A 61,763-nucleotide genomic window follows, 5' to 3' on the forward strand; every position below is an offset into this window, starting at 1 on the left:
GAACAGGCAATTAAAAAATTTATATACAGAAATGAAAATATTTTAAACCTCACTCTTAAAAGAAAGGCAAATTAAAACTACATTACAATATCATTTCTCACCTTCCACAATGGTAAATTTCTAAAATTATAACACTCTGCTGGTGAGGCAGTGGACGAAGCAGCACCTCACACACTGCTGAACTGTGAACGGCACCCTTGTGAAGGGTGATTTGGCTGCATCTTACTGAGCTACATGGGCATTTACCTTTTGAATCAGCAATCTCATTTCTAGGAATTTACCCTGAAGATACACTGCCAAGAAAAAGAAAGTGCATTGCACGATGCTTATTCCTGAAGCATTGTTTGAAATTGCAGACTACCTTCAACCAATATACATGACATACTGAGGGCAGTTGCCTTAGTCTGCTCCGGCTGCTGTAACAAAATACCGCGGACTGGGTGGCTTTATTTTTCGCAGTTCCGAAGACCAGGAGATCCAAGATTGTGGTGCCAGCAGACTCGGTGTTTGGTGAGGGCCAACTTGCCGGCTTGCAGATGGGTGCCTTCCCCGTGTGCTCACCCAGCCTTCGCTCGGTGAAAGCTCGCGGAAAGAGAGCTCTTGTGCCTCTTCCTCATTCTGTGTGGGCACTAATCCCTCTACCACAGCTCCAGCCTCATCAACATTTAATCACCTCCCAAAGGGCCCCATCTTCCAATACCATCAAAACGAGGGCTAAGACTTCAGCATATATATGAATTTTAAGAGGACACAACATTCAGTCCATAATAACACTGATTAAATGAACTTTGCTATATTCACAGAAAAGGACTACTATTAAATTGTAAAAAATGATAGAGGACCTAGAAGCCAAGATGGCAGCGTGAGTAGAGCAGCGGAAATCTCCTCCCAAAACCACATATATCTATGAAAATATAACAAAGACAACCCTTCCTAGAATAAAGACCAGACGACACAGGACAATATCCAGACCACATCCGCACCTGAGAGAACCCAGCGCCTCGCGAAGGGGGTAAGATACAAGCCCCGGCCCCGCGGGAGCCGAGCGCCCCTCCCCCCAGCTCCCGGCGGGAGAAGAGCAGGCAGAGCGGGAGGGAGACGGAGCCCAGGACTGCCGAGCACCCAGCCCCCGCCATCCGGGCCAGAGCGCAGGCACAGTACGTGCCCAGGGGGCCCTGGATACTAGGGAAACAGGGCAGCAAGAACAGTGAGCAGGCACCGGAGGCCTGGCACCGGAGGACATAAAAAGAGCGAGCAGCCATTTTTTTGTTGTTGTTGTCATTGTTTTGTTTTGGCAAGTGCTTTTTGGAAGTCTTAAAGGGACAGGGACCCCAATTCTAGGGAAACAGGGCAGCAAGACCGGAGAGCGGGTGCCTGAATCCGGCGCCGGAGAATAAAGAAAAACGAGCGGCCATTATTTATTTTTTAGATATTTCTCTTTTTCTTTTTTTTTTTTGGTGGTCGTTGTTTTGTTTTGGCGGGTGCTTTTTGGAAGTCTTAAAGGGGCAGGGCGGGTCACTTAATCCAGAGGTAGGGAATCCGGGATCTCTGGGCACCCTAACCCCTGGGCTGCAGGGAGCAGGGGGCCCCTTACGGAGATAAATAGCCTCCCAGCAGCTCCTGCTCCAACGCGACTCCACCACTTTGGAGCAGCTGCCCGAGCCAGGCCACGCCCACAGCAACAGCGGAGATTAACTCCATAGCAGCCGGGCAGGAAGCAGAAGCCCTGTCTGCGCGCAGCTGCGCAGCACAAGCCACTAGAGGCCGCTGTTCTCCCAGGAGAGGAGGGCCACAAACCAACAAGAAGGGAAGTCTTTCCAGCCGTCACTCGTCCCAGCTCTGCAGACTATTCCTATCACCATGAAAAGGCAAAGCTACAGGCAGACAAAGATCGCAGAGACAACACCAGAGAAGGAGACAGACCTAACCAGTCTTCCTGACAAAGAATTCAAAATAAGAATCATAAACATGCTGACAGAGATGCAGAGAAATACGCAAGAGAAATGGGATGAAGTCCGGAAAGAGATCACAGATGCCAGAAAGGAGATCGCAGAAATGAAACAAACTCTGGAAGGGTTTATAAGCAGAATGGATAGAATGCAAGAGGCCACTGATGGAATTGAAACCAGAGAACAGGAACGCATAGAAGCTGACAGAGAGAGAGAGACAAAAGGATCTCCAGGAATGAAACAATATTAAGAGAACTGTGTGACCAATCCAAAAGGAACAATATCCGTATTATAGGGGGACCAGAAGAAGAAGAGAGAGGAAAAGGGATGGAAAGTATCTTGGAAGAAATAATTGCTGAAAACTTCCCCAAACTGGGGGAGGAAATAATCGAACAGACCACGGAAATACACAGAACCCCCAACAGAAAGGATCCAAGGAGGACAACACCAAGACACATAATAATTAAAATGGCAAAGATCAAGGACAAGGAAAGAGTTTTAAAGGCAGCTAGAGAGAAAAAGGTCACCTATAAAGGGAAACCCATCAGGCTAACATCAGACTTCTCGACAGAAACCCTACAGGCCAGAAGAGAATGGCATGATATATTTAATGCAATGAAACAGAAGGGCCTTGAACCAAGGATACTGTATCCAGCACGACTATCATTTAAATATGATGGTGGGATTAAACAATTCCCAGACAAACAAAAGCTGAGGGAATTTGCTTCCCACAAACCACCTCTACAGGACATCTTACAGGGACTGCTCTAGATGGGAGCATTCCTAGAAAGAGCACAGAACAAAACACCCAACATATGAAGAATGGAGGAGGAGGAATAAGAAGGGAGAGAAGAAAAGAATCTCCAGACAGTGTATATAACAGCTCAATAAGTGAGCTAAGTTAGGCAGTAAGATACTAAAGAGGCTAACCTTGAACCTTTGGTAACCACGAATTTAAAGCCTGAAATGGCAATAAGAACATATCTTTCAATAGTCACCCTAAACGTTAATGGACTGAATGCACCAATCAAAAGACACAGAGCAATAGAATGGATAAAAAAGCAAGACCCATCTATATGCTGCTTACAAGAAACTCACCTCAAACCCAAAGACATGTACAGACTAAAAGTCAAGGGATGGAAAAACATATTTCAGTCAAACAACAGCGAGAAGAAAGCAGGGGTTGCAGTACTAATATCAGACAAAACAGACTTCAAAACAAAGAAAGTAACAAGACATAAAGAAGGACACTACATAATGATAAAGGGCTCAGTCCAACAAGAGGATATAACCATTCTAAATATATATGCACCCAACACAGGAGCACCAGCATATGTGAAACAAATACTCACAGAACTAAAGGGGGAAATAGACTGCAATGCATTCATTCTAGGAGACTTCAACACACCACTCACCCCAAAGGACAGATCCACCAGACAGAAAATAAGTAAGGACACAGAAGCACTGAACAACACAGTAGAGCAGATGGACCTAATAGACTTCTACAGAACTCTACCTCCAAAAGCAACAGGATGCACATTCTTCTTAAGTGCACATGGAACATTCTCCAGAATAGACCACATACTAGGCCACAAAAAGAGCCTCAGTAAATTCCAAAAGATTGAAATCCTACCAACCAACTTTTCAGACCACAAAGGCATAAAACTAGAAATAAACTGTACAAAGAAAGCAAAAAGGCTCACAAACACATGGAGGCTTAACAACACGCTCCTAAATAATCAATGGATCAATGACCAAATCAAAATGGAGATCCAGCAATATATGGAAACAAATGACAACAACAACACTAAGCCCCAACTTCTGTGGGACACAGCAAAAGCAGTCTTAAGAGGAAAGTATATAGCAATCCAAGCATATTTAAAAAAGGAAGAGCAATCCCAAATGAATGGTCTAATGTCACAATTATCGAAATTGGAAAAAGAAGAACAGATGAGGCCTAAGGTCAGCAGAAGGAGGGACATAATAAAGATCAGAGAAGAAATAAATAAAATTGAGAAGAATAAAACAATAGCAAAAATCAATGAAACCAAGAGCTGGTTCTTTGAGAAAATAAACAAAATAGATAAGCCTCTAGCCAGACTTATTAAGAGGAAAAGAGAGTCAACACAAATCAACAGTATCAGAAACGAGAAAGGAAAAATCACGACAGACCCCACAGAAATACAAAGAATTATTAGAGAATACTACGAAAACCTATATGCTAACAAGCTGGGAAACCTAGGAGAAATAGATAATTTCCTAGAAAAATACAACCTTCCAAGACTGACCCAGAAAGAAAGAGAAAATCTAAACAGACCAATTACCAGCAACGAAATTGAAGCAGTATTCAAAAAACTACCAAAGAACAAAACCCCCGGGCCAGATGGATTTACCTCGGAATTTTATCAGACATACAGGGAAGACATAATACCCATTCTCCTTAGAGTTTTCCAAAAAATAGAGGAGGAGGGGATACTCCCAAACTCATTCTATGAAGCTAACATCACCCTAATACCAAAACCAGGCAAAAACCCCACCAAAAAAGAAAACTACAGACCAATATCCCTGATGAACATAGATGCAAAAATACTCAACAAAATATTAGCAAACCAAATTCAAAAATACATCAAAAGGATCATACACCATGACCAAGTGGGATTCATCGCAGGGATGCAAGGATGGCACAACATTTGAAAGTCCATCAACATCATCCACCACATCAACAACAACAAAAAAAGACAAAACCACATGATCATCTCCATAGATGCTGAAAAAGCATTTGACAAAGTTCAACATCCATTCATGATAAAAACTCTCAGCAAAATGGGAATAAAGGGCAAGTACCTCAACATAATAAAGGTCATCTATGATAAACCCACAGCCAACATTATATAGAACAGCGAGAAGCTGAAAGCATTTCCTCTGAGATCGGGAACTAGACAGGGATGCCCACTCTCCCCACTGTTATTTAACATAGTACTGGAGGTCCTAGCCACGGCAATCAGACAAAACAAAGAAATACAAGGAATCCAGATTGGTAAAGAAGAAGTTAAACTGTCACTATTTGCAGATGACATGATACTGTACATAAAAAACCCTAGAACTGATATCGGAATACAGCAAAGTTGCAGGATACAAAATCAACACACAGAAATCTGTGGCCTTCCTATACACTAACAATGAACCAACAGAAAGAGAAATCAGGAAAACAACTCCATTCACAATTGCATCAAAAAAAAATAAAATACCTAGGAATAAACCTAACCAAGGAAGTGAAAGACTTATACTCAGAAAACTACAAGTCACTCTTAAGAGAAATTAAAGGGGACACTAACAGATGGAAACTCATCCCATGCTCGTGGCTAGGAAGAATTAATATCGTCAAAATGGCCATCCTGCCCAAAGCCATATACAGATTTGATGCAATCCCTATGAAACTACCAGCAACATTCTTCAATGAACTGGAACAAATAATTCAAAAATTCATATGGAAACACCAAAGACCCCGAATAGCCAAAGCAATCCTGAGAAAGAAGAATAAAGTAGGGGGGATCTCACTCCCCAACTTCAAGCTCTACTATAAAGCCATAGTAATCAAGACAATTTGGTACTGGCACAAGAGCAGAGCCACAGACCAATGGAACAGACTAGAGAATCCAGACATTAACCCAGACATATATGGTCAATTAATATTTGATAAAGGAGCCATGGACATACAATGGCGAAATGACAGTCTCTTCAACAGATGGTGCTGGCAAAACTGGACAGCTACATGTAGGAGAATGAAACTGGACCATTGTCTAACCCCATATACAAAAGTAAACTCAAAATGGATCAAAGACCTGAATGTAAGTCATGAAACCATTAAACTCTTGGAAGAAAACATAGGCGAAAACCTCTTAGACATAAACACGAGTGACCTCTTCTTGAACATATCTCCCCGGGCAAGGAAAACAACAGCAAAAATGAGTAAGTGGGACTATATTAAGCTGAAAAGCTTCTGTACAGCAAAAGACACCATCAATAGAACAAAAAGGAACCCTACAGTATGGGAGAATATATTTGAAAATGACACATCTGATAAAGGCTTGACGTCCAGAATATATAAAGAGCTCACCCGCCTCAACAAACAAAAAACAAATAACCCAATTAAAAAATGGGCAGAGGAACTGAACAGTTTTCCAAAAAAGAAATACAGATGGCCAACAGACACATGAAAAGATGCTCCACATCGCTTGTCATCAGAGAAATGCAAATTAAAACTACAATGAGGTATCACCTCACACCAGTAAGGATGGCTGCCATCCAAAAGACAAACAACAACAAATGTTGGTGAGGCTGTGGAGAAAGGGGAACCCTCCTACACTGCTGGTGGGAATGTAAGTTAGTTCAACCATTGTGGAAAGCAGTATGGAGGTACATCAAAATGCTTAAAACAGACTTACCATTTGACCAAGGAATTGCACTCCTAGGAATTTACCCTAAGAATGCAGCAATCAAGTATGAGAAAGATCAGTGCACCCCTATGTTTATCGCAGCACTATTTACAATAGCCAAGAATTGGAAGCAACCTAAATGCCCATCGATAGATGAATGGATAAAGAAGATGTGGTACATATACACAATGGAATACTACTCAGCCATAAGAAAAGGGCAAATCCAACCATTTGCAGCAACATGGATGGAGCTGGAGGGTATTATGCTCAGTGCAACAAGCCAAGCAGAGAAAGATAAATACCAAATGATTTCACTTATCTGTGGAATATAAGAACAAAGGAAAAACTGAAGGAACAAAACAGCAGCAGAATCACAGAACTCAAGAATGGACTAACAGGTACCAAAGGGAAAGGGACTGGGGAGGATGGGTGGGTAGGGAGGGATAAGGGGGGCAGAGAAGTAAGGGGGTATTAAGATTAGCATCCATAGGGGGGTGGGAGAAAAGGGAGGGCTGCACAACACAGAGAAGGCAAGTAGTGATTCTACAACGTTTTGCTATGCTGATGGACAGTGACTGTAAAGGGGTTTATAGGGGAGACCTGGTATAGGGGAGAGCCTAGTAAACACAATATTCGTCATGTAAGTGTAGATTAGTGATACCAGAAACAAAACAAAAACAGCAACAACAGAAAAGGGCAGTTCCTGTGTGGTAACCTCCAATGAGTTCTACACAAGGGTATAAAGGGCATATAAAAGTGTAGGCAAAGGGTCTGTTTGTGTTTATACAGAGGATCAAAGCCTAATTGGGCTACCCTGAAAATGAACTAAGATACGATATGAAAAAGAACTTCCAACATCAGCACTCTCGGGAAGACTCATGCCAGAAGACGATCATCAAAAAACCCCAACAAAGATCCACGCACTGCTACAGCTGTAGATGCACTCATCCCACCAGTTCCTGGACTTGCCATGGGAATGAGGAAGGAGATATCTAAGCTGGCCTGTGCATACAGTAAAACAACAAATTTGACTGGATCTATACTGTTGGAACTCAACCAAGAATTAGGAGAAGTGCAAATTGTAGCGCTCCAAAATCTCACAACTACAGACTATTTACTGTTAAAAGAACATAAGGGATGTGAACATTCCCCAGGAATGGGTTGTTTTAATTTGTCTTATTTCTCTCAGACTGTTCAAGTTCAGTTGGACAATATCCACCATATCATAGATAAGTTTTCACAAATGCCTAAGGTGCCTAACTGGTTTTCTTGGTTTCACTGGAGATGGCTGGTAATTACAGGTATGCTTTGGTTATGTAACTATACTCCTATTATGTTAATGTGTGTGCGCAATTTAAGTAGTAGCTTAAAACCTATACATGCTGAAGTTACTCTACAAGAAGATATGTCAAAGAAATAATCAATCTTCCCATGTTTTCTTCCGCCTGCTACTTCTATAGCTTTTCTTCTTCCTTCCTAATTACAACCCTTACATAGAATTCCTGCCTCATATCAAATTTACCGAGTATCATAATTCTTCCAAGTGGTAAAGATACCTCAAGACAAATGCTGGGCATAGAAGCCACAGGGCATAAATATGCAAAGAAGTAAAAAGCTAACCTTTTCAAACAATAAGGCTTCTCTCTAACTTACCAACTTTACATTTCCCTGTATGGCCCCGGAAGATGACTGGTTAGCCAGAGACGGGTAAGATTCCTCAAGGGAGGAACAACCTAAGACAGGCACAGTCGCAGGGGGGTCATCAGGTGAGAAATTGGGGATCAACAGAGGTGAGGCTTAGAACCTCACCCCCTGTGTTCTGAGAGAAAACTTCTGCATACGTGGATGTTTTATTGCCCTTGTCTAGCTTGGATTAACACATAGTCTACAGGCACACACCTGATCATCTACATTTGCTCTCTTACAACACTAAACTATGTTTTCTACCTTTATCTTGTATCTACCTACCACTTCAGCATTTTATTAAAAATAATAGAGAAATGTGGTATCCACATATAAATCAAGTATAAAAATCAAATGAGTATTCATATTTGAACTGTTTATAGTTCATAATGCATGAGCAAAACTGAAAGTTTCTGTGATGACTGCCCTTGTACTGTTCACCATGTAACTTATTCACAAGGTAAGAATTTGTTCTCCATGTAAGAACTTGTTCGTTATACTTCAGAAGATTGGAGACTGACAAAAATTAGGCTTGGTGTGGATTGATGATTGTGCATTGAGCATTGACTCCCCTATACAGAATTTTATTGTTGTTAACAACCATTTGATCAATAAATATGAGAGATGCCCTCACCAAAAAAAAAAAAAAAAAAAGACAGAGGAAAATCTCTATGAATTGTGTGATTTCTAGAATTTACTGTTGCTTTTAAAGAAAGCCCAAGTGCAAAAGATGATCTACAATTTACTACCTATTTTGTTAGAAGAATAATAAAGAAAAAAATAAGAAAATATACATGTATTTACTCATTTGAGCAGAAACAAACAGGCGAGATAAGCTATGAGCTGAGATTGGATACCTATTGGACGTGTCAGGAAATGGGCAGAAAAAACAAAGCAAACGAGTGGGAAAAAGTCACTTTTCTGAATATAATTTTTGCTACAATCAAGACTTTGGAACCATGTGTTTCATATACTCCAGAAATGAAAGTAAAATCAACAAGGATAGGGAAAGCTTACGCAAACTAAATTAAAACAAACAAATGACCAAGCTGGCATCAAATGAGTAAAATACAAAGATTGGGGAAGGAACTCAAGTAATGTTTGAATATAGTATCAGGACACATGCCCTCAGGCAAAAATCCAAAATGTCCCCAAACACAGTACGCATCTTTAGAGGCAAACATTAATATCTCGTAAACTAGTTTATGTACATTCTAGGATTTAACAAATAAAGGGGAGCCCATTTTCTCATTGTCAGAGAAGGGAATTGTAAATATGAAAGGAAAGATTAAATAAACCATGTGCATTGAATTGGAATTACAGGTGTCAGTGTAAACTCATGGGGAGATAGATGATAGATAGGTAGATAGACAGAGGGATGAAAGATAAGATAGATAATAGGCAGACATCAAATGGAAGGAAGGAAGGAAGCAAAGAAGGAAGAGAGGGAGGAACGGGGGAGGGACTGGCGTTAGGTAACACTGAAACGGATCAGATGTCTGAGAACGTGTGTGTTGGTAGATACACACTCACAGGATGCTAGTTCTATCACAGATCAAGCTCTCGATGAGTCTTTTTCTAGGCTCTCTATTCCATCCCATTGATGTATTTTTCTGTTCTTGTGTCTACAAGGAAGTTACTATTCTTGTAAATTTCGATATTTTTATTTATTGATACTTATTTTACAATTATTTGTAAATTTCCATGAAAAATATTTGAGACAATTTATATATTAATATATAGAATTGATATCTTTTGGCAGATTACCCCTGAGAATTTCATATTTTTATGCTATTGTAAATAGTATTTGTTTCAATTTCTAATTATCTGTTGATAATGAAAATGTAATTAAGTCTTATATATTGATATTATATCCTGCCACTATGTTAAACTCACTCATTAGTCCTAGGTGCTTTTTCTGTAGAATCCATGAGACTTTTGTTTATGTAATCATGTCATCTGCAAATAAAGATAGTTTTATTCCTTCCTTTCCAAATTATATGACTTTCGCTTTTTTTTTCTTACCCTATTGCACTGGCTGGAGCCAGTTCAATGTCGAACAGAAGTAGTGAGAATGGACATCTTGCCTTGCCCCTGATCTTAGCAGGAAAGCATTCACTCTTTCTATATTAAGTATGGTATTAGCTGTAGGGTTTTTGTACATGCCTTATATCAGAAAGTTTTCATCCATTCCTGGTTTCCTGAGAATTTTTATCATGAAAGCATATTGCATTTTGTCAAATGCTTTCTATCTATTGAGATGATAGTACGGTTTTTCAATATGGTGGATAATATTGGTTGATTTTCAAATATTAAATCAACCTTGCAGACTTGGAATAAAATCCACTTAGTCACAATACATTCTCCTTATTTTAGATTTTCAGATTCTATTTGCTGAAGTTTTAAGAATTTTTACATTTGTTTATGAAGGATATTGGATAAGTAGTTTTCTTTTCTTGAACTACCTGTCTGCTTTTATTATCAAAGTAATGTTCTCTTCATAGAACAATTTTTTTGCAGAAGTATGTATATAGCCATTAATACTCACTCACTATCCTTTTAACATCTATAGAATCTCTAGTAACCCCTCTCATTCAGATATTGATAATTTTTGTCTTCTCTTCCTTTTTTCCAATCAGTCTGGTTAAATTTATTTGAGTGATTTTTTTTTAAAGAACTAATTTTCAATTTTGTGCAACCATCACCACCATCCACCTCCAGAACTTGGAAAACAATTCTTTTTTAAAAAGAGATGTAAACAAAGAGAAAATCTTTTCTTTTTACCAATGTAGGTTGCAGTGTTCTTCATTCCCATATGTAGATACCGATTTCCAACTGGTATCACTTTCCTTTCCTTGAAGGACTTCCTGGAACGTGACTTGAGCGCAGGTCTGCTAGTGAGAGTTCTTCCAGGTGTCATCCTTACCTGTGTTCCCTGTACAGCAAGTGTCCTCTCTCTGGCTCCTCTAACATTTTCTTTTTGTTGCTGGTTTTAAGCAATTTGCTTATGACGTACATTGGTATAGTTTCCTTTGTATTTCCTGTCCTCGGGGTTCATTGAGTTTCTTGGAACCAGGGATTTGCAAAACCCAAGTTTGGGAAAATTTCAGCCATTACTTCTTCAACTCCATTTTTTCCATCTTTCCAACTCTGTCTTCTGCTTCAAGGACTCCAAATACGCATAGTCAGGCTCCCTGGAGTTGCCCCATGGCTCACTGATGCTCTGCTCATTTCGTTTCAGTCCTTTTGTGTGTTTCATTTTGGACATTTATGTTGGTATGTTTTCTAGCTCACTCATCTCCCCTTCTACAACATCTGATCTCCAACGGTCCCACTGTTTCAGATACGAGCTGCAGTTGGGAGAGGCTGAGAATTTTGTAACCATCAAGGACTAGCTCCTTTTACAACAGTTCTGCCCTCACTCTGTTTCCTTTCACATTCTGCTATTTAAGCAGCAAGAAGCCAAGTGGCACCTTGAATACTTAGCTTTCAAAACTTAGCAGATCTTGCACACTAGACAACAAAGTTCATTAGACACATTCTGCAGATGATGGTGCCACTACATTTTTCCCAGTGAGTAACAGATACCCCTTTCACCAGTTTCAAACATACTCTTCGCTTGCTTCTCAGTACTCAATGGCAGTACCCCTCGAAGTCTGTATTTCTATGAATAGTGAATGGAGGGCAATTTAGGTGTCCCCCAACATTCCTCAAAATCCTTCCAGCCTCTGCCCACTTCGTAGTTCCAAAGCCACTGCCACATGTTTAGATATTTGTTACAGGGGTATCCCACTTAGTCCCCAAACCTGTATTATCTACTGCTGTGTAACCACATGAAATCATGACCACTATCCACTTCCAGAACCTGGCAATCAATTCTTCTTTTAAAAAAAGAAATTTAAGTCATTATTTTTAAAATTTTAATTAAGAAAATACAACTTTAGGGGCCTAAAATGACATTTATGATCTCACATTTTCTGTGCACTAGGAATCCAGGAGTCCAGGTGCTTGGCTGAGTCCTCCGGTCAGGGTCTCCCAGGGGGCAATTCCGGGTCAGGGTGGCAGTCACCTCATGGTTCAACTTGAGGAGGACCTGCTGCCAAGCTTGCTCATAGTTGCCGGCATGATTCAGTCTATCGTGGGCTGTCAGACTGAGGCTCCCCCACCCCAGGTCTGTGCCCCGGGGGCCTCTCCACTGAGCAGCTTGCTTAGTGACAGCGAGCAAGCCCCATGTTAGAGTGTGGAGACAAGATGAAAGCCAAGGCCTTCTGCCACATCATCTTGGAAGTGGCGTCCCACCACTTTTGATGGATTTTATGGAAGTCTATCCTTCCAGCCACACATAAAGGGAGGGGAATTCACCAGGGCCTGAACGCCAGAGTCGGGATAACTGGGAGCCATTTCAGAAGCTACCGAAGACATCTACAGTGTGTATTTCATTGGAGACATTGTAGCTTTCATCTCCAGAGGTCTGATGCGGGTCTTCTGTATTTGTTGTGTCAACTTAACATGGTAACTCTTTCCTCTAGCTTTGTGTATGGAATACAGTCACAACTTTTAATGCCTGGTGTACTCATTCTACCGTCTGGGCCATTTTTGGATCCTTTCTTTTCCTTTTCATTATGGGTTGCATTTTCCTGGCTCTTTGCTTGCCTGGTAATTTCTGACTGGATGTCAGACATTGTGAGTTTTACCTTATTGGTTGCTGAATATTTTTGTGTGGCAATAATCAGCTTTGTTCCAGGAGGTGGTTACCTGGAAACAGTCATATCCCTTCGGATCTTGCTCTTACACTTTGTCAGGAAGGACCAGTGCGGCATTAGCTCAGGTCTACCATGCTGAGCATAGCACTGAGGCAAAACCCGCTGAGCACGCTAGCATACGCCTGCGATTCTGAGGTCCTTCACTCTGGCTGGCGGGAACAGCAGTAGTGCGGGCCCAGGCCCCAAGGCAAGGCCCCTGGCTCCCCCTAATCCTTCCATGTGGTTCCTCACACACACACATGCTGACCAGTGCTCATGGAAGACCTGTGGGACCCTAACCAAACCTCTGCAGTTCTCTGGGCCCCTCTCCTCTTCGCGACTTTGTCCTGCCAATGCCATGCGTGCGGGGCTGGTTCAGGGAAAAGGCAGGAGGAAAGAGTAACTGGCAGAGGATTCCCAGTGAGCACTTCACTCAGGGCTTCCCTCAAGGCATAAGCAGGCAGATTCACTCTAAGTCTATTAACTCTCTTCCTTGTAAGCCCACTACCCTTCCAACTCCAATCCAACAGTTACTGGGCACCTGATATACACCAGACACTGAAGTTCAGATACAGCTCTGACTGGTGGGATACAAACATAAAATACAAAGGGAGGAAGGACAGCATAAAGGGTACCGCAAAGGGAAGGAGGTCCCTTTGGGGGTACGAGCGGGAGTTAGGCTTCCTGGGGATGGTGTCTCAACTTACTTTCAGAGGAGAAATGTATTTGTTACATGGAGTCCCATAGAAAACAAATGCAGGCTTGGTAAGGAGGGACTGTGTGTGAGCCCTGGTGCACAGGGGCCAGGGTGGGGGCAGCACTGCCACAGGAAGAACACGCGACCCTTAACAGCTGCGAGTGTCTCAAGGGTTAGGCGACGAGAAGGACACAAGTAGAAAGAGGGCATCGGGCAACGGGACGTGTGGGAGCTGCCTGCTCAGAACGTCCGTGTTCAGCCTGTTCTCATCTGGGCTGTAGGCTGAGGGTGGGCCTGGCGAAGGAGAGACTCGTAATCAAAGTTTAGTTAACAAGCATTTTGTTCCAACTGATCAGTGAGAACAAGAAATTCAGCTAATTGTTCAAGGCAAAGAAGGGGCGTGTGGAAGGTCTGTGCCTGGCCTTGGCACAAGCACACTCCATGGGTCTTACCTATTACGCGGAAGGCTCGTTCTCTACAGCAAACGTCCTCCCCAACACAGAAGATGGGGGACTGCTTCCACAGGCCGTGTTCTGCAGGCTCACAGGGCTCAGGGAAAGTCCACCACTGTCGGTGGGTGAGTGGGTGAAGGCCAGTCGGAGCACCGAGGACAGAAATGTGAGAACCCGAGGGACGCTGGTCTTGCTGGAGTAACCCAAGCATAAAGGTGTGGCGGGAGACGACTCTGGAAGTAATGAGGCTCTAATCAAGTCTGAGACCTCCGGGCGCCGGCCCACCGTGGTGACGGACAGTCTACAGAAAGGCCTTGCGGCTCCAACGCGTCTGGCTGTCAGGGCCATTTCCGGGGTTCACACCAGTGGCTGCCCAGGCTATGAGAGCGCGTCCGTCCCAGAAGGCCGCCTCGGAGAAGCGGAATCAGCACTTGCTTCAGAGCGCTCCTGCCAAGCCGGGTCATCCCTTCCCGCACGCCTGCTTCCTGGAGCAGCTGTACCAGCCTGACGTGACACGGGAACTGAACCGCTGCTGCCGGGCTGCAGGGCGCAGGGACTCCCGGCGCGGACGCCTCGCTGGGCACCCTGAGCCTCCCCAGAGGCGAGTGCTGATGTCTCTTAGGATCAGCCTCCTCAAAGTAACGAGTTTTTCTTCCTGACCTAGGCCCTGTGTGTGCCCTTCTCTAATGGAACAATCCTGCCTTATCTCTGTTCCCTAACACCTTTTCTTTCATACAGGAACACGGTGAAAAAGCCCAAAGTCATTTTTCAGGATAAAGGAACTAGCCAATAAAGACCCACAGGTCTGCTGCTGTTAGGAAAGAAATCCAACCTCCCTGCAATATCAAAAATGTATTTCAAGGGAGAAATGAGATTGTTCCCCTAGAAAAAAACAATCGTCATGAGCTGAGCTTGTACACTGCAGCTTCCTGAGGAGGTGGCTGAGAGGACCTACACACTGTGGGGCCTACAGGGCATCCACTGAGGCGGAACAGTGGGCAGGTGGCACTCAAACTGCTCCCACTCTTCCCTTCACCCAGCCCACCCTCCCCAGGCTCCTGGGGCCTCTCCTGCCAGCACTGCACCGCCACGTGGCAAGCCTTCTCTAACTGGGGGTGAGCCCCAAGGAGCCCCCAGGGAAGGGGCACCGTAATGCTCTGTGCCTGCTACCAAGGGGGGCCTGGATGGAAGTTTGTCATCTCGACACAATCCTTGCCCATGACAAGACCACTGGTGACAAAGAGAGGCTAAACATGCCATTTCTGTTTATTCAGGAGAACATTATGATAAATACACTTTGAATACTACAAATTTTTATATCCTGGAATGACCATTCTCTAGCAAGACTGAAGAGTGGTTCACAAAAAGAAAAAATATATATATATATATATATATAGTCCCCGCAACTTTTCTTAAACCCTGGATGACCCAGGGAGACAGAACCAAGCTCTCAATGCAAGTTCTTCAACACAGTCAACAGACGGAGAACTGAGGCCAGTCTGGCCAACGCCAGAGGAAAGATCCTGGACGTGGAGGGCAATGCTGTGTGAAATCCCTTCCCGACGCTGGTGGCACCCACCATCACCTACGTGCCCTGTGGTGTCACTTCCTGAAGCGCTTGAAAAGCGGGTGCACGTGCCTTGTGGAAACCTTGCTCCGTGCTGAGTGGTACTCCATGTACACGGTGTCGTCAGCCCCAGACAGGGAGCTCATGGTGCCAGAGCGCCGAGACACCTGCGGGGCACCAGCCCATGTTAGTTTCCGAGGGCAGAAACCCTGACCACTTACTGTGTCTCGGGCATTGTTCTGAGCAGTCTAACTCATCTAATCCTCACAACCATTATAATCCCCATTTCACAGAAGCGTCAACAGGCACAGAGAGATTAGATTGAGTTAACTTGTCTAAGATCACCGCCCAGCTGCAGATTTCCTGTTCTTAACCACAGTGCTACCCTGCGTCCCTTCATGACAATCATGAGCAGAATGTGTTTAATAGTGAGGGCAGCAGTCCCGGACAATCTGACAGCACCCCACCGTAAGGAGAGCCAAGTGGGGACCCGGAAGGCCGGGGCTTGAGTCCTGGCCCCACCTCTCGCTGGGTGACCTTGGGCGAACACCGACTGCCTGTGTCTTAACAAGCTCGGGGGTGAACACAGCTGCTGTGACATAGACAGGGTGAAGAGAAATCACCCACGTCAGGGTCTGACCCAGGCCCGGAACCACTGGCCCCAGATGACAAGGGACATGTGTGGACAGGGCTGAAGCCAGGCCTCCAGCAGCGCTGACGCCTGCTTCCTTGACTCCAGCCACGGCAGCCCTGGCTCTCCTGTCAATTTCAGCTCCCCTGGCACCTGACCAGAGAAAACTCCCCATAATGACACTTTCATTTATTACACCATATTATATTTGCCTGGCACACGGTAGGGATTCTGTTAAGTATTTGCAAAATAAATTAAAAGTTGGGTATTTTCAGAGAACTCTAAATTTTTCAAAATTAGTATTGAAATTACAGTATGAGCCGACCCTCGGAGCATCGTGCATGCTGGAAGGCTCAGCTCTATCAGTGAGCAGGATGGAGGAACTGACTTGCCCAAGGTCAGGCACAGCGGCCCCGGCCGTCCACACTGCCCCCTGCAGCCGCCCCGGGGAGGGCCCTGGGTCACCTCTGCCATGATGGGGCTCCAACATCAAGATGCTGACAAATTCTTATGCCGGACTCTTCCGTGAACAGAGCAGGAGACCAATTACAGCCACCATGGGCTCAGCCATGTACGACAATGTGTACGGAAGGAAAGATACATACCAAATGTTAACACTGTTCCCTATTATTTTCTATTGTTCTCTCCTCTACAATTTCCTGGGTTTTCCAAGTTTTTCAAAAACTCACGCAGGCACATACACACAGGAGACTGCATGTGCATGTGTGTGCAAGAATTCCGTCCTTCAGAAGAACTGACATCTGGAGCCGCACCCACTCAACTCACCTGGCTGGATTTGGAGCCAAATTCCCCTGCCACCACCTCTTCCTCAGCATCCAGGTCTGTGGCTGCCAGGACTTTCTGTAGGAGCTGCTGTTGCTCTTCTTTCGTCGAAAATGCCAGCTCTTCCTCCTCCATGCCGGCAAGCTTTGTGATCACCTGCAGAGCCAAAGCCGGCCAGCCGTGTGCCCGCGTGTGTTTCCTCCCCGGGCCCTACTCGGCCCTCTCCCGGGGGGTGCAGGTGCTCCGGTCACCTCCCTCCCCCAGGCCCAGCTGAGCACGTGGCCGACGATGGAGAGTTCCCTTGGCATCCAAGGACCAGCCTCAGGTGCTGCCTTTGTAACAGAGTTCAACTAATGGCTGCAAGGCAGGGGAGGGTATGGGAAGTCCAGGGAAATCTGCTCCCAAACCACAGTGGCAGATGACCAACAAGGATCCTGGCGATTCTAAAACACCCATTCTGGTGGTTTTCCATCTTGCACCCAACCCAACCCAGGTAAAGGGCGGGACCAAAGATGGAAAGGCACAGTCCGCTGCCCTATGGCAATGGTCTTCAGCCTCTTGGCACCAGGCTTCCAGGACGGAGCACTTACAAATGACAGGACGTCAAGATGCACTTACAAGATTTTTTCTAACATAGCAAGGAAACAGCCAGGTGGTGGTTTCTTTCTCACCTCTTTGGGGACAACTTACTCCAAGGCCTACCTCTCCTTGCAGAGAGCTGGGGTGACTGTGTAAAGAGAACTCTGTTTCCCTCCCTAATTCTTCTTATAATTTTAATAAAAAGAAAATTCCTAGAAATAGGGATTTGGCCGAGCCCTTGAGGTGGCCACAGGTATGAAGTACAGATAATGGGGCACTGCTGCCCTGGCCTGACCACCCCTCCTGGAACTCTGGGGCCAGGATTCCAGGAACCCTAACCTGGCTGCTCTCAGTGGGCAGCAACAAAGACAAGGAAGACAAAGGCAGGTCCAGACAACACGGACAGGCATGCGCTTGGGAGCCTGTATGTGGCGCTCACCTTTCACAGGGCTCAGAGCTCCTCTGCACTCTGTGCCTGCCTTGACCCCCCAAGTCAGGAGGCAGGAAGACTGTCCTCATCACATCCTTTTACAGATGGATAAAAAGATCACCATGCAGATCCTCTGGAAAACTGTCAGGTGTCCTGTTCTCTAGCCCAGTGTGAGAAGTCCAAGAAGTGTCACTGCCCCTGGCTAAAGGGGGATCAGGCAACCCCATCCTCTTGTCTGTGGCTGTAACAGGAATGCTCACCCGTTTGTAATGACACAAGCAGAAGCACCTGGAAAGGCAGCCTGCAGACTCCCACAAACCAAGGACCTGGGAACCTGTACATTCTAGTGACATCCTGCTTCCAGCACCCTCCACCCACCCCACAAACACAAACAGACTTACTGTGTGCATTAACAGGAAAGAAAGCAGACGTCTCAGCCAATGAAATCAGCCAGAGCTTTGAGAGTCCCCAGGCTGTTCGCACCCGATCAATGGGGCACGGAGGGCTCTGATGCCCATGAGGCCTGCCGAGGCCCAGGCTCACCAACTGACTAAAGACAAGGCCTCCCAGCCTCCTGGAGGGGCACCCCAAGAGACCCATGCCTACAAGTCAGGGGTCTGAACAACTTGGGAAATTTTAGCCCTGGCAAACATCAGTTCTGGTGAAAGTGACCCGAAGGGCTTGGACTATGACGGGCCAGAGCACCTTGGCACCTCAAGCCCTACCAGGCTGGCACACTTTCTCCCTAACCAACCATGAATGTTCTTTCTACAAGACAACTGTAACAAGCTAACACGCAGAAACCCCGTGCCTCTTGCTTCACAGGCCCCATTCTTTGACCATTTGCTGTTGGGGAACTGGGGGCAGGAGGGGATCCTGAACAGTGTTTTCCCTGAACTCTCCCAAGTCACAAGGAGACAAAGCGAGTCCGAAGCAGGGCCTCCAGTGCCCTAAGGTTCTGTGCCTGCCTGAGCTTTGTCCCCTGCTGGTGTCAACAGTGCCCCCCACTTCTCCTGGGGGCTTGGCTACAGAAAAAGCCTTGGTTCTACTTTGACCAGAGACCAAATACATACCTTAAAGCTATAACCCTGATCCACCAGGAACCTCTGCCGCTTGGTTGAATAAGCCATCTCCTGGGTGTCCTGGGACACCAGTGAGTAGAAGAAGGCATTGTACTCCTCTGCAGCCATCCCTTAGGAGAGCAGGAAAGAAGGCAGTGTTAGCTTTCAGGGCACCAGGAGCAAAGGGCCCAGAGCCCAAAAACAAGTGCAAGGCAGCAGAACTTTGCAGCCAGGTGGGTGACTGTCCTGACTTTGCTCGGGAACTTTACCAAAATTAAAAACTTTTATACTTCAAAGGACACCATCAAGAAAGTGAAACGACAACCCACAGAATGGGAGACAATATTTACAAAGCAATTCCTGATAAGGAATTTTTATCTATAATATAGGAAGAACTATTACAACTCATTAATTAAAAGACAAACAACCCACTACTTATAAAACAGGCAAAGGATCTGAACAGACATTTCTCCAAAGAAGATATGCAAATGGCCAATGAACCCATGAAAGGACAATGCAAATAAGCCACAACAGGATACCACATGATACCCACTAGGATGGCTACAATCAAAAAGGTAATTACAGCTGCTCTCAGGGATGTGGAGAAACTGGAACCTCATACATTACTGGTGAGAATAAAATGGTGCAGCTGTTTTGAAAAACAGTCTGGCAGTTTATTAAGATGTTAAACATGACCTGGATGTTTATTCCACACCTGCATATATTCCCAAGAGAACTGAAGATGTGTCCACACAAAATCTGCATATGAATTTCATAGCAGCACTATTCCTAAGAACCAAAAAGTGGAAAAGCCCAATGTCCATCAACAGATGAATGGATAAATAAAATGTGGCATGTTCAAACAGTGGAATGTTATTCAGCAATAAAGAGAATGTGGTACTAGGTACATGCTAATAATCATCTACGGATAACTCTTTTGAAAACATGCTAAGTGAGAGAAGGCAGTTCGGAAGGTCCAAACCGTATTATTCCATTTATCCGCAATGTCCTGAATGGGCACATGCATAGGAAAGAAAACAGATGAGCTGTTTACTTGTGGCTGGGGACAGGAGGCAAGGGGAAACAAGGAGTTACTGCTAATGGTGAAGGACATCTTTTCTGGAGCAATGACAATAGGTCAAACATAGACTGCGGTGATGGTTATACACTTTGAGATGACACTAAAAATCACTGAACTGTACAGTTTAAATGGATCAATTGTATGGCATGTGAATTACATCTCAAAAATGTTGCTAAAAAAAAAGCTCAGAGAGAAAACCTAGAAAAAGAGATTTATCACAGAAACTAGGACAGAAAATACTGCAGCCTGGATAATCTGAATACTTTTGCTTCACAGTTCAAATAGGAGTAGGTTAAGTATATGTGTACTGCCTCTGAATTCAATTGTTTCTTACTCTTTCAAGAGCTCACAAATGCAAATAGCCAAACATACCAAATAGTATTTTTTTAAATTAAGTTCAAAGGGGTTTTCAAATTAGATTTGTTTCTTTTTTGTGCGGTGAAATGTAAGGACTAAGTAATAAATAACTTTCACATATGCTAGTCAGATAATGCTGTCAGTTCATAAAGGCTACACTTTATCCAGCAGCCTGCTCTCCTCTGCTGCGTAAGTCTTATTCTTCACAATGTTCCTACAAGACAGGACAGCTACTCCACTCTGGACAGGAAACCAGGCTCAGAAGGGCAAATCACTTGCCCACAGTCATTAGGACTGGTTTGGTGGCCAAGTTCATGCTATTGCTACTAACATGCCCTGTTTCCATTCTAAATACAACCGATTTGCTGTCTCTTAAACATACAGGCACACCTTGTTTTACTGCCCTTTGCAGATACTGCATTTTTACAAACTGAAGGTCTATGGCAGCTCTGTGTTGAGCACATCTGTCAGCATGATTGTTCCAACAGGATTTTGCTCACCTTGCATCTCTGTGTCACATTTTAGTAATTCTTGCAGTATTTCAAACTTGTTCATTATTATATTTGTTATGGTGATGCTATCTTTGATGTATTTTATTTATAAACTTCGATATATTTCAATGAAACTGACTGGCTGGCTCCAGGACGCCCTATCCACATAGCCTGTGTGCCCTCCTCCCCCTGTCCATTCCACTACGGGAGGTTCTCTGGGAAGCCAAAACCTCTTCCACAGGTCTCTTTGCCCTTTTCCCAGGAACAGTCCAGTTTCTGGGACAGGATTTCAAGCAGGCAGGAGACTGGCTAGAAGGGCTGGGCCCTGTCTCAGCAAAGTGAGGGCCGCCGCAGGGAGGAGAGCTTCTTAGGACCTGAAGGCTGCAGTCAGGGGGAAGGGGCACAGGCTCTTGTTGGCAAGGGTTTCCCAGTGCAAAGAACGGCCCCCATCTGGATATATGAAAGCCGCCATCTCACAGAGGCGATGGAGGAGATACTCTCCGCGCTGCAGTTTCACGCAGCTGTTTTTGACCCTGACACATTTTGGCCTTTTGAGCATAAAACCTAGAAAGTTTTTTGCCATCAATCCACTGCCAGACATCATTAAAGATGAGGCCAATCCAAAATGGACCAAGCTGGCCGACTTGTGCCAATACCTTACTGATAGTGCTGACGTAAGATACTGAATGAAGAGAAATGTCGCTGAATGCGGCCGAGTCAGAAGACAGAGGTCTACAACAGTCTTGGCTCTCCTTCCAACCTCTCTCGGTGAGATGTAAAATCAACTGCTTGTTTCGCATCTACCCCACAGGACGCAGGCGCCTGCCTGGGTATCTGCACAAGGGCTTCAAGGTGTCCTGCATGCCACCCAGCCCCTGCTCCACGGCCTTCCTATGCACCTCCTGTCTTGGCAAGGCCCCCTTTGTCTTCTCCTGTCACACTGGCAGGCCTGGAACTGCTCTTTGGTTTCCTGGCAAGCTGTCTGCTCCCCTGTAGTGCTTCCTGACTGGGCCAGCTCCCTCCGGGACCCCTGCAGATCCCCTTCCCTCCAGCCCAGCTGCATCACCTTCAGGCGGAGCTGCTGCCTCCGGCTGCTGCTGGCGGCTTCCAGAATGCTGCTCGCCTGCCGGAGCTGCTGACACCTGCAGACAGCGCACTCCCAGGCAGATGGCAGCCACCCGAGGGCACACTGGTGAGGATCAGGCCGAGGAGGGAGTGCACACAGGTAACTGTGACTGCACTCTAACTGTTTTGGGGTGCCACAAATCACGCCCATATAAAGTGGAGAACTTAACCAGTAAGTGTTGTGCTGTTGTATACTCTGACTGCTCCACCAATTGGCCAATCCCCCATCCTCAGGTCTCTCTATTCTGAGACACAGCGATATTGAAATTAGGTCAGTTAATAACCTACAACTTCTAAGTGTTCTAGTGACAGGAAGAGTCAATCAGTGAGGCAAACTTCATTAGTTATTTTAACCAATGACCACAGCCACCCCAGCATTCAGCAACCACCACCCTGGTGTGTCAGCAGCCACCAGCAAAAAGATTATGGCACATTTTTTAGTTAGGGTCTGTACATTGTGTTTTTAGATACCATGTCATTGCATACCTAACAGACTACAGTACAGTTCAACTTTTATGTGCACTGGGAAACCAAAACATTGCTCTGACTCACTTTATCACTGGGGCCTGGAACTGAAGCTGCCAATCTCTGAGATCTGCCTGGATTCAAATATAGTGCAGTTCCCATTCGTGCCCACAGCCTCGTCGTCATCAAACAGCCAGGTATTTCCGAAGGTAAGTGAGTTCTGTGAGGACAGAGCTTGTGTCCTTGTCTTAGGCCCTGCCAGGCCCCAGGAGGGGAGACCTGGCCATTTCTTCATAGCAGTGTCAGTCCGTGCCAGGCCCGTGATTAGGTTCTGGGCCCCTTCCCGGCAGTTATCCAGCAGCTGCAGGCTGCCCCTGGCTGACTCTCCTCAGAGGTCACGAGAGGAGTCCCTCCTGCAGCTGCCGAGCTGCTCCTCCCAGGCTCTCCCCCTACTCCTGACTCGAGGCCAGGGGACAGCGTCCAGCTCCGACACTTCCCCTGGAGGCCCAGCTCTGCTGCCCCCTGCAGCACTGCTTTCCTGGCTCCTCCTCCTATCTGCCAACACGGCCTCTCAGCTCAGAGGATGTCCGTGTGAATCCCAGACAGCTGCCAAGGAAAAGAACCACGTATGAACCAGCAGGGCACAAGGAGCAAGGCCCGGAGCTCTCAGTCCTGGCTCTGGGGCCCGTCTGTTCAGTCCACTGAGCCCAAGGGCGCTCGCCCACCATCATCGACACTCAGGCACCTGAGCCCTACCCTCCTAACCAGAGCAGTTTCAAAGGAAAGACCTCCTGCAGCAGAAGGGGAAAGACCACTTTACCTTTTTTGGCCCGGAGCACTCGCCCCAGCCTCTGAGCCTCCTGCCGCCGGGAGCCACCGTGAGAGGAGATCTGAATGAGGACATTTGCTTCCGGAAGATCAAAGGACGTGTCACCCACCTACGCAAAGTGAAACAGCTGTGAGTGTGGGAGGACTTTTACATATGGGGCAAAAAGAGACAACAAAACCTGCTGACCTCAGGTATAAATCAGCCCTGTGGCTGACTTAGAGGAACAATCACTATCTCCTTCCCTCTGTCCCAGGTCCTGCCGAGACAGGCAGGCCTCCAGGACCCGGTGTGGCCTCAGACAGCTGTCCTAAAGAAGTGGCCAGGACCCGCAGTCACCACGTCTGTCTCAGCAGCGTTCACGGTGCTGCTAGAGACCCCGTCCACAAGACAAGAGGGCCCTGTCAACAGGGACTCTGAGTGAGTCTTCATAGTTTTTGCTGCAGAAATACCTCTACACAAAACCATCCATGGTCTTAACAGGAGGCCACGTGACCTGGCGGGGGCCAGTGCCCACTGGGCTGGGCTCCGGCTCACCGGAGCTACCTCAGCCCGGGTTTCCAACCATCAAAGTTCCCAGCCAGACGTCAAAGTTGCTGGCCTAGCTGTGACCACTTTCTAGGTAAATCTCACTTCTTTTGGGTTTGGGGTCTGCGCTGATCTAAGTAACTGCTCTACATGTTAGACGACAGCGTCAAACTGCAGATTAGAACCATCTCCAAGCCAGGCCTGCATGAGTCTGCGATGTGCTTACCACCAAGCACATCAGGAGCAGGACGAAGGCTGCCTGCGACCCCCCAGGACTCTCCAGCTCTACAAAAGGACTTCATGCAATGCTTACTTTTGCCAGAATAGGTAAGAACTTTTTCCCCTTGCATAAACAAAATACAATTTAAAATTCCTGCATCCCAAAAAGTGGGAAAAACATTAGCCAAGCAGAGCGACTTTACAGATTATTCATAATACATTAAAAACCTACATCTGCTTCTTCATTGCTCAGTAGGCAACATTCCTCTGCCCCCAGACACTGGAAACAGCGGAATGAAAGCTGACACATGACGCTCCCTCCACAAACATGAATTCTCTGCCCTGAAATCTGCCCTGGGGTTGCCAGGGCTCACCACTAGCCTGCATGCCACACAGACCTTTGATATGAAGATGGTGTTGATTTTGGGGTTGTGCTTGAAGTTCTGGAGAATCTGCATCCTTTCTCCCTGGGATGTAGGGCCATAGATATAGGGTCTAAAGAAGAAAGAAGCTGGGTTAGGAAGACCACAGACCCACTCAATTATCCTGCAAGCACGTCAGAGGGCAAGGGCATTCCGCAAAGTTTCTCTCTCCTAGGACGCCTGGTCATGCAACTATCAGGAGACCCATAAAACGGGGGGCTACAGACTGCCCCCCTCAACCCTTCCAAACACGCACACCTACCCCCCGTCACCACCAAGCCAAGGTTCTGGTCACCGCCTGTCCAGGAGCCCCTCCTTCACTCCTTCTGTTGTCTCTGGATGCGCTTTTCCCTGCTTCAACCTCTCTTGCTCTAAGCTTCGTGTCCACCCAAGGAGACTCCGTGGACCTCATGAAGCCCACTGTGGATAAGAAACCCTGCGGTCTGCCAGCAGGGGACTGGAGGCAACCGTCTCCTAATGACACAGGCATTCTCTCAGGAAGGAGCAGAAAGAACCGAAGGAGCACCAGCCCCTTCCAGCCCTGTTCCCACTGACCTCCCAAAACACTAATGTCCAAACCCTTTAACTTCCAGCTCTGCCCAAGGGCACAGCCCTATCTGACGTTTTCACTGGTTATCATCTCTGGGCAACTGGCAATGCCATTCCTCTGCCTTCCTCTGAATGGTCTGGTGAACAGTCTGCACACTTCCCAAGGGTCAGTGACAACAGTGACAAGGACAGTTACCAGGTGCATAGGGCCCACCAGCACCAAGCACCAGGCTGGATACTACGTTCTGTCCCTACCGTACCAGGAAAGGTAGTTTCATGTTCAGTTTACTCACAGGGCCCTGAGGGTCAAGCGCCTGAGGGAGCTAAGCCCAGGCGTGGCTGTCCCACCGCCTCTGGGGGCAACACCGTGGACAGCTCAGGATACACTCACTGCCTTGGCCACCCCATGCAGCACTTCCCAACGCTATGCTGTGAGCTGGTTATGCATGGGCCCGACAGCAAGCCCCCTGCCTGTGGGCAAGCTGGGCAGGGCCCAGGGCAGCTGGATGCCCCAGGTTGGTGGCGTCTGGTCACCACAACCACCAGCTACCCCGCCTGTTACAAGGTGCTCAGAGCACCACACAAATCTTTTCATCTTCCATGTGTGCCGTGCTGTGAAAAAGGCCAGAAAGCTCCACTTTGCAGGGCAGCCTCTCTCTCAATACCCAGATTTTTAGGAGACTCTTGCCCCTCCCCCAGCATCAGGAAAAACTACTCACACAGCGGCATCCTCAGTTTCTGAAGGTTTCCCCCACACAGGAAATGAAACAGCTGTAACCACCCTCCAGAAAGAGAACCTAACATTTGCTGAACTGACTAGATGCCAGGCCCGAGAACTCCCTGAGAACAGTGTGTTTTGAATGTAGATGTGGGGGAGACCACCTGAGAGGGAAAGAATGTGGAGTTCTGGAACAGGACGGGGGCGAACAGGGAGGGAAGGGGGCCACTGCATACGACACGGTCAACGTATGCCTCGCCTCACTGTCCCTCTCAACTCCCCATGAACGTGACAGCAAGGGATTCAAAGGACACACCCACAAGGGCAAAGAGAACAAAAGAAGTACCAGCAGATGGAGAAGTGAGTGCCGCTGCGGACGTCCAACAGCAGAGGGTGCAGGCACGGTAAGGAGCCAGCAGGCCAGGGAAAGGAGCAGCCCACCTGGGTGGGAAGGAAGCCGATACAAAGCAAGCCCGTGTTCTCTGCAGACCAGACGGGCTCAGGAACTAGCCACCGTCGCCTCAGAGGGTGGATGGTAGGGCAGGGCTGCAAAGACTGCCAACCTGCATGAGCAGCAGTGTCAGACCCCAACCCCAGCTGCCAGACATGCCTCCCACTTGGCAAAAAGCGGGGGCTTACATGCTAGACTCTGAACAAGACAGGTCAGCACTCAGAACCTCACACAGGGATGAAGGCCAAGGTGAGACTGACAGTGAGGGACGAAGGGGATCTCCTTCCCCCTCCCGTCCCACATGCTGGTTGGTAGCAGATCAGAAGATTCTTTCTGGAGAAACTGACTAGCCCAAGGGAAAAGACCTATACATAGTGGCATCTGGCAATCTCTTGACAACATAGTACGGCCCCCGCCTGATCGTGACGCCAGGACAGCACACCTGCTAAGCTACACAGAAAAGCCAATCAGCTTCTTAGTGGCTGACTCTAAACAAGAAAATATAGCCAAAGATTACCCAAACGCAGAAGGGTTCTAGTGACAGATGCGATATAATCCAAACAAAAACACTTTAAGAGAAGCAGGGTAGGGACTAGAAGAAAGCTTCAGCAACTTTAATACCCTCAGAGAATCACAGTCCCACACCAGACAGCTGGCAAAGGAGCACTCTGGGAAAGAGCACAAGCTGCACAGAAGGGGTGAAAGACAAAGGGAGAAAAGAACAGGGAAAAAAGATGAGAAAACCGGAGGAGCTGTTCAGAAGGTCTAACATCTGCCAGCAGAGATTCAAAAGAGAACAGAAAACTGAGATGCATAACAGAGAAAAAGCAGAAAGGAATCTCAGAACTGAAGGACATAGTTTCCAGATGGAAAGGGCCTACTAAGTGCCCACCACAGTGAAAGAAAGACCACACTGAACATCATGCTTGGAAATTTCCAGACAGAAAAAAGATCCTAAAAACTTTCAAGAGAAGGAAGATACACGACCACCACAATAGATCATGTACAGGGAGGAATCAGAAGGTCAACAGACTGAGAAGCCAACCTGGAAGCCCTGAGAAAACAGCTCTGCCCTGAACATGCCAGGCCCAGCCAAAACCTGATCGAGTGTGACAGGGAATAAGAACATTTGCAAGCGACGTCTTAAATTTTTCATCCTACATCCCTTCTCTCTGGAATCTAGTGGAGGATATGCTCCACTGGAATGGGTGACCAAGAAAGGAAATGAGATACAGAAACAGGGGCTCCAACACAGGGAAGAGGCTCAGGGAACTCAAAGGATTATGTTGGAGGGAAGCCTAAGATGACGGCTGGGCAGCTTCTCTAGTTCCAGGGAGCAAGCAGGCCAGAGCAGAGCAAGAGGCTGAAGTGCTGGCAGGGACCCCACCAGGGCAAGACGGAAAAGAGAAACTGGGGGATTACCTGACGGGTCTGACCTACTGAGGAGGAGTTTATGGTTGCATGAAGAGTCTGGAGAAGAGTAATTCTTATGTACATAGAAAACCAAGCAAAAGCAAAGACAAGGCAATTATTAACTCCAGGAAAAACAAATGTTTACAAAAAGAAAATGCAACCATAGTACACTATATAGCTTCACTTAAACAATACACAGTCAAAATACTGTAACACTGAGTATTAATTTAACCCCAAACATGTTGGGATGAAGCAGGGGAGTGGCATATGAAAGAGCTAAATCCTCAACTTCCATAGTGGGAAATTAATAGGCAATTTCCGTAATTGATAATTAAGAAATTGCTATAGAAGTTATTATTTACATATGTGAAGGCAAAGAAAGAGAGTTGTAAGTGGCTGCCTTTGGGAAACAGGAATTGTGGATGAGAAGACAGGTCCAAGAAATTGTTTTTTTTCATAATAATCTATATATAACTTTGGTGAAAAAAATGAAACCTTTTTTAAATCAAAAGAAGGTACAATTTTGGAAGTTTGAGGAACTTACTCATGTGTCTCAGCACTCTCATCAGTACCATGGGAACAATCCTCACGCAGCTGGGGTGAGGATTAAAGCACAGCTTGCTGAAGAGAAGCCCTCCGCACCCCTACCCCCACAAAAACACAAGGCCTGTCTCCACGGAGGTTTGCCTTCTGCTGTCCTCGTAACATCTGAGCCCTGTGTCACTGAGGAGGGAAGCCCAGGCCCCTTCCTCCTGACTGGTCAGGGAATTTACAATCACCAGGGCTTAAACACAGGTGTCAGGGTGGGGCCGTGGGCCTGTGGGAGTGTTGCTGGGTACTCCTGAGAAGCTCGTTCTAGATGCCAGGCCCTGTATGAGGTGCTGGTCGCATCAACCTTCCTTCCTGGCCCTTGGCCCAGAGGCTGACCTCATCTCCACCCAGAGTGCTCACTCAGCCTAAAATGCCAGATGCCAACTCATGCCCACCGTTGCAGCCCAGCTAGTCAATGGTGCCCCACCGGAGCAGCACACTCTGCCCCCCCCCTCCCTGGGCTCTAACCTCTGACTCTGATCACTTGGTCCTCTTCTTGCCTGCTTCCTGGGATGAGGCCACAGACCCAGGCCTTGAAGCCCTATGCAAGTCCCAGAGGGCTTCCCGAAGGGAAAGAGGCACCACTACGCCTTCACCTGGGGGGTGCGCTGCCAGGAGGCAACCGCTCTTCTCAGTGCTTACTTGTTCAGCCGGATGGCATACTCCTTCAGGGCGAACACGTTGTCAGCAAAGACAATAATCTTGTCATTCCTTCTTTCATGAAACTTGATCAGAAACTGGCAAGCCCTAAATTTGTTGGGGTTCATGGTGTACAGCAAGATTCGTTTCTTGGTTTTAATGGCCACATACTCCCGGTAAAACTCAGGAGACATCGGGCACCAAACCTGTGACATGGTAAGAATCAAGGGTCAGTTTGCAAGTTTAAATGTCACATGACTGGAAACTTTGGAAGACCATTCATTTAGCAGAAAGAGCTTTAAACAAACAAAAACAAAACTTATTACCTAATGCTGACTCCGAACACTATTATGTGTTAGTCACTTAACATAAAGATTTCTAAATGCAGCAATATCCAGGGAACTATTTTCACACCAGCCCCAAGCGAGGGAAGCCAACCCCTCCCATTTAGACCGAACCTCCCACACAAGCCCACACCCGGCCTGCTACAGACAGCTGCACACACATTTCCCAGCTCTGCCTGTGGGGTTAGCCTAGCAATGACATCTTGAGTAGTAACAAATACACCTACCCCCAGATCTTGGCTTTTTAAATTCCACTAACTACTCAAAGGGCTCTTGGAGAAATGGCTGATTCCGGAGCCAGTGTAGGGAAAGCACCAGATGAGCCTCAAATATCTTGCTATGCCAGAGAGCAAGAAAGATGGCACAAGTCAAATGGAGGTAGGAGCCAGCTGGAAGGTGGTCCCACTGGTCTCGTCTGAGACAACCTGAGCATCCAGGTAAGAATGATGGTGACACCCTGAGGGTCTCCCTCATGCTGGGCCCTGTGCCTGGGCTGCTAACCACCTAAAGGAAGGTCACACAAACACAATGAAGTGCCATGGATTTTACAGGTGTCAAGGCTGTGTACACACCAAACACTCAGAACACTGAAGCTCTGCACTGACCAGACCACGGAGCCTACACTGACAGGCACGGAGTGTTTGGCTGTGCCCAGTGCCACATCTGTGCGATCCCAGCCCCGGTCTTCATGCTCCCACCACTGCGGAATTAGTTGCCATCACCATATGCCAAACACTGGCTGAGCTCAAATGCATAGATCTTACTGTTGTTACATTTTCTGGTTCCCTCTGGGCCACATCCTAGTATGACCCCATCATAGTCTCTCATTCTTTATGGCCAAAACAATTCTTTTTACATAGTGAAATCTTTAAAATTCTGCACTTCATAGAATGTGAATGGCCCATATATATGAAAAGATGCTCAATGTAATTAGTAAACAGAAAAACACAAATTAAGACCATAAAGGAATATCATTTCCCACTTGTCAAGTTGGCAAAAACTAAAGGGAAAAAAATTCAGTATTAGGTATTGGTGATGTGCAACAACTTCACTCACCCCTGATGGGGGTGTTAATTGGTTCAACCACTCTGGAAAACAGTTTTCTATGACATGACCAGTGAAGTGACCATCCACAAAGCAGGCTACCCAGCAATGCTACCTCTAAGGGTATGTGCCAGAGCAGTGGCCTTCAAACATGGCACAAACTAAACATTCACATGCACAAACATAGTTCTGTGAAACAATACATTCCCTTAATGCATAATGTACTCCCCCTCGAAGATCCTATTCTATCCTGGTCAGGACCCAGCGAAGTGATGTCACCATCTGCTATGGGATCACAGGCCACAGTGCGAACCCCACCACATTAGAAAAACTCTGACACAAGGGCCCCAGGAAACAGTTGTAAATATATTCACAGCAACACTGTTAAAACAGCAAAGAACTAAGTTCCAAATTTCTACAGACAGAAAATAAATCAGTGGCTGCGAAGGGCTGGAAGCAGAAGGGATTCATGGCAAATGGGCATGAAGGAAAACTCCAGGGATGGTGGAAATGTTCTGAAACTGGATGGTGTGGATGGCTGCATACTCTGCACGTACTAAAACCACAGGATTTACAGATCATAGTATTTACTTACAACAGATCAATGTTATGAAACAGAAACTATCCCTTGATAAAGCTGTTCAATAATCTTAGCAATCCAAATGTCTGTCAACATTAGCAGACTATTTTTGCTGCATGTAATATCAAATTGTGGTGTATCTGCACAATAGAATACTACAGAGCAATTCAAAGGAATGAACTACAGCTGGATGCATCATGGAAAAAAATAAGGCATTCAGCAAGGAATAAAAATTTGGAACAAAAGACAGAAATCATACAAGAACATATATAACCTACTTACTTCTATTTAGGTGTAGGGAAACATACCCAGGAGGTAAAGTAATAAAGAGCAAGAGAATGACACACAGAAGTTCCAAGACAGCGGTCACCCTGGCCGGAGGAGGGGAGACAGGCAGGCAACACCCTGTGCACAGGAAGTTGCTGAGTAAGGGTGAGGCAGTTTCTCAAAGACCAAGTCCACGAGCACAGGTCGGTCACACTCACCTTTACCTGGGAGGCCCCTTCCTGCCCTTCAGGACAGAGGCTGCCTATACTAGCCACCGGGTGACAGTCCTTCTAAGGTGCCAGGAAATATTTCTGTTGGCCCTTCTAAGACCTAGCTGTGAACATGTATTTTAAACATATTCCTGTGCAGGCCTTCACTGAAGAACAGTACTGGGGAAATGTATTCTTAGGAATAAAATGATCAAGACCACAGGTGCCTTCTGGGGTGTCAAGAACCAAGAGGCTTGACCCCAGGGTGGCCTGCATGGTGGCCTACACAGACCAACCCAGAATCCCCTAGGGGTGAGAGTGAGCAGGAATACCCTGAGTGGCTTACTCCCGAGGGGGAGGAGCATGGACTCTGGATCCGAGCCCGCCGGGATTAGCACCCACCTTACCACCTACTGCTCTGTGCCGGAGCACTGGTTTTGTTTTATACCCGTGGGAAGTAGGTGGCTTCTGCCCACCTCACAGGGAACCACGGGGACTGGAGGAGGAGGCAGCATGTGTGCACAGGGCCTGACCTGTGCGTCTGCCCATGAGGAACGGGCCTGACCCACTCACCCTTAACCCCGGGAGGAGCCTCCCCAGGAGGCTGGGCCAGGAGCAGCTACCTCGGCACACTGGACCTTGGCGATGTAGCCACTGTTCTGCAGCTCCATCCAGTTGGCTTCATAGAGCTTGGGCCCAATCAGAAAATTTAAGTCGACGATTTTGTCATCTTCCCGGACGAGGGTTGCAGTCAAACCCAGCTTGCAGTGGGCCTGCACGATGGTGAGCACCCGTCGGAACATCTTGGCTGGGGAGACATCATTCACAGGCCACTTTGTTAAACGCTCGGGTACCACATGCAGCCCTGAGATTTAACCCCGGCCTGTGACACTACACGAGCCAACCCCCAGGTCTGTGGGTCATGGGAACCTGCTCTAGACAGTACCGACTAGATGAGAGCACTTAACCAGCACCCAGACCCGTTAGGGAAGTGCCGAGTCAGCAGATCCCAGCCAGGCCATCAGGAGGACTGCACGTGGCAATCTGCACACGCTCCGCAACACCTAACACACCATGGAACCCAAGTTATGCAAGGAATTTGTTCACCCCGAAACCTGTGCCTGGGTTACCAGGAAGACAGCTGGGAAACCGGGGGATTGGAGGAACGAAAGGAGCCAGACCTGCACAGCTTCCCCCCCATCTTCCCAGAAACTCAGGGAGTGATGCCACCCCAGGCACCCCACCTGCCCTGGGGGACACCCTGCTCCGGTGAGATACACTGGGGCCAACCAGCAACTTCCTTTGCCTTCCTTTCTTTTGAGTGTTATGATTCTTTCTGATTTACCAAATTAAATTAAACAAACACATTAACAGGGCATAAGATTATTAACTTCAAAAGACCCAATTTATGGGTTTCCAAAGGCTCACCTTTTAAAAATTCTAATACTCTGAAGGAAAGTTAAAATGTCTAAATCATACTTAATCTCTACTACAACTAAAGGTGAATGACACTTTCAATCAACGTAACAACCTAAGGAAAGAGAGGCCAGATTGCATAAGCCACAGCCGAAAATGTAACAGTGACGTATCAGAGGACTGTCTAACCCCGAGGAGATATACAGGCCTCCAAGTTTCATATCCTGAAGCCTAACACAGTTTGTGCACATGAGGAATACGCACCCCAGCATCAGGAGTATCTCCAAGGACTGTGCCAGCTCCAGAGGCGGGCAGCCAAGGACCGCAGACCAGGCTCCCCACAGCAGGACAGTGCAACCAGGCAATGGAGACACCAGCCTCACGTGGGCCCCGGGGTCCCAGTAACCAAGAGAAGCATGAGACAGGACCCTGCCTGGCCACTCTGCAGCCAGAAACAAGCCCTCCAGCGGCATCTGCCTGCAAACCAGTCCCATCCCCGGTGTCACACTCTCCTATAGCCCCAACACTGTCACTGGAGGAGAACTCACACACTAGGAAGTGCATGGCTCCATAAATTTTACACAGCTGCACATCCCGGGAGCCACAGAGGTCACCGCATGGGTGTTCTTAGCACGCAGAAGTCTCTCCTCTGCCTCTCCTGTCAATATAGCACTTCCTCTTCAGTCCTCAGAGAGGAGGTCTGCCTCCCTCCATTATCTGAACTTCAGAAAATGGGAATCACAGCACATGCTTTTTGTGTGTGGCTTGTCTCACGGACACTGTCATGACTGTCAATTGACATTTGTGGCTCTTTGTCCCTCCCACTTTGTCTCCAGTGCCAAACACAGTGCTGGACACTTAGGAGGTTCTCAATGAATACTTGTTAAAATCATGAAACTGGAACAGTGCCTCACATGCCGTAAGCACTTAACATGTGGCAGGACTATAACAGAGTTTCTTACAATGGCTGAACAGGGTTCCTTTAGGAGATCTGTAAGGAACACAGCGAGCTTTCTCCTCTGAGGTAAGCCTCCAAGGTTTACTATTGACCTACTCTAATGCAGTAAATGCTGGGCAGTCAGGGAGCTTGCTCCGATTTGCTAGAATTCCCCTATTCAACATCTGCTCTCTGGCCTGGTAAGCACTGTCAGGCCATGGGGCTTACAAGGCCTGAATTCTTCAGAGCTGCTAAAGACAATCAGAGACAAACTGACCCAGTGAACCAGAGGAGAGAGATGGACAGACATGTAAGGTGAGCATGGACCATGTGGGTGTACCTCTGTATCCTCGTCACCAGGGATGACCGACCCCAAGCCTGGCTGCCACCCCCAGGGACCTGGGACCCAGGGCAGAGAGAACCATCAGCACATACTAACCACATACTCTCGGGCCGCAAGCCTCGAGCCTTCCAAAGCTCCAAACGCGGTCTCCAGGAGAACTGCTACACAGCAATTCTAAACTCATTTGTAAGAAATGATTCTCCATGCCATCAATTTCCAATCCAATAAGACCCGAAACCCACCTTCCCCTTAAATGTTTTTTCTTTTAGTTTTTAAATTATCACACAGTAAGACTGACCCTTTTCTGTGGGTGCGTGGGTGATCAGTTCTATAAATTTAACACATATATGGATTCATGTAACCACCACCATCATCAGGATAGACCAATCCAATACCCTGGAAAACTCCTTCACGCTGCCCCTTTATAGCCGCCCCTCCCCACTCCCCACCTCTCCCCACCACAAATCTGTTCTCATCACTACAGTCTTGTTTTTCAAGCATGTCCTACCAAAGGCGTCGTTTGCTAGGTAACCTGCTGAGCACAGCTGATTTCGTGGGGCACCATACCTGAGACTCGACCAAGCAGCCACACGCGACAACAGTGCGTTCCTCCTCACTGCTGAGCGTGTCCCGTGGGTGGAGGCCCCAGTCTGTACCCAGTCACCCATGACGGGCATCTGGCTTGTTCCCAGGTTTGCAAGATTATGACGAGAGTCCTATACACATTCCTGTGCAGGTTTCTGTGGGGGCCTTAGTTTTCATTTCTCTAGGGTAGGTGCCCAGAGCTAGGACTGGTACAGTCACTTCCTAATGAACTGCCAGGCCTTCCTGGAGTGGCTGCATGTCTGTGATCCCTGACAGCATACGACAGCTCCAGCTGGTCTGGGCTCTCATCAGAATTCGTCATTGTTCCTGGATTTTATTTTAGCCACAGGCATTAGGAGCATCTCTCACGGTTTCACCTGCACTTCCTTGAGGGCCAGGGATGCTGAGCGTCGTCTCACATGCTTCTTGGCATCTGTGTAGTCTCCGGTGAAATGTCTGCTTGGGTCTTTTGCCCGTCTGCTAACACTGTGGCCATTCCCTGAACGTCCAACAGGCAATCCAGGGATTGCAGCCTAACTCCTGACTGCCGCTCTCCAAGCCTCCACTTCTTGTTTCCCACCTCCATGAATGTCCACTCCACCCTTCCAACTGCTCGAACCAAAAACCTACAGGCACCCCTGATCTCCCTTTCTCTCAATCCCTCATCCAGCCCTTCACGGCACCCCTCATGACACACCCAGAACTAGGTCACCTTCATCCCGGCCAGTTCAAGCCTCTCGCTGGGGTCCGCAAACGCCCTCCTAGCTGCTTCCGCCCCTGCTCCTTTAGTCCATTCCCAGCACAGCAGCCAAGGCAATATGTTCAGCTAAGTCAGATCACATCGCCCTCGGCTCAAATCCCTCAAACGGCTCCCCACCCACTGGAGCACGAGCCAAAGGCCTTACGGGTGAGCTGGGAGGACCTACAGGATTTGCCTGCTGCTCTCTCCTGCCCACCCCTCCTCAACCTCGGCTTTGACTGCTTTCTACACTCCCTGCTAGGGCAGGTGCACCTTGCTGTTGCGGACCACACCACATTCTCTCCCACCTCGACTTGCACCCCATTCCTTCAACCTAAAAGACCCTGCTCCCCCCCGGGTTGGCAGTGCATATCTCTAGGCGTCCCGAGACACCCAGAGGAGCCGGAAGAGCACTCATGACAGAGAAAAGCCAGATGCTAAGGCCGTTTCAACAATATTTTGAATACTCTATGTGAAAATGCCTCTGATTTCATTTCATTCAGAGTCATCTCTAATTAATACTTCTTTTTTAACCTCTAATTTATTAAGGTTCCCCTTTTTTTTATTAAAGTATCACTGATAAAACCACAATGAGATATCACCTCAGAACAGTTAGGATGGCCAACATAGAAAGGAATAGGAACAACAAATACTGGAGAGGATGCGGAGGTACTGGTGAGCACCCCATACACTGCTGGTGGGAATGTAAACTAGTGCAACCACTGTGGAAAGCAGTATGGAGGTTCCTCAAAAAAATAAAAATAGAAATATCATTTGACCCAGGAATTCCACTCCTAGGAATTTACCCTAAGAATGCAGGATCTCAGATTCAAAAAGACAGATGCACCCCTATGTTTATTGCAGCACTATTTACAATAGCAAGAAATGGAAGCAACCTGAGTGTCCATCAGTAGATGAATGGATAAAGAAGATGTGCTACATATACACAAGGAATATTATTCAGCCATAGGAAGAAAACAAATCCTACCATTTGTAACAACATGGATGGAGCTAGAGGATGCTCAGTTAAATAAGCCAAGTGGAGAAAGACAACCACCAAATGATTTCACTCATCTGTGGAGCATAAGAACAAAGAAATACTGAAGGAACAAAACAGCAGCTGACTCACAGAACCCAAGAATGGACTAACAGTTGCCAAAGGGAAAGGGACTGGTGTGGGTGGGTGGGAAGGGAGGGAGAAGGGGAATAAGGGGCATTATGATTAGCATACATAATGTAGGGGGGTGGCCACAGGGAAGGCAGCATAGCACAGAGAAGACAAGTAGTGACTCTATAGCATCTTACTACACTGATGGACAGTGACTGTAATGGAGTGTGTGGTGGAGACTTGATGATGGGGGGAATTTAGTAACCACAATGTTGCTCATGTAATTGTATATTAATGATACCAAAATTTTTTTTAAAGTTTCACTGATTCACAATATTATGAAGGTTTCACATGAATAACACTGTGGTTTCAATATTCAGCCATATTATCAAGTCCTCACCCCTGCACCACGGTCACTGTCCATCAGTGTATTAAGATGCTATAGTCATTACTTGTCTTCTCCGTGATGTACTGCCTTTCCCGTGACCTATATTGGGAGTGCTAATTATAATAGGGCTACCTTTTGTTTTATCAAACAAGGTTTGCCTGGAATTCAATTCGGTAGTCAAGGGAACACACTATCAATACATGTTACAACACAGATGAATGATGGTGCAAAAAGAGCCAGATGTAAGAAAATATGCATTATATGTTTCTGTTAGTAGATTTCTGAAAAAGGAAAGTCTATAGAGACAGAAAGCAATTCAGTGGTTGCCTGGGACTATGGCTGAAAACAATGACTGTAAAAGAGCACAAGGGAGGTGTTCTACAAGTGGATTGTGGTGACAGTTGCACAACTCCATAAATTCACTGAAAATCTTGAACTGTACACTTACAACAGGCAGTATACTGCAAACTTACAGGTTTGTGGTATATAAGTTGCATAAATTTAAAAAAAATTGTTAAAAAAAAGGACTGCCCACAGTACTTAGAGAAGTAGAGCTTCTGTAACATGCTAAGGATCAATACTTAACTCTTCAAAGAACACAAACACTGCTTCACAAGGACTTGACAGCTCTGGGCCATTGATTAAGGAGGCTGTACCCACCCAGCCCCCCTGACACACACACACAAGCTTGTGACTTACTGAAAGTTTTCCCCAGCAAATCCCTCTGGCAGACAGATGTCTACACAGCAGTCCCTCCCTCAGCCCAATACGTGACGTATGCCTCTGTCCACGCAGAGCGGACAGCTCAGTTCTGCTTACCTGGTATGGTGTGTACTTCGTCCAAGATCATGAGGCCCCACTCCTGAGTCTTGAGCCACTCCATGACCCGCTCGGCCTCCCAGGACCTCCTGGTAGTGTGGCCCAGCATGGAGTAGGTACTAATGGCAATGGAGCAGCCTATGGGCTTATCCTTGGCGTCGGAGGTGAAGCGGCAGATCTGACTGTCGTCAATGGTGGACCACATCTTGAACTGGGCTTTCCACTGCTCCACAGACACAGCTGAGTTGCCCAGCACCAGACAGCGTTTTCTGACAGTGCACGCAGCTGTCACGCCAACCAGGGACTTCCCAGCACCTACAAGAAACCGAAGACAATCTTTTAAGACCAGGTTGAATGAAGGCCAGGGACAGACAGAATAAGTCATCAGCACACCAATCTGGGTGAATTACTGTAACAACCCTCACAGCAGACATCTGAGGACTCACTGCTCCAGAGCCACCTGCTTCTTCATAAAAAGGAGACATGCCCACTTCACACACAAGCGTTGAGAATAAAGAGAGACAAGTGCAGGCCCTAGGGTAGCACTTGCCATACATCTCGTCTAAATGCTGAAATCTCAAAACAAACCAGAGGTAAGAGGCACTCCTGTTATGCCATCTTAAAAATGGGAACACTAAAGCCAAGGGCTAACCTGCCCCAGGCCACGGGAAAGCGTGCTGCTGCGCACAGCGTGCTGCTGCGTATAGCATGCCTTGCACACACACAGCACAACAGAGGGGCTCGATAAAAGACAGCCGTCACAATCGCACGACACACTGCGCCAAGAACTGGGGAACACACTAAGCGTGTTCACTACGTCAAAGACAAAGGTGAAATTCCAGGAGCTTCTGAGTTTACTACCATCTACCATTTGAAAAGCAAGATAAAAATCAAGCTATTCCTTTAAATAGCAATTCTTCCTTCACTAGAGATGTACGTGAAAATAACCCCTGGGGCTTTAGGAAAAAAAGAACAATCATGAAGGCACCCACTGCCCCCCGGGGAGTCGGCCTCCTCACGCCTGCGCGGGCTGTGGCCTCCAGCCGTGAACCAAGGCCAGGACTGACCTGACTTAGGGCAAAGGGGAGCCGAGAGGGCTGCGGGGCCCTTTCTTGGGTGCACACACTGTAAAAAAGCCATCCAGGAACAAGGAGCTTCAAAGCCTCCAAATACACACAACTCACAAGGGAAATCGCAGAGAACGAGAGCCTAGCCCCGTATGTGCAACAGCACTGTCCCCCACTTCACAGCCTAAGCCCTCACCTACTCAATTTCCCTTCATTGCCCACAATTCTATACACTGCTTTGTTTACCATGTCTCTACCCCACAAGAATGAGCCACAGGAGGTCAGGAATGCTGTTCCACCCCCATTCTATGAGAGCAGCTCAAATATCTGTCAAATCATGAATCAGGGAGTCATGTGGCCTTGGCTGCCCGTGGCCAGGTGTAATTTAGAGAACGATGCACAGGAGAATGGGAGGCAGCTGACAGAGGCAGACAGAAGGGCGTGGCCACCCCCTGCATCAGGCGCCCTCACCGCAAGGAAGCACGATGACCCCGGAGCGGGCACGCCCGTTCCCAAACATCTTCCGCAAGCTCTTCTCCTGGTAAGGCCTGAGGACGGCTGTGGGCTTCAGGTCAATGTTGATATCAGGGTTAACAGAATCATTCCGGAAGTCGTATTCTGCCAGCAGAGGGTACTCCAGGCGGATGCAACGCCGCTGCAGTTCCTCGATCATTTCCTGGGCAGTGAGTGTGAAGGGGTTTTATAAGTCTGTTAACTCCAAAGCTGACTACTAAGCGCATAGTCTAAGAGGACTAACGGTCAAAACCAGCAGTTTACCTAGACTTGAAATTTCAGATCTTGTAACATCTGGGTTAAACATGGAAAAGCAACCCAAACTAAGGTGGACAGAATGAAATCCAGTAAGCCTCCACAAATGCCCCGTGGTCGTGTTTCTCGCATTGTGTCAGAGACCTGTGAGCGCAGACCCGCCAGCCTGAGGTGCTAACTCCATTAGGAAGAACAGTGCGACAGCCCACAGACACACAGACACCAGGGAGAAAGCCACTCAGGCACGGTGGGGGGGGGGGGGCAGTTTGCATGAAGGGTGCATTCACACACCTGCTTCACTTCAAAAGACACTGTCTGCGTCTCCTCTTCTTCTTCCTCATCCTTGTCCATCTGCTCATAAAAGTCAAACAGGTCCGTGGGGATGTCAGATTTGCCCTGTGGATCCGTCACCCGGGAAGTGGAGGGCCCACCACCGCCTTCAGCAGTCTTAGCAATCTGGAAGAGAAAGACAGATCTGTGCTTGCACGCACACTCAACCCTGTTACCAAGAAAGAGGCCTCGCTGCGAGGGGACGTGGCACTTGTACAAAAACCACAGGGCCACTAGGCTGCAAGTGCTGGCCTGAAAGCACCTAAGAGGTGACACCCAAGAGGCTCCCCCACCCAGGGCGGCCAGGAGCCCACATACAGCGGATTTGCTTGTGAAAGTCTCTGTGATGAGCTCAGTAGCCTCCCCGTCGGAGTTCCTCAGGCGGCATTCCCGGATCACCGGATCCTGAAGAAGATGCTGGATGACATCGGGGTGGGAACTTTCAACGAAGTACCTACAAGATGGGAAGATGGCGGTGCCTCAGGACCGGTAATCCATTTCCAGAAGGTTCTGTTGTTCATTTGACTGGATGGTCTGGATATAGTGGCCTCATGCCTCTCTCCTCTCCCACAACTTGCTGCTAAGCCTGAGTTATGAGCACTGGCGGCGACACAGCCTGAGGGCCACAGGCAAAGGCCCGCTGCCAGGTCAGATAAGCGGAGTCTGAGCCCAGCCCCACTCCTGGGCACAGCGCAGAGGCCACCTCACTTGCTCATTCTTCTTACCCCCTTATTTGGGGGAGCAGGTGCTACACAGAGCAGAGCACCCACATGTCAGCCCCAGCCGGCCCGTGTGCAGAGGGTGGAGGTGCCTTGGACAGCCTGGCAGAAGCCCTTACCTGTTGTGCTTCAGGACCAACTTGACTTTTCCATAGCTGACAGTGCACAGCTGCAAGGAGGGACGACAAACAGGCAAGATGAGCACGCACACTGGCGGCACGCCTCACTACCCACCAGCCACGTGAAGACTTCGCTTTGCTTCAGGAAGAGCCTGCGTGCAACCCCAAGGGCTACAATCTGCCTGAACTGAGCTTTTCTATTAGCCTCTACTTTTTGAGAGCAAAACCTTCCTTTTGCCTGGCTGATTCTGGGGCACATCCCTTAATTTATAAAATGCTACTTAAAATCTTTCTTTTATTTCCCCTCTCCCTTTCTTCTCCAACCCCACAGGCCCATCCCATTCCAGAGGCTCATTCTGCCACACCAATATTACTACAGCTCCCAGCACACAGCTGGAACAGAGCTCACGTTCAGTAACTGTGCTGCGTAAATTAAATGCAAAGCCCTCTGGCCCCCTCACGAATGTTCCTACTGCCCCAACTAGAATGGAAGCTTCTTGATGGTAGAAAATACAGCTGATCCTCCCAGGTTCCCAAAAGTCTTTCAGATGGAATGCAGCAGCGGGTGTGTGATGGCCATGCAAATTCACCACTCACATCTCGGGCTGCTGCCCTTCTGGGTCCCCCCACCATGCTGCACCAATGCCTACACTCCTGCAGGTGCTCTCAGCCGAGACCCAGCACAGCCAGGGTGCTGACACAGGCTCATTCAGACAAGGCGCAGGCCCGTTCCTAGGCACCCTTCCACAGCACAAGAGAGAAGAACTCTCTCCAGGGTTCCTGCCAACTTCTCTAAGACTGGATGCATTACTGCACTGGCTGCCTATGGCTCCCTGCTTCTGCCATCCAGATTTGGGGGATGAATCCAACTCCCTTCACATCAGTCAAGGGCAAAGAAAGCCACTGTCCACCTCTTCTGAAGGCAGTCACCTATCTCTCAGAACAATTCAGGCATGTACAACTACTCTTCACAGGGAACACTGTCCACTCCAGCATGTGAAGTGCTTTTTGGTTTTTCCTAGTGGAAATTGTTGACTATTGCTCTTCTGCAGATACTCAACTTCAGATGAAGTTTACCATCTATATTAGTCTGCTCAGGCTGCCACACGGAACACCACAGGTGGGGTGGTTTAACAACAGATATTTATTTCTAGAAGTCCGTGATCACAGTGCCAATGATTTGGTTTCTAGTGGAGGCTCTCTCCCCAGCTTGCAGATGGCTACCTTCACATGGTGTGTTCACATCTCCCTTGTACATAGGCAGGGAGAGACTGAGTTGGTACAAGTCTTCTGGTGCACCTTCCTATGAGGACACTAATCCTATCAGATCAGGTGCCCACTCTTGCGCCTACTCCAAATACATCCACATCAGGGGCCAAGGCTTCAACCCTGGAATGCTGGAGAGGACACAGTTCACTTTGGGCTATATTCCCAAATACCCCAGCCAGAATGGGCCTGCAATAGTATTCCCACTGTGTTGGCACCCACTGGCTAAGAGCAGGTCATGGGACATGAGGCCGCGACAGGACCACGGAGCTGGATCTGCAGATGTAGCAGCTGCGGTAACGTTTCCATGCCCCCACCGCACAGAAGGCATGGCCACGACTGCCACAGGCTAACAAAGCACAGCACCTGTCCCCACCACTACGACAGCAGAAGAGCCAGCCCAGCCACACTTGCCTTGATAAACTGAATAATTCCATCAGGGACTCCGGTCTTGCTGAGCTTCCTGAGGTACTCAGTGATGTCACTGGTCTGCAGCCCAACGCTGACGGCTGCATACAGGGAGTAGGCAGTTAGCTTGTACTCATGCACGTGGGTTGGTCGGCACACCGGCTCTGCAATAGCCACCAGGAAGTCTTGAGCATATTTGTAAACTGGAGAGAAGGCTTCTAAGAAGATGTGGCCATCAGGAGCCTGGGAAACACAACAGAAAAGAAACTTGTGCCTTGTAGAGACTATTGGACTCTTTCCCACATCATTATCTAGAAAGGATGAGCTGCCAAAGACGTGTTAAGCTGTCCAACACCCAGGACATTTTTGTAAGAACTCCAACGAACTGTGGAGCCTGTTACTCTCATCAGATACAAGGAGTAGAGAGGGTACAGAAGAAGAGGTTTCCTAAGTCAGTGGCTGCTCCCCACTAGCCTGCGTACAGTGAGCCCTCTTACTTACTGGCTATCCTCAAGCTACCTTTTGGCAAGATTCCAAACGAATGTAAAACATAAATTACTTCAATTTGAGCAAAAATACTGCATAGCAAATAAATATTTGCCAGTAACTTTTTAAATTAAATGTCACGTAGTAAATGTATATAATAAATTAAAATGTTGCATAATAAATGCCATTTATTCGGCAGATAAAAGTATCCCCAAACACAGGGCAGACCTGGAGAGGGAAGAGGGGCGACGGCAGGCAGCGAACATGAAGGGCGGCCCGAGTCTGGCCGGCACGGGTGTGCGGCCCCGGCCCCCGACAGCCGCGCGCGGCCCCTCCCGAGGGGGGGAAGCCCCCCGCGCCCGCGCCGGCTCTGGGGGGCAGTGTCCTGCACGCCCGCTGGCTCCACAAACCCGTGGGCCCGCCTCGGCTGGCCGGCTGGCCGCTTACCACCCACAGGGGCCTGGACGCGTGGTCGTCCTTCAGCGGCATCTGCAGCCTGTAGTCCTTCGCTCCATATTCGTCCACTTTGCTGCCGGGCTCATCCACCTGCTTCCCGGCGGCCGAGGGCACCGCTTCCTGGGAGTCGATCCCAGGGGCGTCGTCCTCATCTTCCTGCTCGTCCTCGTAGTGCCGCTTCCGGGACTTCTTCCTGTCTGCAGAGACGGGCCCAGAGTGAGCCCGGCAGGAGCCCGGCTCCCTCCGCACCGCCCGGCGGCTCCGGGGGGCTTTCCCGGCGCCGCGCGCCCAGCAGAGAGCCGCCGGCCGCGGGCGTCCTCCCCGCGAAGCTCCCCACCCGGCCCGCTCGCGGCGCCGTCAGGGGTCGCCCGGCCCTGGGGTCCGGCGGGGCCGCGGGGTGCGCGCCCGCGCCACAGCTCACCGCGGTCGGCCCGGTCCCTCTTGCCCATGGCGCCAGCGGCGTCACTGCGGCCCACTAGCGCGGCCGCCGGAAGACTTCCGGCTCACGCCCGCGCCCTTCCGGCAGCGTCGCCGGAAGTCCCGCCCCAGGGCGCCGGGGGCCGCTGGCGGAGCGAGCGCGGCGGCGGGGCTGCAGTGCGTGTGAGGCGTGCGGGTCGGGCTCCGGGACTCCCTTCTGGTCCGGTGGCGGGTGTTTGCGGAGCACCTGCTGTGATCGACCGGGCGCTGCTCTAGCCGCTGGGTAGGGCTGTGAACAAGGTCAAGGCCTTGGCCTCCTGGAAGTTAAATGTGGCAGAGATGTGGGCGGGAAACAAACACCTTAAGTGCTGTAAGGAGAAATGCGGCAGGACCCGGAGTGACGGGTGCCGCCGTTCTAAATAGGCTGGGCCCCTGGAGCGAAGATATTCGGGAAGTGAGGCGCAGTCCGCTGTAGACACCAGGGGAGGAGCACTGCCGGCCCACGTGGGAGGCCGGCGTCTGTGCGGTTTGCGTGGAAGAGGGCGCGGAGAGCGGGGGCGGCGGGCGGGGCACTGCGCGGCGGGTGCAGAGCAGCGGTTCTCAACGGGGGTTGCCCTGGCTGCATCGCCATCAGTTAGAAGCCTGTTAACATTCATTATAAAGGCACGAATTCAAAGCATCCGGCCCCACCCAGACCAATGAATCATAAAGCTCGGGAGGTGGGACCAGCAATCTTGGGCTCCAGAAGATGCTGATGCCCAAGTTTGAGAACCACTGACGTAGGGCCTTGTAGGCCATTGCAAAAGCTTTGTATTTTATTACAAAATAAATTCCTAGAGTTTTGAGCAGAGAAATAACAATCTGATTTAATATTAACGGATCAGTCTAGCTGCTATGTTGAAGGTAGACTTTTTTTAAAGAGTCAAGGGCCGCTATTGCAGCACAGTTGAAAAATTGCTGGCTTGGGGTAAAAGTGGTGAACAGGGTTTCCAGTCTGAATGTGATTTGAAGATAGAGCAGGGCTTGCTGGCTGATCGAACATGGAAAATGAGAGAAAATTAAACGCTAACGCCCAACATTTTTGCCCTGATCAAGTGCCAAAAGCTTCCTTAGGAAAGGGGAGGTTTGAAGGGTGGTTTTTGGACATACTGAATATGAGTGGTTGTATTAGTCTTCTCAAGCACCATAATAAAATACCATAGACTGTGTGACTTAACGGAAATTTATTTTCTCACAGTTTTGGAGGCTGGTAGTCCGTGATCAAGGTCCTGCTTTCTTCCTCTTGCAGATGGTCACCTTCTTGTCTTTTCTCTGTGCCCTCACATGGGGGTTGAGGGGATAGTCAAGCTCCCTGGTATATCATGCTCTTTATCACCCTTATGACCTCATTTAACCTTTATCACCTCACAGTCTCTATCTCCAAATACAGTGTGACACTGGTGGTCAGGGCTTCAACATAAGAATTTTGGGAAGATGCAATTCAGTCCACAGCAGTGGCAAATTACACCATTAAATGAAGTATCAAGAAGACAGTTGGATATAAGTTTGAAGTTCAGGGACCTAGAAATATGTTTGGTAGTTGTCAACATGTCTATAATATTGAAGCTATAGTACTGATTGAGGTTACCTAAGGAATGAATGTAGGTAAAGAAAGGTCTGGAATTCTACAATACTAAAAAGGTTTATTCAACATGATCAAATAGGATTTTTTCCAGGGATGCAAGGATGGTTCAATATCTACAAATCAAGTAACATGATTTCAAATAACCACATCACGACAATGAAGGATAAAATCATGTGATCATCTCAACAGACACAGAGCATTTGACAAAACTCAGAATCCATTCATGATAAAAATTCTCAACCCAAAAAGTGGGTATAGAGAGAATATGCATCAACATAATAAAGGCCACATATGACAAACTCACAGCTAACAACATGGTAAAAAGCAGAAAACTTTTCCTCTAAAATCAGGAACAAGACAAGGATGCCAACTCTCACCATTTTCATTCAACGCAATACTGGAAGTTCTAGCCATAGCAATCAGGTGAGGGGTAAAAACGCACCCAAATAAATAAGGAAGAAGTAAAACTGTCACTATGTGTAGATGACATGATACTACATATAGTAAGCCCTAGAGAATCCACCAAAAAACTGTTAGAACTAATAAATGAATTTAGTAAAGTTGCAGGATACAAAATTAATATACAGAAATCTGTTCTGATTCTATATATTAATAACAAGCTAGCAGAAATTAAAAAGCAATCCTATTTAAAATTTAATCAAAAAGAATAAAATACCTAGAAATAAATTTAACCAAGGAGGTGAAAGACCTACACTTTGAAAACTATGAGACATTGATGAAAGAAACTGAAGCTGACAAAAATAAAAGGAAAGATGCCATGATCATGGATAGGAAGAATTAATATTGTTAAAATGGCCATATTCTCAAAGCAATCTACAACTCAATGCAATCCCTAACAAAATACCAATAGCATGTTTCACAGAACTAGAGCAAATAATCCTAAAATTTGTATGAAACTACAAAAGACCCCAAAATAGCCAAAGCAGTCTTGAGAAAGAAGAATAAGCCTAGAGATAATCACAATCCCATTCAAACTAAACTATGAAGCTATAATCATAAAAAGAGTATGGCATTGGCACAAAAATAAACAGATTAGTGGAACAGAATAGAGAGCCCAGAAATAAACCACACTTATATTGTCAACTAATCTATGATAAAGGAGGCAAGCATATAGTGGGAAAAAGACAATCTCTTCAATAAATGTTTAGTGTTCAGAAAACTAGACAGCTACATGCAAAAGAATGAAACAGTACCACTTTCTTATACCATGTACAAAAATAAAACTCAAAGACCTAAATGTAAGACTTGAAACCATAAAACTCCTGAGAGCAAATAGAGAAAGCTCCTTGATACTGATCTTGACAAGAAATAACAAGTGTTGGCGATGATGTGGAGAAAAGAGAGTCCTAGCGCACAGTTGGTGGGAATTTAAATTGGTGCGGCCACTGTGGAAAAATTTATTGATGTGCCCAAAAATATTAAAAGTAGAAATGACATTCAGTACAGTAATTCCACTTCGGTATTTATCCAGAAGAAACAAAAACACTAACTTGAAAAGATGTATGTACCCCCAGGTGTATTTGTTTATTGCCTTATTATTTGCAGTAGCCAAGATATGGACGTAGCCTAAGTGACCACCCACAGATGAATGGTAAAAGATGTGGGGTACAGATAGAAAATAGAATATTACCCAGCCATAAAAAGAATGAAATCTTGCCATTTGCAATAACACAGATGGACCTAGAGGATATTATGCTAGATGACAGCTACCATATGATCTCACATGTGAAGTTTAAAAAACAAAACAAATGAACAAACAAAACAGCAGCAGATTTATAAATACAGAGAACAAACTGGTGGTTGTGAGATGGGAGAGGGTGGGGGATGGTCAAAATATTTGAAGAGGATTCAGAGGCTCAAACTTTCCAGTTATAATTTAGTTATAAGTAAATAATCACAGGGATGTAAAGTTACAGCATACATAAAATAGTCACTAATATTGTGATAACATTTTATGGTAACTACTTATTACAATCATGGTGAGCATTTTGCAATATATATAAATGTTAAACACTATGTTGTACACTCAGAACTAATATAATATTTAATGTCAACTATATTTCAATTAAAAATAGATTAATTTAAAAAGGGAGTGGGGGGCTCAGAAGAGTTTGGCCAGAACAAAAAGCCTCCATGGTGGCCTGAAGGAAGCACATCTTGTATGGAATGAGATGAAACGGTGGAGTTGGGTTGCGCCAGTAAAAAAAGAAGAAAAAAAATAAGGTCTGGGAACATTTCAAAGTGAAGTGGCTGAAAGACAAAGGAGAGATGGGCAACACCAACTGAGGTGCAATTGGGCAACACCTGGAAGTACCGCTTCATGTCATCTCCAGGTGGAGGAAATGATCAAATGTGTGAGATGCTGCTGATCGTGCTCAACTGAAGACTGAGATTCAGCCACGGGATTTGCTGTGTGCAGATCAGCTCTCACTGAATAGCCTTCAATAAATTGAAGGTGTGTTGATACAGTCCCTAAATGCCCCCTTGCTCAAGAATTGGAGAAACCACACCTTCAAAACTCGCTTTCCCATATTTTCCTGCAGATTATAGTAACCCATGTAAAAATCTAGGAAAACAGAGAAAAGCACAGCACAGGCTATTTAAATCATACTTCCCACTACCCCTATCTATCTACATTTTAGGTTATTTTCTTCCAGGCTTTTTTTTCTGTGAGTAGGTGTTTTTATAGCATGAAAATGTTACGTGGACTTATGATTTTATATCCTCCTAACCTAAGCTTTGTTCACCCCTCACCAAAATGAGTGTTTAATGACTACTTAATTTTGCATTTATGGCACTATCATTTATTTAGCCGGACCCTCATTTAGGGAGCACTGGGTAGTTACAGTTTACCCTATTATAATAGCTCTGTGATGACTATCATTGGATATAAATCTTTAACTGCATCTCGGATTGTTTTCTTAAGACAAATTTTGAGAAATGGAAACACTGGGTTAAAGATATGGTCTTTTAAGTTCTTATTGCCAAACCTAGTTAATTTTCCTGAAGGAGGTGATGAGTAAGAATGCCTAACCTAACATTTTCCTAATTAAGAAAATATTTTGTGAACTAATATTTGACAAGAATACTCAATGAGGAAAGGATGGTTTCTTCAGTCAGTGTTGTTGGGAAAACCGGATGGGCACATGCAGAAAAATGAAACTGGACCCCTATCTTATGCTACTCAAAAAAGTGAACTCAAAATAGATTAAAGACTTAAATGTAAGACCTGAAATCATGTAACTCCTAATAGAAAATGTGGGCAAAAAGCTGCTTGACAATGATTATTTTTGGATATGGAGCCAAAAGCACAAGCAGCAAAGTCAAACGTGAGCAAGTGGGCCTAAAACAGACCAAAAAGCTTTCGCACAGCGAAGGACACCGTCAACAAAATGAAAAGGCGACCTGTGGAATGGGAGAAAATGTTTGCAAGTCATAATGTTATAAGTATCCAGAATATATGAAGAACTCATGCAACACAATAGTATAAAAACAATCCAATTAAAAAATAGGCAGAGGACCTAAACAGACATTTTTCCGAAGAAGACATACAGACGGCCAACAGGCACATGAAAAGATGCTCCGTATCACTGATCATCAGGGAAATGCAAATCAAAACCACAATGAGATACCACCTTACACGAGCCAGAATGGCTATCATTAAAAAGATCAGAGATAACAAGTGTTGGTGAGGGTGTGGAGAAAAGGGAACCCTTGTGCACTATTGGTGGGAATGTAAATTGGTGTGGCCATTATGGAAAACAGTATGAGGCTTCTCAATAAATTAAAAATAGAACTACCAAATGATCCAGCAATCCACTCCTGGGTATTTATCCAAAGGAAATGAAAACAGGATCTTCAAGAGATATCTGCACCCCCACATTAATAGCAGCATTATTTACAGTAGCCAAGGTATGGAAATAACATAAGTGGTTTGTCTGTGGAAGAATGGCTAAAGATGTGGTTTATATATACACAATGGAATATTAATCAGCCATGAGAAAGAAGGAAATCCTGCCATTTGCAGCAATGGGTGGATTTGAGGGTGTTATGCTAAGTGAAATAAGTCAGAAAAAGACAAATACTATATGATATCACTTACATGTGAAATCTAAAAGAGTCTGCACTCATAAAAACAGAAAGTAGTGATTATGGGGAAAAAGGGAAATGGGAAGATGTCAGAGTAAAATTTCCAGTTATAAGATGATAAGTTCTGGGGGTCCAATGCATGGCATGGTGGTTATAAATACTGTATTATATACTTGCAAGTTGCTAAGAAAGTAGATCTTAATGTTCTCACCACAAAAAAAGAAATGGTGAATATGTGACATGGTGGATGTTAAGGTGGTAATCATATTGCAATATATAAGTGTATCAAATCAACACATAGTATACCTCAAACTTACACTGTTATATTTTAATTATATCTCAAGAAAGCTGGAGGCGGAGCCAACATGGCGGCGTGAGTAGGACAGTGGGAATCTCCTCCCAAAAACATATATACTTTTGAAAATACAACAAACACAACTAGCCCTAAAAGAGAGACCAGAAGACGCAGGACAGTGGCCAGACTGCAGCTACACCAGCGAGAACCCAGCGACTGGTGAAAGGGGTAAGATACAAGCCCCGGCCCTGCGGGACCCGAGCGCCCCTCCCCCCAGCTCCCGGCGGGAGAAGAGCAGGCAGAGCGGGAGGGAGACGGAGCCCAGGACTGCCGAGCACCCAGCCCCAGCCATCCGGGCCAGAGCGCAGACACAGTATACGCCCAGGGGGCCCTGGATACTGGGAGAACAGGGGGTAGACCTCAGAGCGGGTGCTGAAGCTGATGCCCCTGTGACAAAGAAAAGCGGGGGCTTTTTTGAAAGTCTTAAAGGGACAGGGACTTAACAGCTTGACGGAAACAACCCAGGTCACAGTACAGCAGCTGGAAATTACAGGGAAAACCGGGTGCACTAACCCCCTGGGCAACAGCTCCGAGACCCCTCACGGAGGCAAACAATCAAGCAGCCCCCCCATCCATCACCCCACCGGGCGCTGCGAAAGCAGAGAAGCAGCCTGAGACAAATTCCGCCCACAGAAAGGGAAATTTCTCCCTTCCGGCCAGGCAAGACACAAAGACCCACTCTACACGCAATTACCCAACACAAGCCACTAGGGGTCGCAGTTGCCCCAGTAAAGAAAGGCCAGTAGTAAGTGAAAATTTTGGCCCTCCCAGCTGACAGTCAATAGCACCTGTCAACATGAAAAGGCAAAAAAATATGATTCAGACAAGACTAACCCAGACAGCTTCGGCATCTGCTACATCTTCCCCTGAGAAGGAATCTGGGGAGATAGATTTAGCCAGTCTACCTGAAAAAGAATTCAAAACAAAAGTCATAACCATGCTGATGGACTTGCAGAGAAATATGCAAGAACTAAGGAAGGAGAATTCAGAAATAAAACAAGCTCTGGAAGGACTTCAAAACAGAATGGACGAGATGCAAGAGACCATTAATGGACTAGAAAACAGAGAACAGGAACGCAGAGAAGCTGATGCAGAGAGAGATAAAAGGATCTCCAGGAATGAAAGAATTTTAAGAGAGCTGAGTGATCAATATAAAAGAAATAATTTAAGAATCATAGGCATTCCAGAAGAAGTAGAGAGAGAAAAGGGGATAGAAAATGTCTTTGAAGAAATAATTGCTGAAAATTTCCCCAAACTAGGGGAAGAAATGGCCTCTCAGACCACAGAGGTACACAGAACTCCCATGACAAGGGATCCAAGGAGGGCAACACCAAGACACATAATAATTAAAATGGCAAAGATCAAAGACAAGGACAAAGTATTACAAGCAGCCAGAGAGAAAAAAAAGGTTACCTACAAAGGAAAACCCATCAGGCTATCATCAGACTTCTCAACAGAAACCCTACAGGCCAGAAGAGAATGGCATGATATACTTAATGCAATGAAACAGAAGGGCCTCGAACCAAGACTACTGTATCCAGCACGAATATCATTTAAATATGAAGGAGGGATTAAACAATTCCCAGACAAGCAAAAGTTGAGGGAATTTGCCTCCCACAAACCACCTCTACAGGGCATCCTACAGGGACTGCTCTAGATGGGAGCACTCCTAAAAAGAGCACACAACAAAACACCCAACATATGAAGAAGGGAGGAGGAGGAATAAGAAGGGAGAGAAATAAAGAATCATCAGATTGTGTTTATAATAGCTCAACAAGCGAGTTAAGTTAGACAGTAAGACAGTAAAGAAGCTAACCCTAAACCTTTGGTAACCACAAACTTAAAGCCTGCAATGGCAATAAATTCATACCTTTCAATAATCACCCTAAATGTAAATGGACTGAATGCACCAATCAAAAGACACAGAGTAATAGAATGGATAAAAAAGCAAGATCCATCCATATGCTGCTTACAAGAGACTCACCTCAAACCCAAAGACGCGCACAGACTTAAAGTCAAGGGATGGAAAAAGATATTTCAAGCAAACAACAGAGAGAAGAAAGCAGGTGTTGCAATTCTGGTATCAGACAAAACAGACTTCAAAATAAAGAAAGTAAAAAAAGACAAAGAAGGACATTACATAATGATAAAGGGCTCAGTCCATCAAGAGGATATAACCATTATAAATATATATGCACCCAATACAGGAGCACCAACATACCTGAAACAAATATTAACAGAACTAAAGGAGGAAATAGAATGCAATGCATTCATTCTAGGAGACTTCAACACACCACTCACTCCAAAGGACAGATCCACCAGACAGAAAATAAGTAAGGACACAGAGGCACTGAACAACACACTAGAACAGATGGACCTAATAGACATCTACAGAACTCTACATCCAAAAGCAACAGGATACACGTTCTTCTCAAGTGCACATGGAACATTCTCCAGAATAGACCACATACTAGGACACAAAAAGAGCCTCAGTAAATTCCAAAAGATTGAAATCCTACCAACCAACTTTTCAGACCACAAAGGCATTAAACTAGAAATAAACTGTTCAAAGAAAGCAAAAAGGCTCACAAACACATGGAGGCTAAACAACACGCTCCTAAATAATCAATGGATCAATGACCAAATCAAAATGGAGATCCAGCAATATATGGAAACAAATGACAACAACAACACTAAGCCCCAACTTCTGTGGGACGCAGCAAAAGCAGTCTTAAGAGGAAAGTATATAGCACTCCAAGCATATTTAAAAAAGGAAGAGCAATCCCAAATGAACGGTCTAATGTCACAACTATCAAAATTGGAAAAAGAAGAACAAATGAGGCCTAAGGTCAGCAGAAGGAGGGACATAATAAAGATCAGAGAAGAAATAAATAAAATTGAGAAGAATAAAACAATAGCAAAAATCAATGAAACCAAGAGCTGGTTCTTCGAGAAAATAAACAAAATAGATAAGCCTCTAGCCAGACTTATTAAGAGGAAAAGAGAGTCAACACAAATCAACAGTATCAGAAATGAGAAAGGAAAAATCACAACAGATCCCGCAGAAATACAAAGAATTATTAGAGACTACTATGAAAACCTATATGCTAACAAGCTGGGAAACCTAGGAGAAATGGACAACTTCCTAGAAAAATACAACCTTCCAAGACTGACCCAAAAAGAAACAGAAAATCTAAACAGACCAATTACCAGCAACGAAATTGAAGCGGTAATCAAAAAACTACCAAAGAACAAAACCCCCGGGCCAGATGGATTTACCTCGGAATTTTATCAGACATACAGGGAAGACATAATACCCATTCTCCTTAAAGTTTTCCAAGAAATAGAAGAGGAGGGGATACTCCCAAACTCATTCTATGAAGCTAACATCACCCTAATACCAAAACCAGGCAAAGACACCACCAAAAAAGAAAACTATAGACCAATATCCCTGATGAACGTAGACGCAAAAATACTCAACAAAATTTTAGCAAACCGAATTCAAAAATACATCAAAACCATCGTACACCATGACCAAGTGGGATTCATCCCAGGGATGCAAGGATGGCACAACATTCGAAAGTCCATCAATATCATCCACCACATCAACAAAAAGAAAGACAAAAACCACATGATCATCTCCATAGATGCTGAAAAAGCATTTGACAAAGTTCAACATCCATTCATGATAAAAACTCTCAGCAAAATGGGAATAGAGGGCAAGTACCTCAACATAATAAAGGCCATCTATGAAAAACCCACAGCCAACATTATATTGAATAGCGAGAAGCTGAAAGCATTTCCGCTGAGATCGGGAACTAGACAGGGATGCCCACTCTCCCCACTGTTATTTAACATTGTACTAGAGGTCCTAGCCACGGCAATCAGACAAAACAAAAAAATACAAGGAATCCAGATTGGAAAAGAAGAAGTCAAACTGTCACTATTTGCAGATGACATGATACTGTACATAAAAAACCCTAAAGACTCCACCCCAGAACTACTAGAACTGATATCGGAATACAGCAAAGTTGCAGGATACAAAATCAACACACAGAAATCTGTGGCTTTCCTATATACCAACAATGAACCAACAGAAAGAGAAATCAGGAAAACAACTCCATTCACAATTGCATCAAAAAAAATAAAATACCTAGGAATAAACCTAACCAAAGAAGTGAAAGACTTATATTCTGAAAACTACAAGTCACTCTTAAAAGAAATTAAAGGGGACACTAACAGATGGAAACGCATCCCATGCTCATGGCTAGGAAGAATTAATATCGTCAAAATGGCCATCCTGCCCAAAGCAATATACAGATTTGATGCAATCCCTATGAAACTACCAGCAACATTCTTCAATGAACTGGATCAAATAATTCAAAAATTCATATGGAACCACCAAAGACCCCGAATAGCCAAAGCAATCCTGAGAAAGAAGAATAAAGTAGGGGGGATCTCACTCCCCAACTTCAAGCTCTATTATAAAGCCATAGTAATCAAGACAATTTGGTACTGGCACAAGAACAGAGCCACAGACCAATGGAACAGACTAGAGAATCCAGACATTAACTCAGACATATATGGTCAATTAATATTTGATAAAGGAGCCATGGACATACAATGGCGAAATGACAGTCTCTTCAACAGATGGTGCTGGCAAAACTGGACAGCTACATGTAGGAGAATGAAACTGGACCATCGTCTAACCCCATATACAAAAGTAAACTCAAAATGGATCAAAGACCTGAATGTAAGTCATGAAACCATTAAACTCTTGGAAGAAAACATAGCAAAAACTTCTTAGACATAAACATGAGTGACCTCTTCTTGAACATATCTCCCCAGGCAAGGAAAACAACAGCAAAAATGAGTAAGTGGGACTATATTAAGCTGAAAAGCTTCTGTACAGCAAAAGACACCATCAATAGAACAAAAAGAAACCCTACAGTATGGGAGAATATCTTTGAAAATGACACATCCGATAAAGGCTTGACGTCCAGAATATATAAAGAGCTCACACGCCTCAACAAACAAAAAACAAATAACCCAATTAAAAAATGGGCAAAGGAACTGAACAGACGGTTCTCCAAAAAAGAAATACAGATGGCCAACAGACACATGAAAAGATGCTCCACATCGCTAATTATCAGAGAAATGCAAATTAAAACTACAATGAGGTATCACCTCACACCAGTAAGGATGGCTGCCATCCAAAAGACAAACAACAACAAATGTTGGCGAGGCTGTGGAGAAAGGGGAACCCTCCTACACTGCTGGTGGGAATGTAAACTTGTTCAACCATTGTGGAAAGCAGTATGGAGGTACATCAAAATGCTCAAAACAGACTTACCATTTGACCCAGGAATTGCACTCCTAGGAATTTACCCTAAGAATGCAGCAATCAAGTATGAGAAAGATCAGTGCACCCCTATGTTTATCGCAGCACTATTTACAATAGCCAAGAATTGGAAGCAACCTAAATGTCCATCGATAGATGAATGGATAAAGAAGATGTGGTACATATACACAATGGAATACTACTCAGCCATAAGAAAAGGGCAAATCCAACCATTTGCAGCAACATGGATGGAGCTGGAGGGTATTTTGCTCAGTGAAACAAGCCAAGCAGAGAAAGAGAAATACCAAATGATTTCACTCATCTGTGGAATATAAGAACAAAGGAAAAACTGAAGGAACAAAACAGCAGCAGAATCACAGAACTCAAGAATGGACTAACAGGTACCAAAGGGAAAGGGACTGGGGAGGATGGGTGGGTAGGGAGGGATAAGGGGGGGAGAAGTAGGGGGGTATTAAGATTAGCATCCATAGCGGGGTGGGAGAAAGGGGAGGGCTGTACAACACAGAGAAGACAAGTAGTGATTCTACAACAGGTTGCTACGCTGATGGACAGTGACTGTAAAGGAGTATATAGGGGGGACCTGGTATAGGGGAGAGCCTAGTAAACAAAGTATTCGTAAGTATTCGTCATGTAAGTGTAGATTAATGATTAAAAAAAAAAAAATGCAGTTCCTATGTGGTGACCTCTAATGAGTTCTACACAATAATATAAAGGACATATAAAAGTGTAGGCAAAGGGTCTGTTTGTGTTTATACAGAGGATCAAAGCCTAATTTGGCTACCCCGAAAATGAACTAAGAAACGATATGAAAGAGAACTTCCAACATCAGCACTCTCTGGAAGACTCATGCCAGAAGATGATCATCAAAAAACCCCAGCAAAGATCCACGCACTGCTACAGGTGTAGATGCACTCATCCCACCAGCTCCTGGACTTGCCATGGGAATGAAGGAGATATCTAAGCTGGCCTGTGCATACAGTAAAACAACAAATTTGACTGGATCTATACTGTTGGAACTCAACCAAGAATTAGGAGAAGTGCAAATTGTAGCGCTCCAAAATCTTACAACTACAGACTATTTACTGTTAAAAGAACATATGGGATGTGAACAGTGCCCAGGAATGGGTTGTTTTAATTTGTCTGATTTTTCTCAAACTATTCAAATTCAGTTAGATAATAACCATCATATCATTGATAAGTTTTCACAAATGCCTAGGGTGCCTAACTGGTTTTCTTGGTTTCACTGGAGATGGCTGGTAATTACAGGTATGCTTTGGTTATGTAACTATACTCCTATTATGTTAATGTGTGTGCGCAATTTAAGTAGTAGCTTAAAATATATACATGCTGAAGTTACTCTACAAGAAGATATGTCAAAGAAATAATCAATCTTCCCATGTTTTCTCCCGCCTGCTACTTCTATAGCTTTTCTTCTTCCTTCCTAATTACAACGAATTCTTAAATAGAATTCGTGCCTCATATCAAATTTACCGAGTATCATAACTCCTCCAAGTGGTAAAGATACCTCAAGACAAATGCTGGGCATAGAAGCCACAGGGCATAAATATGCAAAGAAATAAAAAGCTAACCATTTCAAACAATAAGGCTTCTCTCTCACTTACCAACTTCACATTTCCCTGTGTGGCCCCGGAAGATGACTGGTTAGCCAGAGACGGGTAAGATTCCTCAAGGGAGGAACAACCTAAGACAGGCACAGTCGCTGGGGGGTCATCAGGTGAGAAATTGGGGATCAACAGAGGTGAGGCTTAGAACCTCACCCCCCCTGTTCTGAGAGAAATCTTCTGCATATGTGGATGTTTTATTGCCCTTGTCTAGCTTGGATTAACACATAGTCTACAGGCACACACCTGATCATATACATTTGCTCTCTTACAACACTAAACTATGTTTTCTACCTTTATGTTGTATCTACCTACCACTTCAGCATCTTATTAAAAATAATAAAGAGAGAAATGTGGTATCCACATATAAATCAAGTATAAAAATCAAATGTGTATTCATATTTGAACTGACTGTTTATAGTTCATAATGCATGAGCAAAACCAAAAGTTTCTGTGATGACTGCCCTTGTACTGTTCACCATGTAACTTATTCACTATGTAAGAATTTGTTCTCCATGTAAGAACTTGTTCGTTATGCTTCAGAAGATTGGAGACTGACGAAAATTAGGCTTGGGGTGGATTAATGATTGTGCATTGAGCATTGACTCCCCTATACAGAATTTTATTGTTGTTAACAACCATTTGATCAATAAAAATGAGAGATGCCCTAACAACAACAACCAAGAAAAAGTACACACTTCCAATTGTAAAATAAATAAGCAACCGGGATGTAATGTATAGCATAAGGAATATAGTCAAAATATTGTAACAACTTGGTATGGTGATAGCTGGTACTTAGAATTATCATGTATATAAATGTTGAATCACTGTGTTGTACACCTGAAACTAATGTAATGTAATACTGTGTGTCAACTGCCCTTCAATAAAAAAAAAAAAAAAAAAAAAAAAAAAAAGAAAGCTGGGTGGGCCCCGGAAGATGACTGGTTAGCCAGAGACGGGTAAGATTCCTCAAGGGAGGAACAACCTAAGACAGGCACAGTCACAGGGGGGCCATCAGGTGAGAAATTGGGGATCAACAGATGTGAGGCTTAGAACCTCACCCCCCGTTTTGAGAGAAATCTTCTGCATCCGTGGATGTTTTGTTGCCCTTGTCTAGCTTGGATTAAGACTTAGTCTATAGGCACAGACCTGATCATCTACATTTGCCCTCTTACAGCACTAAACTATGTTTTCTACCTTTACCTTGCATCTACCTACCACTTCAGCATTTTATTAAAAATAATAATAATAATAATAAGGGAGAAATGTGGGATTCACATATAAGTCAAGTATAAAAATCAAACAAATATTCATATTTGACCTGATTGTTTATAGTTCATGATGCGTGATCAAAACCGAAAGTTTCTGTGATGACTGCCCTTGTACTGTTCACCAGGTAAGAACTTATTCACTATGTAAGAATTTGTTCACCATTTAAGAACTTGTTCGTTATACTTTAGAAGATTGGAGACTGTTGAGAAGTAGGCATGGGGTTGATTAATGATTGTGCATTGAGTCCCCTATACAGAATTTTATTGTTGTTAACAACCATTTGATCAATAAATATGAGAGATGCCCCCTCAAAAAAAAAAAAAAAGAAAGCTGGGTGGGTGGAAAATATTTTGTACTAAGCAAATATACTCACATTTATCATACAAGTTTAAAAATTACCAATAAGCAAAAATAATAACTGCTCCTAACTCCACCACCACTTGAGCCACAAATATATAGTAAAGTAGAATACCCTCAATAATGTCAGTGGGCCTCATCCAATAAGTTGAAGACATTAAGAGCAAATACAGGTTTCCCAAGGAAAAAGGAATTCCGCCTCCAGACTGCAACAGGTGTTCTGCCTTTTTTCGGAACTCCAACACAGACGGTAAAGGGAAGGGCAGCGCCCCTGTAACCGATTCCTAAAATGTGGAAGTGGCTTTGGAAATGGGTACTGGGTAAAGGCTGGGAGAATTTGAAAATATGTAGCAGATAAAACTTAGATTGCCTTCAAGAGACTGTTGGTAAAAACACAGACATTATAGGTGGTTCTGCTGAGTACTCAAATGTAGATGGGCAATATGTAATAGGAAACTAGAGGAAAGGTGATCCTTGTAGAGCAACAGAGAACTTGGCTGAATTGTATTCTGTTGGGTGGAAAGTAGAGATTGTAAGCAATGAACTTGGATTTTTAGCTTAAGATTTCTAAGCGAAAGTTGAAGGTGTGACCTGGTTTTTCCTTGCTGCTAATAGTAAAATCTCAGAGGAAAGAGACAAACTGCAGAAGGAATTGTTAGGCACAAAGGAGCTAGAATTTGAAGATTTGGAAAATTATCAGCCTATGTATATTACAAGTAACAAAAAGTATGCTCCGGAGAAATCACCACAGGTATGACTGGACATTCTTTTGCTAAAGAGAATAGGCTTGTGGATTGTGGATCCAATCAACTACCTCAGCACAGACCATGGCAGCTTGGAAAGGAAATGAAGGAGGCTGGTGGACTTGTGAGTTCCTATAGGCTGGCAAGGGACTGATACAGCTATTTGCCAATAATCGTCCAAAAACTAGGAATGACCTGAAAGAGGCGGGAAATAAAGGTGGAGCAGGAAGGCAAGGCGGGCACCCCCCCACACACACACACACCAAGGAAGCAACTGCAGCAAACACAACCCTGAGAACAGCCTGAAGACTGCGGAACAGACCACCTACACCTGGTGAGGAAGAGGGACCACCCAGAGGGAAAGCGAGCTGCCAAGGCCTTCCCCGACCCCAGCTCAGAGGCGGGGGGCACAGAACAAGCGGGAGGGGGGGACACTCGGGAACTCCACACACCTGGCCCTGGGGATCCGCTCCGGGAGGACGCGTCCATGGCGCACGTGGTCCTGGTGATCAGCAGGGCTGGACAGCAGGGACAGCTGGAACACCCTAGGGTGCTGAGAATCCAGCCACGTGTGGAGGACAGACACACTCCACCCGTCCTGCTGGGGCCCAAAACAGAGGTGGCAGTGTGAAAGATTTGCCAGCAGCGGGGCGCCAGAAGGGTGAGGGCAGGACAGAACCCCAGCCGCAGGAGACAGGACAGGCGGATGACACCTCCCAGCCCTCCCTCAGCCAACAGGTCGGGCACCCTCGGGAGCCCCGGGTGCTCCATCCCCTTCCCTGCTGCTCAGCCCCAAGGTGCTTCCCTGGGCACCGCCACTAGTGCGCCCACCCATGTCAGACTTTGCTGCCAGGCTTTCTCAACCCTGTCTCTGCCCAGTTGACAGAGGTGCCTGTAGGAGCCAGTGCTGAGCGCTCCTTCCTCTGCTCCACTGCCACGCAGCTCCCTGCCACCACGGGGTGCCTGTGCGACTCACGCCCACCTGCTCCAGAGCCCTGCCACAGCCCCTGCAGCCCCATTAACCTAGCGGCCCTGCCCTCCCTGCAGGGCAGGCCAGGGACGGCCCCACCCACAACCCCACAGCAGCTCCTCCTCTCTGACCACAAAAGGCCAGCTGAGGCAAACGGCCAGCCGCGGACTGAGACAGAGGGCTGCTGGCAGACAGACAGAAAGATGGCCCCACCCGCTGCCTGCCACCACCAACCAGGGCTCCACCACAAAGGAGAAGCAGGCACTAGAGAGGAGAGTCTCGAGCTCCTGGGCACCACAGGACACCTTCTTCACAAAGCCATTACTCTTTAGATCAGGAGGCAGAGAAGATCCACCTAATACAAAAGAAGAAACAGAGACTCCCTAACAAAAAGGAGGAGGCAGAGGAATATGTTCCAAAGAAAACTACAGGATAAGACACCAAAGAGGGCTAAATGAAACAGATCACCAATCTTCTTGATGAAGATTTCAAAGTAACAGTCATAAATATGCTCACAGATCTGCGGAAAAGTAATGAAGATCTCAGGAAGAACTTCAATAAAGAGATACAAGAACCGAAAAAGAGCTGCTCAGAGCTGAAGAACACAGTAACTCATGGAGGGAATGGACAATAGATCACTGCAAGCAGAGGAGATAATCAATGAGATGGAAATTAGAGAACAGGAACATAATGAAACTGAGGAACAGAGAGTAAAAAGAATCTCTAGGAATGAAAGAAGGGTAAGAGAGCTGGGTAACAACGCCGAGCAAAACAGGATTCTCATAATAGGGGTACCAGAAGGGCAAGAGGGAGACACAGGGGTAGAAAGTCTCTTTGAGGAAATAATTGTTGAAAACTTTCCTAATCTTGGGAAGGAAAAAGACATTCAGGTCATGGAAATGCAGAGAGCCCCTAGAAAAATAACCTGAGGAAGACAACACCAAGACATATATTAAAATGGCAAAGAATAAGGATAAGGAGAGAGTACTGAAAGCAGCCAGAGAGAGAAAGAAAGATCACTTATGGGGGAAAGCCCACCAGGCTATCAGCAGACCTCAGCAGAAACTTCACAGGCCAGGAGGGAGGGGCATGAAATATTTAATGTATTGAAAAAGAAGGACCTTCAACCAAGAATCGTCTACCCAGGGTATCATCATTCAACTCTGAAGGCAAGATTAAACACTTCTCAGATTAAAAAAAAAAAAAAAGGCTGAGGAATTTAACCACTAAACTGGCATTACAGGATATGTCAAGGGGACTTCTGTAGATGGACATGTTCTAAGCCAAAATAGTTTTCACCAGTGAAAATAAACCCACAGTAAAGGTAGTAGACCAATTACTTACCAAACAAGTATGAAATTAAACCAAAAAAAAAAAGAGTAGTGAAACCAACTATATACAAAATCAGTCAAGGGATACACAAAAGAGTGCAGATTATGACATCTAATACATAAAGTGTGTAGGAGGAAGAAGAAGAAATTACTTTTACATTTTTTTTTGAAATAAACAATCAGCAACTTCATATGGACTGTTAAATAGTTAGGAAGCTATCCTTGAACTGTATGGTAACCACAACCAAAAGCCTGTAATAGATACACAAAAAAATAAAAAGGATAAATCCATTCACAATGCTAAAGAATGGCATTAA

General features: G+C 45.9%; 1 protein-coding gene across 2 annotated transcripts; it reads right to left on the reverse strand.

Moving 5' to 3' along the window:
* Positions 1-15,207: 15,207 nt before the first annotated feature.
* On the reverse strand, positions 15,208-43,839 carry ERCC3 (ERCC excision repair 3, TFIIH core complex helicase subunit). Of its 2 annotated transcripts, XM_036884114.2 has the most exons (15): positions 43,705-43,838; positions 43,275-43,480; positions 42,348-42,584; positions 40,668-40,717; positions 40,148-40,283; positions 39,791-39,955; positions 39,203-39,407; positions 37,665-37,979; positions 31,953-32,137; positions 28,889-29,091; positions 24,501-24,597; positions 23,350-23,467; positions 19,023-19,141; positions 16,944-17,096; positions 15,208-15,693 (listed from the first exon to the last, which is right to left on the reverse strand). In XM_036884114.2, the coding sequence occupies exons 1-15, from the start codon at positions 43,730-43,732 to the stop codon at positions 15,562-15,564; spliced, it is 2,349 nt and encodes a 782-aa protein (XP_036740009.1). In that variant the 5' UTR covers positions 43,733-43,838; the 3' UTR covers positions 15,208-15,561. The 2 variants fall into 2 exon arrangements, with proteins under 2 accessions (XP_036740009.1, XP_036740010.1); XM_036884115.2 differs by lacking the exons at positions 15,208-15,693; positions 16,944-17,096; positions 19,023-19,141 and adding an exon at positions 22,982-23,135 and having other exon boundaries at positions 43,705-43,839.
* Between the last annotated feature and the right edge of the window lie 17,924 nt (positions 43,840-61,763).

This window comes from Manis pentadactyla, chromosome 8 (assembly GCF_030020395.1).
Source record: "Manis pentadactyla isolate mManPen7 chromosome 8, mManPen7.hap1, whole genome shotgun sequence".
Classification (NCBI taxonomy): domain Eukaryota; kingdom Metazoa; phylum Chordata; class Mammalia; order Pholidota; family Manidae; genus Manis; species Manis pentadactyla.

What these genes read in the sequence shown, in the direction of transcription:
- ERCC3 (XM_036884114.2), bottom strand. Translation starts at nt 43,732, where the DNA reads ATGGGCAAGAGGGACCGGGCCGACCGCG. An exon ending in TGTCTTTTGAAGTGAAGCAG is followed by an intron (nt 39,408 to 39,790) that starts GTGTGTGAATGC and finishes CTCACTGCCCAG; the next exon opens with GAAATGATCGAGGAACTGCA. An exon ending in TATGCCATCCGGCTGAACAA is followed by an intron (nt 24,598 to 28,888) that starts GTAAGCACTGAG and finishes TTTCTTCTTTAG; the next exon opens with ACCCTATATCTATGGCCCTA.